General features: G+C 39.3%; 4 protein-coding genes across 8 annotated transcripts; 2 read left to right on the forward strand and 2 right to left on the reverse strand.

Annotated features, from left to right (window-relative positions):
• Positions 1–17,323: 17,323 nt before the first annotated feature.
• Sytalpha (Synaptotagmin alpha) lies at positions 17,324–29,157 on the reverse strand. 4 transcript variants are annotated; one of them, XR_005991009.2, is made up of 7 exons: positions 26,888–27,411; positions 20,161–20,376; positions 19,514–19,907; positions 19,122–19,356; positions 18,556–19,053; positions 18,236–18,478; positions 17,324–18,118 (listed from the first exon to the last, which is right to left on the reverse strand). XR_005991009.2 is itself a non-coding variant. In XM_070288359.1 (7 exons), exons 3-7 carry the CDS (start codon positions 20,346–20,348, stop codon positions 18,300–18,302), a joined length of 1,494 nt encoding a protein of 497 aa, XP_070144460.1. In that variant the 5' UTR covers positions 20,349–20,376; positions 20,440–20,865; positions 26,888–27,411; the 3' UTR covers positions 17,324–18,299. The 4 variants fall into 4 exon arrangements, 3 of the variants coding, with proteins under 3 accessions (XP_070144460.1, XP_017037382.1, XP_017037381.1); XM_070288359.1 differs by adding an exon at positions 20,440–20,865 and having other exon boundaries at positions 17,324–18,478; XM_017181893.3 differs by lacking the exon at positions 26,888–27,411 and adding an exon at positions 29,080–29,157 and having other exon boundaries at positions 17,324–18,478.
• Positions 29,158–30,028: 871 nt separating this feature from the next.
• Positions 30,029–31,055, forward strand: LOC108085369 (cytochrome b5). Its single transcript, XM_017181943.3, has one exon. The coding sequence runs from the start codon at positions 30,392–30,394 to the stop codon at positions 30,788–30,790; it is 399 nt and encodes a 132-aa protein (XP_017037432.1). The 5' UTR covers positions 30,029–30,391; the 3' UTR covers positions 30,791–31,055.
• A 118-nt stretch (positions 31,056–31,173) lies between these two features.
• Positions 31,174–51,372, reverse strand: Oli (Olig family). Of its 2 annotated transcripts, none has more exons than XM_041775975.2 (3): positions 51,093–51,372; positions 31,655–32,261; positions 31,174–31,575 (listed from the first exon to the last, which is right to left on the reverse strand). In XM_041775975.2, exons 2-3 carry the CDS (start codon positions 32,230–32,232, stop codon positions 31,446–31,448), a joined length of 708 nt encoding a protein of 235 aa, XP_041631909.1. In that variant the 5' UTR covers positions 32,233–32,261; positions 51,093–51,372; the 3' UTR covers positions 31,174–31,445. The 2 variants fall into 2 exon arrangements, with proteins under 2 accessions (XP_041631909.1, XP_017037431.1); XM_017181942.2 differs by lacking the exon at positions 51,093–51,372 and adding an exon at positions 32,943–33,237.
• A 17,746-nt stretch (positions 51,373–69,118) lies between these two features.
• On the forward strand, positions 69,119–70,695 carry LOC108085335 (casein kinase I). The gene has a single exon (XM_017181891.3). It carries the CDS (start codon positions 69,316–69,318, stop codon positions 70,489–70,491), a length of 1,176 nt encoding a protein of 391 aa, XP_017037380.1. The 5' UTR covers positions 69,119–69,315; the 3' UTR covers positions 70,492–70,695.
• Positions 70,696–72,089: the final 1,394 nt, after the last annotated feature.

The raw sequence follows: 72,089 nt of genomic DNA on the forward strand, positions 1-72,089 counted from the left end.
AAAAACAGAGCTACATTCAAGCCACATAACGACGCCGTGGCCAATTGCCGATTAGCATCGCTTTTGGCCAAGGCAGCAGCAGCCGCAGCAATACCAACACCAACATCAACAGCAACGGTGAGCGAAAGCAGTTAGTAGAAACAGCAGGGAGCGAGTAACGGTATCAGGTCCTGCAAAAAGGGTTTCCGGCGGATATGCAATGGCCAAACGAAAAGAAAACAACTTTGGCATGGGGAATAAACAGAACGTGGCGTAACTGTAAGTGATTGTAAGTGAGTGCGAGTGTCTAATGAAGCCATCACCGATGACCAAACGGAATGAAGGACTAAGACACTGGAGAAAATAGCAGAGGCACAAGGTTCTGAAGGATAGGGAAATCGTTATACATTTTTAAATGTTTATACAACTTACAAGCATTTAATAACTTACTTAATGTACAGAATATAATTAATAAATAATCATTAAGAACAAATATTGTATACCGTTGCCTACTTTACTTAAGTTTTTAATAAAAATATTTTAGAATTTGGTGTTTAACTTTCTTTTCCTATATGTCAAGTTTTTCCCAGTGAACTTATTCCCTTACTTTCCCTCCCATTGGCATTTTTCATGGCAAGGCTTTAAGGATACCAGCCCGAAAGGAGAACGTAGGATGTAGGCTGGGCGTAGAAAAAAGAAAAACCCCGGCCAGGAGACAATGATGTCGCCAAAATCATTGACGAGGACCTGCCACCGAGGGTGCCGGGCATGGATTTCGGAGGACTCAATGCCTGCCGCGACGAGTGTCAATATGAAAATGAATGTGTGTGGTTTTGCTCGCTTCTTTTTTTTTTTTCTCAGGTCCTGGTCCTGGGCCCCACCTCTTTGGTGGTTCTATGTGTGGATATGAATTATTCATAAAATGGCAATGGCACTCTGAGCAGCGACAAGAACAAGAGCAAGTCGTGACGAAGGCACTGGAATGTGTGTTTCCCCCAAAAAAAAAAAAGGGCGACTAAGACCTTGTTGTTGTGCTGCCGCTACTGGATTTTGATACCCTTTTAAAGGGAAAATAATATGCTTAAATGTTTGTCTTAAGAGATTGCAATTAAAGTGTATTTATGAGAGTTTATTTTACTTTATTTTATTAAAACAATAGTATTAGATAACCTACATATGTATTTAGGTATGTTATATTATTTAGTTCTTTTATATTATAAAATTATGCATTCAATTTGCTAGAAAATAATCTTAAATAATTTTATTTGATTAAACGAAAGAGAATTAAATTGTCCTTGTTACTTCACATTTTTGGATCCTTGGCTGTGCGACAAGTGCACAACACGAGGCAACAACAATGCGGCGCCATTCGAGATGCCCCCCATATACATACCCATCCACCTTTATGCATATATGCAAGTGTGTGTGCGAGTGTGCCGGGAAAACTATGCGACATAAAATGTAACGAGGAGATGGCGGAAAAGGCGAAATTGCTGGCCGAGGCCTCTAGTGGCAGGTTAACCCTCAACTGACACCCTCGCCTTCTGGGGGTCACTTACAAAGTGAAATTAAGCAGAGATCTGGCTACAAATAACTCAGAATCTCTTAAACAGATTGAGTTGCATTTGAAGGGGCTTAATCTCCCCCCACAGAGTGAATTTGACTTGAAATTATCGGCTAATTAGGAAAATGGAAAAGCTTATTATCCCGATTGCAAAACTTCTCTAGACTCGTGTACGTAAATCAAGTGGAGGAAAATAAATTGAAAAGGGAAACTTACCTGACGTTGCCTGGTTACATTTTCACAATCGACACCAAAGGGGAAAATTCGCCGCCAAGAACACAATCATAGTCATCATCAGCATTAGCGGGATTCCCCCTTATAGTAGCTCCTCCCCTTATCCACTTGGATCTGCATGCATAACAACAACGACAAAATCCATAATATTTGCGCCATCAAACGACGCTAAAAAAAAATTAATCGAACTACGTTGCAAGGCAGCGAAAAAGTTTCAGCAAAAAAAAAAAAGGATTGAAAAAGGGAAAAACCTGACTGCGTGAGCTGTTTCTCTATTTGCATATAAATTTGCATATGTCTGTGAACAGTGCAACGAAAGTATTTGAAGAAGCGAAAGTTTTTTGTGCTATAAAATATTATAATATACTTTTTAATAGATTTAAAATATTTATAAATAAAAAAGAGCCTTCTGTTTAGGTAAAATTGAATCTTGAATAACTCTTTGAATTTTTATTATAATTTTAATAAAAGTTTCTTTAAGCTTTAACCTATTTTAGATTTATAGAATACATCTTTTATCGTATATATTTTTCTATATTTCATCGACTTTTTTCCACTGCCACATCAAAATATACTTGTGTTCATCTAAGCTCCTACGCTGTGTGTGTGCTTGTAGGTGCTTATGTGTGTATCCTCTAGGTTAGCATTGCAAATGCTCGCGATTTTCTACGAGCTTATTCAAATGATCTGAAGAGTGCTTCGGCCAGATAGCAGGCGAGGGATGCCGGGAAGGGAAACTTTACCGGGAAAAACTCTAGCATTGTGGGCTTAGTTTCGACCTAGAGAACGGCTGCGTAATTAGCCCAGTGCTTGAACATATTTCAAAATTCGAGTTTGTGGCACAGTTTCCATTTCATTGTGGTTGCCCAAACAGTTCACCGCAGCTTTTAAAGGGAATACAGAAGCAGCAACAGAATGAACATAACTTTTGGGAGGCTGAGTCACGCCCACCTTCCGCCTAGGCACACTTCATTTGTGCGGTAATAGTTATTTGCGGACAGTAAAAACAAAAAGAACATAAAACAATTATAGTCCCGGCGCTGCAACGCATAAAAAGGAGCCAAAAGGGGCAAAAACCTTTGACAAATTTTTGTCGCTGTTGCCTTCTCTGCACTTAAGGACCCCCGCAGACCTGGACAGACAATCCTACAGTGGAACTTCGCTAATGAGTCAAAGTTTCTTGTTTCTACAAGCATTAATACTTACACACTTTTAGACATAAATAAGAGTTTTAATTTAATTTATAAATATTTTGAGCTTATAAGCTAAATAAATAAATAAATTTATGGATTATAAACGCTACTTTCATTCTGTTCTTTCTGTTTTCCAACTCGTAATACCCCCGGAAATTCCTCCAAAAAACCCTAGAAAGTACATTATCTCCACTGCCTTCTAGTGTTAATCATTATCCCTGCGACTACTGCCTCTGTTTGAATCCCTTTTGTCGCGAGCAAACAACAAACTGACTTGCTAATGAAAACTTTATTGCTCCGGGGGTGTGTGTGTGTGTGTTTGTACTTAGAGCCCTGCCAGAGATCCGGGTTCCGGGGGTCCATCATCATGTGCTGTCATCGTCTGTCGTGGTCGTGTCCGTGGTCTTTGATGGAAATGGAATGGCTCTGCTCTGGGCAGCTGCATATGCATGCCGGGACCTGGCCGGGCCTCTCCTGTTCTCCCATTGTTGTTGTGTCTGTTTAGTGCTAATATTATTTACACCAAAGGAGAGCCTCGACGATGACTGGGAGGCAGATGACAAAGCGACATAGACGCATAAGCACTTTATGTGAATGACGCCCCCAGGCATAAAGTAGAATTATACACACTCAGCCTGATGCGATACGGCGTGTGGAACAATGCTCTTCGCCACACAAAAAGTATGCAACAACATTTTGTCTAACTTTATTTTAAAAGCAAAATTTATCAGCCAGCCAGCTAGCAACGTCAAATGAGCATTAGACATGGCCCAAAGCCAGTTTCAAAAGGCAGCAAAGGGGTATTCAAGGCTTACCGGGATGGGACTACCTCTTTTTGCATACTATAGAAGTATGAATGAGGGTTGTAGCCTTGCTTTTTGTTTGGGCACTTTCCACATACAGCGACGTGTTTGCCCAATAAACCTTGAAAAGTCATTAGAAATTTTTCAATTATGCAAACAGAGGGAACCAGGCGGAATAACACATAACATTTATGTGGCAATCTGTTGGAGATGGCAATTCTTAGCGTCTAAGAAGTTTGGGAAAATATTATACAACATTTTATTTAAAGCCAAGTGATTATTTATGAAAGCTTTAAATAAAAGTAAAAATATTTTCTTTGTTTTTAATATAATTTTTATTATATTTTCTGCTTTTAATACCAGTTTTATTTACTCATCCCGATTTAGTGTATTCTCTTCTCGTACGAGCACAACATACCCCGAAACCGGTTGGCAATCTTCTTAACATAATCAGATAATCCAGCTTAGATTTGAGTTGATAGATTTTTACCATTTTGCAATAACCTTTCGCTCCATAAATTGCTCATCTCTGCCGAATACGAGGCACACCCACAATAACCTCTGTGTGAACCTGTATTCCGGCTTCACTGTTCAGGTGTTTTACGAGCTTTATATTGATAAACAATAAAATACACACACAAACACAAACACATGAGTACCGACAAAAGCCCCCCTTCGCCTTCCCACCACGCAGCTGCTTTTATAAATTTTTATTTTAATTTTATTTATTTGGTTCAGCATGGCTTTTATGTATTTATGGGCCAACATGCAAATGCAAATTGAAAAGGAACATGAGCAGCGTCACGGAGAAGCCTCAGTGCGAAATGATTACGAGCACTCTTATTTCACTTCTTTCCTCTTTTTTTTTTGTATTTTTTATAATGCAATAAATAATTTTATTATGTGCCGAGACCAATAAACACATTCGAGGCAAACAAATAATCGAATACATGCAGATGCAAGCCAGAACGGGCGGGTCTCGCATATAAATCAGGGATTTTTCCAGGGTGTATCCTTACTTCCCTATCCCATTTAGCTGTGGAACCGATTTATAAATCCTAACACGAGAGAATTAATTCGTTGTGAAGTATTTTGTATACTCTAAGGGAAAGAAAAGTTGATTGAAAAGATTCTTATTTAAAATGGTAACTCGTATAGAAGCAGTGATTTTTATTTGAATACTGCAGTATTTTAAATTAATAATTTTCACTTCAATAAAACGTCTGATAAAAATTTGATTAGTTAAAATGAAATGAATTAAAATAGAGCATTTGTAGTTCGCTTCAACCCCTTATTGCCACTCAATCTTTTCTTGTCACATTGACATTAGGAAATGAGTTTTGCAATACTTTAGCAATTTTCACAGGCTCTCAAATGCAGACAACACAGACACATCTACTTAACCCCCCGCCGCCCCCTTCACATGCTCACATGCTGGGCTGTAATGCTGGAAAATCCAGAAAACCCTCTCGGCTTAAGCCCATTGGGTAGCGGGGGAATTGGAATGGGGATAACGAATTTGAGGGCACTGTGCAGGATGGGTAAGAAATTCCCCCTCATGGCTGTACAAATGATATGCGTATTTAAAGGGAATGGCAGCAGCTTTGCAAAAGGGAAAGCAAAAGGGAAAACACGGAAAAGCCGAACAAAGTCAAAGACAAAGTGGTAAGGTAAATTCTGAGGAAAAAGGCTCGCTGAATAAATGGCAACAAGAAGGATTATCAAAGCAATGAGGTGAATTCGGTATTGTTTACTTACACTTGTAATCGTTTACTGCCATTGAGAGCTGAGCAAATCTTCGAGCTTTTGCCAAGTGGTTTTTGAATTATTTACGAAAACAATTTTCCAATTTTAATAATTCTACTAGGAATTTCCATAGAAAATACTTTCAATCGTTCAGACTTTACTTTATTTTTCAGCTGCCTAAACTTATAAAAATTCTCTGACTAGTTGAAAGACAAAATTAAACTGGCCTGGACTTTTTCTATTAATAAAATCGTATTCAGATTGTTATATCTTTAAAATTCCATAACCAAGAGTCTTATTTTAGGAGTCATTGGCAAAAGCAAGACATTCATGTTCATCTGCATTTTGTATGTTTGTTTGCCTCGAGAAATTGCACATAATGGATTTTGTTTTTAACTGAAAAAGCAAAAGAGTTTATTAGATCCTGAGAACTTTATATATTTTACATTTTATGATTCATAAACAACCTCTCTTTTTTTTAGAGAAATTATACAAGTTGATATGTATATTTAAAAAATATTATTTTATACCCTGACTATCTTTGCTTTCCAGAGAAAATCCTACATGAATGCTTGGCTTGTTATTTTTCCATTTCACGCTTAGCTGCGATTAGACACTTTTCCATCCATATTGATAAATAATTACTGCGCGGAACTCGCTCAAAGAAGCGAGTTTAATTGCATTTCGGTCTGGCAACTGCATGTCCCCGAGGGTCGTTGGGGAAAACATCCGCGCCGTAAATGTGGAAATTGTTTGATTAGAAAAGCCATGCCCCAAGGGGATGCAATCTTCCCGAGCTTGATTAATAAATGTCGCGCTTTTGTGGCCCATTGACAAATATAGCCAGATTCGCCCCAATCGAACCGAACCGCAGCAGCCAGCGATTTCCTGTCAATAAGCCTTGTCAGCAACATGAAATTAACGCTATTCAAGCCTGGAGGGCGCCCCATGCAAGGAATTCTTTCACATTGCGACAAATGTCTGGCTGCTGAATCCGAATTCCCAACTCTGACACATTCAATCAGGCAGCCAAGGATACTCGTTCGCAGTGCCCCCCACGCGCACAATCCTTATTCCAGGCCCTGACATCCATGGAGGGAATGCCAATGCCGCTCAATAAATGTCATTACATTGTCAAGTGCATATTAGCGCCATAATTGAGCGGCGTGAGTGGAATTTCCGCTGCTATTCTGGCCAACTTTGAGGGGAAGTCAAAGGGCGGGAGGATCGAAATACTAAGCGGGCGAGTAGAAAGTTTTTACACATTTTCTTTGAATGATTCTCACAGAGATTTTCTTGTTTGTATACCAAAAGAATTTACGAATTTAAAGAGCTACCTGCTTGTCAGTTGTAATTATTTATTTTTCCTTACCTTAATAGAAATTTGTTTAAATAAATGTCTTGCTTTTATTTTAAATATTCTAACCAAAATATTTCCTTTGATTTATTAGACAAAAAATATATTTTCATCATTCTTTTCGCTCCAAATAGTTTTACTTAAATTAAAATGCTTTTTCGACACCTAATTACCAACTTGTAAATATTGTTCCGGTGAAAAAAAAAATATTCAACAACCTGTTCCGGCCCGCTTAGCCAGGCAATTTAAAAAATCAAAGCAATTGAAGCCGGCAACTAATTAACTGAAACTCGCAAAGTAAAGTTCATTGCAAATATAAGTAAACACTTGTTTGACTTTTGCAAATTAATTATTTAATTTAATGCAAACATTTTGCCAGCAAACAACAAACTAGACAAGGCCAATTAAAATGGCCCAGAGAGAGAGAGGGAGATACGGAAGAGAGATACCGAGGGAAGAGCAAACAAGAGGCAATACAATTTTAATGGGCCAACAAATTGTGAAACCAGAACGAAAACAAAAATTTATCAACAACTTAAGATTGAAATTTTATGCGAGAAACGAGCGCAAAAAATGCGTTGCCCATTTCCTGGTCTGGTTCCCCGGAATTCTCGCATTTTCCGGCTGAACGCTTGCAGACCAAAACTGAATTTATAAAACCAAAAATGCATGATAGCCTTGCTGCCCCCGAAACCCCCTTCCTTCCTACGTTTGTCTGCGGCTTCTGCGGCTGTTGTGGCGACGTCCTGGCCACAACAACAAATGAAACCGAAAAAGAGCAGCTAAAGCCGCCAGAATTATCATTACGGCGGCAAAAATCTCTTGGCCGGACCAACCGCCCACCGCCATCCGTTTTATTTCTCGTTTGCCGTTTTGCGGGGGCCGATTTTTTCAATTTTTAGTTTATGCTACACCAGGCGATAAAATTGAGTGGGCGTGGTCTTTGGCCTTAAATGGGTTGAAACTCGAAATAAAAAATGTGGGGAAAAACGGCCAAAATATTAGTGTGGCTCTCATCTTTTTCGCGTCTGCCCCACCGGCTTATGTTTTATGGCCTAGTCGCCAAAGCCAACTATATTCGGGTAACTGAACTTGCACATGGCCGAGAAAGAGAGCTCCATTTGGTCTTTCCACATCGAGGCATTAAATATCCTTCAACTATGAGTGGCATACAAAAATTATGTTTTATTTATAAAGAAGATCAGTGTCTTGAGACTATTTTTACACATTTTGTTAAACAACTTATCTTATTTCATTTTAAATTAAATTGTTTTTTGTCAAAAAAAAACTTTAATTTAAAAAAATTTTTGGATTTATAACATATTTTCGTATTTTAAACGCTTTTAAAAATTGATTAAAATTTTAATTTAATCTTAAAAAATAAAGCTTTTTAATCATTTAATATTTCTCCAATTAAATTAATATTTAAATTTCAATTTTAAAATATCAATAATTTAAAATGTTATGCTGCAACTTGTAAGTAAACCCAAAGTTCAGACAAATACCCTTTCTTCGTGTTCGAATGCAGAAAAATTTCTCGTTGCTCTAAATTTATTACTATCGGGCCAAGTTAGCAAACATTGAACGAGAAAAAAAAATTGTTCAGCCAGCAAACAGGAGCAAACAAAACAAAACACATGGAAACATAACTTGGCATCATTATACGAGGAGAGCAATGGGCGGGCCACCAGATATACATAGATATATAGTATGTTTTTCCAGCCAGTTGTGAGCTCTTGAACTCTTGCTGCACTTGGTTGTTATTTTTTCATTTCTTCAGAGTTTGTGTGTTTGCCGTTGTAGTGTTGCAGATTTATGTTTTATGACCAAAAAGTGTCTACGATTTCTGGCCAGGAATGTCGAGGGAGAGCCTGGCTGGCCCAAAAAAGAAATTCAAGTGTAACTCATGTCAAGGCTTATGGTAAAATACGGGGAGCGCCTCAACCTCCTTAGAGGGCACATGCCCGACGGGGGACAAAACAAAAACCGATCATAAATATTTAGGTGTCTGTCTGACAGACAAAATACCTGGTTTTAGTATCTCATTTTAGTGTCGTAAATTATTTTCATATTGATTTCAAAGTTGGCAACATTGTTTTGTCTATGCAAGTTTTTAATTACCAAATATGATGGACTACAATATTAAATAATTATAATGAAAAGGAATATGCTAGTGCATTGATGAATGGCTAATTATTTCAATACACTTTCCCCAGACTTCATGGTAATTGGATAAAATAATAATTGACAGAACACGACCCTACGCAAATAATAAATTCAACAGCAACAGCGATGTTTTGTCATAGTTTTTGATTGTCGGCTAATTTGTGTTTCATGTCGAGGCTTAAACTATAACTGCAACAGGAGGCGATGCCAACTGTATCTGCATCTACAACTACAAAAAATGTACTTAAATATAATATCAAATTTTAAGACTCTTATAATTATAATTTTTAAATTAAAATGTGCCTTAGAATTCACTAAACTTTCACTAATATAAAACGCGCTAGTAGCTCATGTTTTTAAATATATAATACAAGAAAAATTCCTAATTTGTAATTCTAGATAATAACAAAATATCTATATTAAATTTACAAAACTACAAACTAATTTCTCTTACTGTATTTGTCATTGTAACCTCCTTGTTTCCACGTGAATTTCCGCGTGGCCGAGGCGCGATAAGTGAAATCAGCAACGCTTTTGGCGACAACCAAAACACGAACTACAAATTGTTTAACACAAATCGCACTGCCATTGTCCCATTGTGTCGCCTGTTTAGGTTGTTTTAGCTGTTACGCGTTCGGTGTTTTGGGTGTTTGGGTGTTTGGTGTTGAGTGTTGGCCCGCCCAAATGTGCAAGTGTCGGGCCGATAACAAACTGGAGCATTGCGACGACAAGGCCGGGGGAAAATGCGGAGCGACAGGTGTGGCAGTTGGTTAAATTATGATAAGGAAGGGGGGTTTAGTCTGCTACTAATGCCCAGGCAGGTGAAAGGATTTTCGGTAGATAGCATAACTTTGACAATGAACGAGAGGGGTTGCGTGCTTGAGAGCTGTGGCAAAAGCTAATGAGGGATTTTATGTAGGGTCTGCTAAATAATGTAATTATAATTATTAGGCAATTAATTTATAGTTATCTTATGTATCTTCTTAAAATAGTTATCTATCCTTGAAACTATTTGTTATTTCAGTTGTCTCACTATGAAATATTTAAAACTTTTGCTAAACTTCACTAAGAAATATATTTACACTTCATTACACAATCAAGGCTTAATCTTGTGCTGGCAAAGCTAAAGATTTGAAGGACAGCCAGGCCCGGAAAAGTGGGAAATCTATCGAGCAATTGAGTGCTTTTCCTGACTCAGAAAACTTATCGCCTGCCAGGGTGTCGAGAACACCGCATTCGGCATTTCTCCTGCACTCCTTGATCTCCATTGAATGATGTCGGCGTGTCACACTTTCGCCCAAAGTGCAATTACCTATTTGTGTCACGTGCAATTCGGGGCGGAGTGCTCAAGTGGGCAGGGTGGGCGTGGCAAGGCGATTCGTTCATGGGTATGCACATAAATAGTGAGTGCATCAAAGTCAGTGCGCCAGTGCATGGCTGCTGATGATTAGGGTACTGAAGCAGTTTGGTTGCGATTCGAGGCGGAAGCTAGCAACAGCAGCAGCAGCAGCAGCAGCAGCAACTGCAGCATCGTCGTTCCAGCAGCAACACCCAAAATCAACACCCGACATCAGAAGCAGAGCTATTGTCAAAACATCAGGATCTAGTTAGCAAGAACACTGAAAAAAGGGGTTGATAATACAAAATTAAATTGACTTTTTAAATAAATTCTCCTGCTTTAAGGATATTACGAAATTGTAGGTATGGTTCATTAAATATGAAATATATAAAATACATTTTTAGGTACTAGATAAATAAAAAGGTATTGCATTTTTGTATAATTTTTATTTATACTTGGTTGTCTTTAAAATATATGATTTAATGAATAAAAGATTAATAATAGTAGCAGTAAGAATATAGAAACTTATATCCAAAGGCACTTTTTCTTTTGAATAAAATCTATTATAAAATATTAAAAAGCAACGAAGGTTTTATTCCCAAAAATCGATGCAAATTTCTTAAATTTATTTTTTACACATAAACCTTGTGGTTAGCTATAGAAATCTCTCTTTAATATGAAAAAAATCTTGTAAATAATTATAAAATGTTAACTTTAGAAATTTTCTTTAGTGCATTCAGTGGGCAGGCAATTCTTGTCACATTTCCTACGCCAATCTCTCCCTCGTTTTCCCTCTCTCTTGCACTCTCTGTGGCTCCTCCAGTGACGTGCCAATTGTGTGGCCACCAAATGTCTGTCGTCCTTCTTGGTGTCCTTACCCTCCTCCTGCTCTGTCAGCGACAGCTCCTTTTGCACCTCCCCCCTGCCTTCGTACTGCCTACCTCCTGCCACATTCACCCCTTTCCCATGCTTTCCACACATTTCGTGGCTTAAATCACGTTAAAATTTCCAGCACTACGACTTGGCATGTTTGCTCCCCCCATTGCACCTTCTCTCTCCCACTTCCATTGCGAAATGCAAACATCTCGCTGGCTACAAATGTTTTCTCTCCCCCTCCCCCCTGCCATCGCCCACCCTTTCACTTTCAGGGGGGCGTGACGTCAGGCGTATGTGACAATAATTTCCGCATTTGCATTTGGTTTTGTTAATGCTTATGTTTATATCAGCAAGAAAATATAAAATATGGGAAACTCAACCCAACTTCACACCAAATTTTATTGTTGTAAGTTTAATATTTATTTTATATTTTATATATAATAATAATTAGCCTTAAAAAACGAATGAATTGTTGAATAAATTTTCTTTATTTTGGATGTTTTTGGCCTTTTAAACTCACTTTTGTTTCTGTGATTCATTTGGTTTTATTTTTTGACTATTAATAAATTTACGATTTAATTTATATGCTTAAAAGCATGAGTATCATATGAATATAAAAAAAGTAGGCCAAACTTGTATTTATTTATTTGTACGATTTTCTTCTTTATACAAAATTGTACCATAACTTTTTTGCTGTAGCTTTTTTTTTGACTAATGACCCTCGAAATTGCTGGCATTTTGCGGTTGATTTTTGCTATATCCCACATTCAAATCCCACATCCGTTACGAATTTCAATAGGAGACTCACGTAATGCCCCGGTTCGTCCTTCACTCAACTCTATGCTGCCGGGGAGGGCAATTTTACACAATCCGCACAACAGTGTCTCCCATAAACCACTCGAAACACCAATATCTGCACTCGAACAACTGCAGCCGGACGGAATTGAATACGTGCGGGCCTGTTATAATAGCCAGATTTCCTTCCGGGGCCACGACAATAATATTTACGGCTTTTCGCCTAAATTCCAATTAAAATTGAATGGCTTTAAGTGCTCGCCGCGACTTATATTTACCCGTAACCACCGGGCCACTGTCCGGTGTCCAATGTGGGCACAGGGGGAAAAAAAAATAGCAAAACAATATTCCGGCGATTTGTGTGCATCTAAAAAATGGATAGGATAGGCCACCTTCACATGTGTTGGCCGCTGCCGAGCAATTAGAGCTCTACGGCGGCTGACCGCTGAAAATACTAGAAAAAAATAAGAGAAACTGAGAAAAAATGTGCACAACAGGAAGCAGCGACGGGAAAAAAAAGGGCGGAGAGACCGAGGAAAACAGCATGAATGAAAGGAAAAATGCACAGCAAAGTAGAAAATCGCACAATCAAAACGAAACTGCTGACCAGCATCGATCTATGACGACGACGACGAATCGGAATCGAAATCGGAATCGGAATGGCAATGGCTATAGGAAACCGGAATGGGTGTATGGGTACACTGAAAAGTACAAAATAATAGCAATTTGTTATTACAAATTTTAATATAATAACAAAGAAGCAACGATTCAATCTCTCTTCTGATTGTATTTACAACAAAGCATAACTAATTTTTATATAATATTTTTAAATCATTAAAGTTATCCAAATACTTTAAATAACATTTTTATGCACTGTGCATAGGAATTGCAACCTAACCGGGAGAACTGTGGGCCATTAAAGTGTGCATGGAAAGCGGGAGTTCGAAGTGGAGAAAGGCATGAGATGGAGCATTGGGTAGAAGCCGCAGCCGCAGAGTCACCGACATGGTAAAAATTCATGTTTGCCAATGTGTCCTTCCACCAGTTCGATGTGTGTGTGTGCCTCAGTGTGAGGGGTGTCCTTCTAACTAGTGGCGCGTTGTCCTATTTACGTTGTCGTACTTCATGCATTTCAATCACCAAACACAACACAATTTAAATATGCTGATTGGGTGGCTGAAATTTCGGTTGGTCGTCAGGCTCGCCAGGGACATTGTTTTAGGCGGCCCCTCTCCCTCTTCGCAGAATGTGTGGCTATCTTTAATTTGCTTTGGCATCGCCTCTTTGGAAAACGTCCCCTTGGTTTTCGATGGCGTTACGCCGCTTCGCATAAATTTTGTTTATTGATGAGTTGCAGCCAAGCTGGACCACCGCCACATGTGACATAGCTTGGCCGAGAATAATTTAATTAATTTTAGTTTTCACTTTTTAGTTTAATTTTGCGTTCACTCTGTTGACATGCGAAATGGCTTTTTATAATTGGTTTATTTTGCTACATCGCTAGCATGTTGCGGAAAAACAGAGGCCTGAACGGAGTCCTGCAAATATAATAAAGCTGGGGAGGCAAAGGTTCCCAAGGATAATCGAAAATGTTCTTCAAATTTGTGTAATAATAATAATAATGATAAATTATGCATTTCATTCTACATATATTTAAAAGCGTTGACCTTTTCAGTGTGCTTTACTTACTTTGCCTAAATTGTATTTCTTTATTCTACTTCAAGGAAATGCTGTGTAAACGTCTTAAAATAAGAGTCAATTTCAATCAAGCTCAGACAAAGACTGAACAATTTTAAAGTAATCACACCAAATCCGAATCCGTTGAACTTTTTCCTCGTAGGTAACAGAGACGGATCGGAATATACACACCTCTGATTTCCCCCGACAATCGCCAGGGGGATATAGAAATGTTGGAGATGGGTTGGAAAATTCAGCAAGAGGCGTCGCCGAGCTAATCTGCTCGCTGTCAAAAGTCATTGAAACAATTCGAAATGACAACAAATATGAAAGTCGCACAGAGATACAAAGCAAACACCTCCACACATGCTGAGGAAAATCCAGATACGCCAGGAGGCGGGTGTTCAGGGTTTTTTAGGTACGGGAAAATTCGCTTCGAACGGGTGGCGAAAACTGCTGACAGTTGCATAAACAATAAAGGCAGCCCCCCAAAAAGCGAACTCAGCCAGCGAAACGGGCCAACGAATGCGGTCAACATCAAAAGAAAGGACAAAAAACTGAAAGGGCTGCATCAAGGATATGGGGTGAGGTGAGGCCAGAAGGAGCCAGTCAGAAATGGCTGAAGGAGAGCGAAACAAAACTAGAACTATTACTGGCACACACACACTCGCATACAACGCGAGTAGCTACCATATCACCCAAAACACTATACAGCAGAGGTCCAAAAAATAGGCATACCAATAGGTAGAATCAAGTTTCTTTGATGGAAGAATTCGACTAGAGTTCGATTACTTATAAAAACTGAATAATAATAAAATACTTCGTTGTAAAATATTAAAGTCCCAAGCTTATATTATTTCTTACTCACATTTAAATTGCAAGATATTGCCCCACTTCTAATTACCCATATAAATTTCATCTATGAGAAAAGACTCTACTTAAATATTTTCAATTCGGGACACTCCTTTTATAATTCCTATTATTTTTGCCACATTTGTTTCTACCAAACACCCACCCACCTACCAACTTCCACTCCATCCTCATCTCCATGATGGCTAAAACAACAATGTGACATTTTTTCCGCTTTGACGACAATTTCCCTCGCGGCACAAACGGCAACAGCCACTGCAATAGCAACTGCAACACCATTGCCATCGTCACTATAGCTATATATGTAGTTATAGCTAAAGCAACTGAACGATACAACGCGAGTAAAGAAACCCGAAAGCGAGAAACGATTTGAAAGTGTCGAAATGGGAAATACTCTTTTTTTTATATAAGATGTTTTCCTAAAATCATATTAAATATTTCTTAAAGAAAATGCTTTCCTTTAGATACACATACATAATGGCCATTAATTAAGTTACCAAAATTCTAAATTAATGTACCAATTTATAATTTATAATTTAATAATAATAATAATTTATATAAATTATTTAATTTCTTAAACTTAAGTAAGTAATCCATGTTCTCGCTTCACAAGCATTACCCAAACCTAAGATATCCGCTCAAAAAGGATCTGCGAAGAAGAGAAAGGTCTGGGGATAAAGCGGATATGTATCCACACGCAATGTCGCCGACATGGCAAGAAGGATGTGCAAGGAGCACTTGCAGTCGGACTCACAGGACTCTTCATTTCAACAGTCCCAGCATTGCCTGCCTTTGCCCGAGAACGAGTATCACAAAAGCACGAAATTGATTGTGTAAATAAGAAAACGAAAATGTCGTTAGTTTACGTTTTCCGCTGACAAGCTTTTGAAACTGGCCAGAACGCAGAGCGACGAGGTCCTGGAGATTCAGTAGCAAATAAAAGAGAGACGATGCAGAGACAAAATGGCGTTGAGATAGAGATAGACAAAGCGCGGGGCGAAATTAAAAATGGAATTCACTCGTTAGTCGCATTTGCAGTTTGCCAGTTTATTGCCAACTGACTTTGACGCGAGGCATTATCGGTGCAAAATTGATAGCTGTGCTCCAAAGGAATCCGACCGGATGGAGTGAAAAATGGCACAAAAGCACTTTGCGCGGCCAGTGGCAATTCGTAGACAGACTCCCATCAATAAGTCAAAAATGCACATCATCCGAAATGCATTGTAAAGAGAATTCTTTATTGAAGCAGACATTCGATCTTCCGGATTTTATGGGGGTGTAAAATTGCTTGACTAATATAGTTTCTATAGTAGTATTTCGCATATTGAAATATTTTGCAGAAGGTAAAGTAATAATACTCAGCTCTGACCTATTGTTACTACCACTAGTCGAAGCAAAGATTAAATAAACTGGATTTCAAGATAATAAAAAGAAAGTCAGAGAGTCAGCCAAGAAATTTGCAACCTTAAAAGTTTGCAACACCTACTTGAAAGTCCTTTGAGAATGCCTCCTTCTTTACAGTTTATCAATGGCTGACCATCGACCTTGGCCAGAACTTAAAAGACCAATAGAAGTGGCTGAGAAAACTTTTGGAAAATAGTCGAGAGTGAGTGAGAAATAGGACGGAAACAAAGGGAAATGGCAGGCAAATAATTTAACTATCCTTGCGGTGTTTTTGCTGGCCGAAAGGACTATCTCTGAATCCCTTTTCGAACCGGCTATCGGTCAGTTCGTTTTGCAATCGCCTTCCTGGGTCAGTTCCTAATGTGTCCGTCGGCTTTGTGGAAATTCTATGCGAATATTTCCAATGCCCTTTAGCACTATAAAAAATATTGTAGTTCATCATAGTTTATTAAAGCATTTTATGTGTAAAAATGAAATTGTGTTGACTGTAAATTCCCAACAAATTTAGCATTTCTTTTCAGCTTAAAAAAAAATAAAAGAATTAAAAATATCATCAGTAAAATGTGTGGATTTATGGTTCTAGTATAAAAATATATGAATATTTTGATATGTTTAAATAAAATATATGCATTTTCAACTAATTTCACAAAAAATTACACCTACTTTTCTTTTTCTAAATGCACCATCGAAACCACGATAGATTCCCTTTGGCGCCACCGATTTCTGGCACCAGTTCAAACTTGCCTTCGTCCTTTTTTCCCACTCCCCCCACAAGTGCTGGCTGCGGCTACTTATGCCCGTCGCTGCCTTCCAAATTGAATGAAAGCACATTTTGATTGAAAAGGAAATTTACGGTGAACGTATATGGACACAGACGGGGGAACTGCAACAGTTCGCAGGACCTGGGGCATATCCTGAATGGCTGCTTTAACAGCCAATGTACCGTTGCCCGTCGCATCTCCCGGCGGATTTATCAGTCAATGTTGGAAAATTAGTTAACTGGTTTTGCCCTGCAACTTTTTCCTCTTCCCCTTCAACTTGGCCAAAGAGTTCGACTTGCTTACCAAAATATTTAAGGCTCAGTATCCGCAAAAGAGGGGAAGCCAAACGGGCAATGGATTTCGTTGAGGAAAACCTCAGTCGTTTGAAGTTGAGGCTTGAAATTAATTTAAAGCGCCAACTAGTTGGTCAAAAGAAACTTTGGTAATTAACCTTGAAGTGAGCCAGATTTAAGCCAAATATTGAGTTCAAAGGCCAGCCAGTAAATGAGCAACACAGATGTGAGTTCTAGGATATCTAAGAGCTTTATTTTATATAGATAAATATAGGTAGTTTATATGGTTAGTATGCGAATAATCAATACAAAGTGCGTTTATACTAACTCTACTACATATAGAGACTACATTAAATATTATAACAATGTGTATAAGAATAGGTTTTATATTATATTGTGCTTTTCATTAACTAATTTGGATAAAGCGTGAAGTAAAACTAAAATTTAACGATTTGTTTGTGCCCTCTTTGCCCTGAAACCTTCGCCTAGCAAAAATTATAAAATCAAATTAACCATCTTTGTTGTACATATTTGTATTATTTATTACAAGTTATTTATTCGGTTAATTATAATTGTTGGTAGTTTTGTATTTTTAGGTACTTTTTGACACATAAGGGGTATATATTAAATATATATATATTCTTTGATTAATTGATACCATACAAAGCACATTCATTGAGATATATTTGATCGTGAAAATATTTGATTGTGAGACACTCTGTTTGCACTCTCCGTCTTGCTTAAAACTTATCCCTGCAAGTTCCCTTATTCCAGTAAATGATTGTGACTTATTCGAAAATGTTGTCAAAATTTGATTCAAGACTTTGTGACTCCTGTGATCATTTGTTATATACATTCGCTCTTCATCCAGCTGATTTTGTTCAAATTTAATGGAAACGATTTGGCATTCAAACCATATTGATATTATTCTTTACATACATTCAAATATATTTTCGCTCTTCTTTCGTCCCAAAGTTCCAATTTGATAATCCTGTAGCACAGTTTTTGCACATCCTGTGACTCCAGTAGAGCTGTCAAACCATCGATAAGGATACATGAACCTATCAAATTCAAATTCAAATGTCGTTACATTATCTCTACATGTTCATACGTGTCTTGTTACATCGGTACTTCCGGTGGTTTGACGCCTCTACAGTTCTTACCAAAAAATAACTTACTTTTACAGCCACCACTGCCAGCTCATCTTAGACACAAACCAAACGCCGCTGGCAGCTGTGGAAGCTAGTTCTTGCTGGTTGCTGCCTTGGCTGTGGTGGCCAAGTTTGTCGCCGGCTCCTGCAGTGGAACCCATTGGGCTGTCGCGTTTTTGGCTCGAAATATTTCCTCGAAAAAGATTTTCTCCTCAGTCCGTACTTCCGGTGAATTTCCAATCAAAGTGCGACCCAAAATCTCGCTGGAACCTAGAGTAAAAATTAAATTATATATGAAATGTATGGAATAATTAAGTGTCAAGTAGAAGTATCCCTTTTCCACTCACCCAATAAACCATCGTGGACCACCGTGAACTCTAGGACGCAATTCTTAAGGGTTTCCTTGTTGACGTCAAAGGCCAGCGCTTCATTATACACCGGGTTCAGGGTGCCCCTTTGCACACCCGTCTTGCGTTTCTTCATTTTCTTGCCGCCTGGCCCTAATAGAGTCACTTTCACATACGCATCCGAGGAGTTCCGGGCATCGTCCACAATACGCAGATTTCGGGCCTTGATCAGGACAACCATCAAGCGTTCTGCCGATGGCAAGTAAGCCAGGGAAACCATTATATCACCCAGATCCACCTTCATGTCCTGGGCCGAGGCGGAGCTCAAGGGGGTCCACAGATTCAATTGCTCACTCAGATCCAAGTTGGCCAGATGCAATTTACTTCCGCCGATGCACACATGGCGGGAATAGGCGTCGAAGTCGTACAGCAAAATCTCCACAGTTCGCTTGTCAATTACGCCGGCGGCGACTTCGAACACAAATTGCTCATCGAAAACTGTTAATGAATGTATTTGTAGTATAGTATAAACTCTTTTATTGCAAATTTTCTTAAAAAAAATTCACCTGGATTCAAAGTCTTCTTGTGTATACGCGTCTGCCAAAAGTTCTTCTTATCGGGCAGCAATCGAACCTTGGCATAGGGATCCGCCGTGCCACTGAATTGCCTTGGCTGCAAATTTTGGGCCTCAAGCAGTCGCACATTTAGCAATCCTCCTACAGGATCATAACCAATGCTCACATGCAAGTTGCCCCGGACTTCATTCACGGAAACTGGATTTATGGTCTTTGGCTGAGAGTGCTAATAAATTAAAGAAATAAAGTAATATAATTTTGTATAATTCATTTAAGGAAAATATTTAAAGACTTCATAATAAACATGACAAAGGATTTTTGAGATTTTCTCGGGTCTAAAAAAGGACACATTGTTTTGCGAAAAGGGTTATCCGTTGACTCACGCTTCTGTAAAGGGTCATATCAATTTTCGTGTGATCCAACTTGGCATTCATGGAGGAGACCCTCGGCCGACTGGGATGCATGGCCAGGACAACATGCTTATCGGATCTGGCTATGGGTACCGAGGTCGTGGAGCAGTATGACAATGTATTCGACTTTAGGCTTCCGGTGGGCGAGGTGGGTGTGGGCGGAGCCGATTCCTCGGTGGTGTTAGACACCTGTTGCTGGATGGCGGCCGTGGCGCTGGAGGTTACCGAGGCCGGTACCCAAAAGGCCGGGTCATTGTCCTCGCTGCGCAGCGAGGTGGGGCTCAGGTTGCCGCCATTTCCAGCTCCGAATTTCCCACGCGGCACCTCGTTTAGGTTGTCCACATTATAGCCGACCAATGCCTCCCGGCTGAAATGAAACAAAAACAATTGAGGCTTTAATATGCAGATTGAAGCAACAGGAGTGCTTTTTGGAACAAGAAAAATATGTAAATTATTTTTCACAGGACCTGCCATTTTTTTAATTGAAAAGTAATGTTTTTTGCCAGGATGTTTGAACAAAATAAAACATATATGACATGCAAATACATTGCTTTAATTGCTTTTAAAGAAATTAATAACAAAAGTACCATTTTCACAACAAAAATACTTTCAATGCCCACCTCTGTTGATCCTCATCCTTCTCGTTGGCCGACTCCAGGAGGTTTTGCTCGAACCAGTTGAGGCGATAGCGCTTCGAACAAGTTGTGTAGAGGGCTGCCCCAACCGCTGTGACCACCAAAAAGGATACCGAGGCATAGACTCCAATCTGGGCCAGCGAAATGTCCTCCTCGCGTATGACTATGTCCATTTTATTTTCCTTTGAAGGGGTGCAAAATCTGCAAGGAGACAAAGGGTCAGAGAAGGCTCCTTTAAGTGACTTGGAAACGTGGGTCAATTACTCGCCATGACCCCCTCTATATTAGAGGCATCTCCACCTGGCGGCTAATGACACCCAAACTAGCCATAAAACATTCATTAGCAAGTCAGGACCCTGGATGTGTGTGTGCGCCTCATAAATAAATCAAAGCTCGGGTCCCCACGTCCGACATTCATCTTCTCCGCTCGCCAGCTTTGTGGGTTATTAATTGAGCGGCTTAAGGTGGTAGTAGTGCTGGCTCGGGCACCCTAAAATCCTGACCACAGGCACGTGCTGACAGCATCCTGGCCACAATAGGTGGAAAATGAGGGGACCAGGCATTGTCTCTGGCCGACCGCAGCCACAAAATTGCCATAAAGGCTCCTCAGCCCCAGCCTCGGCCTCGGTTAGTCCGCAATTAGCTGAGCAAACTGCCAGGTGACCCCGAACCCAGGCACCCCTACAAAATCTGCAAAATTAGAACAACACTTCAAACAAAAGCCAGAGGTATGAGCTCACCATCAAACTTGTTAAATCACAGGAAGATTTTAAAGTTCTTCTTTTAATTTTACGCTTTAACATAGAGGAATGTGAACTCATGTTTTGAGTAAAAACTAATTACTTTACAAATAAAAGTAGTTTAATAAATACAGAAAATATATTTATTTAAAGTATAAGAAACCCCTTCCGATTTCTTTCTGTGCAGGAGAAATGTAAAGTACGTAGAAAGCTGCCAACAAAATGAAGCGACGTCTGTTCAAAAAGCCAAAAATTTTTAACCAAGTTGTTAATTAATTAGTATATTTATATTTGTAAGCCACCTTTGGATGAGTCCGACGTCCTTCCCTGCCCCTGGACCTTGCCCTAGCCCTGGCATCGCCCACTTGCACCCCTTTTTCTGGGCAATTTCGGCAAATTTACTTTTCACTCATTATTTATTTAAGCGCAACTTTTGTTTTGGGGTCTACGCTTTCTTTTATAGCAATTGCCATCGCATGAGGTGTGTGAATGCGGGTTCAGTTCCCTTTACACTCGGCTCCCTTTAAAGAGATCCTTGTAAAGTCCCGGGGAAATGATTTATGTGCCCTTGTGCTCAAGTAAGGTGCCTCTCGACTGAATATCTCGGCCTTAATGTGACGGCAGGGCTTGGAAAATTTATGAAATTAGTTTTAATTTAATCTTTGACAGTTGCCAAGATAAGCTGAAGAGCTGTAAATTAATGAAAAATTCGCGAAGCAGCATTTAAGAGGGAAATCTTTTTGCCAGTCAATCTGCCCTTAGTCCCCTGGGAAATATGGCAAAAAAAAAGGAAAAGCCATCGAACTTATATCACCTACCTTTTATTTTGATGCCCCTGAACACCCTCCCGTCTGACATAAATCACACATAACCCAATCAATGTCAAATTGAGCAGATCACACTGCCGCGCCCCACATCATCAGTCATTCAATCATTCCGTCATTTAGCCGCCTCCGCTCCGTCGGCTTTTGTCCCGACACGAAATCCTTGTCCTGGCACATGGTTATGTGTGGTTAAAATCAATTGTCATACCCTTTAATTTAAATAGGGCTACATTTTTTTTTTTAAATTCCGTTATTGAGTTTATAACACAGCTTCCCAAAGGGATTAAATAATACATTATCATGTTTTTGTTGAACTGTATGAATTGGCTTTATGGAGGATAAAAGCTGAATTTAAATATTTATATTATTTAACTCTAGTAGGATAAATTACTATATGGTTTTATAAGCAATAAATAATCAAATATTTATTTCTAAGAAAAAGTTTCTAAAGTAATAAGTAATAAATAAATATAATGATACATACATTTACTAAGTAATTTAAAATGCTTTGTGAAAATAAATAATAATAAATCTTGACTTAAATTCGACTGAAAATTATTATTTATAATCTCACAAATCTCTGTATTTCTGGCTTACCAGCTCATATGGTTGGTTCCAAGAGACTTAGAAGGGTATTCTTGAGGAATGCCAAGCCACCACCACCACCTGCAGCTCCCTAGTTGGGCCTGGTATTTGCCCACATGCATCATTCACGCATGTGTGTGTGTGTGTGTGTGTGTGTGGTGTGGCCTGTGGGCCTGTGGGCATAGGGATTTATTGCCAGTGTCATAAATTTTAATACACAAACCGCGCTTTCTGGCCCCGTGGACTCGACAGGCGACTGTCTGGTTTTTCGGTTGGCTTTGTAAATCATTTTGCGGCCGCCTTTATCATGCACATTTTCACTTTTCGCTGGAAAACCTAGATAAGCGGCAGCACCACTACTTCCGCCTGTGCGGCTTTCTGTTTGCGTCGCAGCCGCACACACAAAGTCAAGGCCAGAAATACATAGACCGCGCGCATTTGGCCAAGTCTGGTAATGTGTTGACAGAGCGACTAAAATTAAGTTTATCTAATCGATAAAATCAACCGCATGGTTCATTGCCTGCCTGGGAAAACGGTGTGTGCGCCCATGCCCGTGATTTCCTTTGGCCTCAGCTGGCCTCTGCGATTTCATCATTCGCTCTTAAAAAAAAAATAAACAGATAAGGATGCCTTTCAGCATTCCCATTGCCCCGGAGGGAGGCGTCCTCGAATCGCACAATTACGCAAAATTATGTTCATTAGTCTAATGAAGTGTTCTGTGGCCCAAAGAGTCGAGTTGGAATGTCAACTCCATTACTTTGATAAATCCACGCCCTGCTGTTTTTTATTTCTTTTTGTTTCCAGGGCGTGCGGACAATTGCAGCAGACAGCAAGGCGGATTATCAAAGTACTCTATTATCCTGCGGCCAGGAGTAAGTTTAGAGTTTAAGCATAGAAAGTTCAGCAGACTGAAAATTATATATAATTTGCGAAATTAACTAGCTTAAAGTTCAAGATAATTCAGAGGTACAGTCTGGTTACATTTTCCTTCAAGATATGTCTCCCCAAGTGAATTCAAGAATTTTTTATAAATTTCTTAAGCATAGCATACTTTTTCGTGTTGCCTTTCACTAACAAAATGATTTAGATTGACCGGAAATGTCTCAACTCAGCTTCATTAATTCACTAAACAAGTTCCATTAAACTATCATTTTTCCTCGACTTCCGGAAGCACTTTGCCCCTATCCTTCCTGCCTTCCGCATTGTTCGACTTTTCCTGCCATAGAGTATTGTGAAAGCGTTTTTCTTTCTCCCGGAGCTTTGTTGCACACACCCATCCGTGGCAACCGGGCAACAGTAATTAAATTACGACATCAGGTCCAAGAGGAGAAGCGTGTTGCTGTTGTCCTGCAATGCCGGACAAAAGAGTGACCGAAACAAAACAGTGCTCATCCTTTTCAGTTTTCCCGGCGTACGAAAAAATTTTCATTATGTTTTAAACTATAAGATTCACCAAGAGTGTTTTTATTGTAATAGGTTGTGTAATTTATTTATTATTTATGTCCAAAGATAGAACGAGTCACAGTCTACTTTACTTGCATAATATTTGTTGAATAATAATCTCTCTTTTGCAATTTTTTATTAAATTCATCTTGGCAGCTCTTATTTTTACTGTGTAGGTAATACAAACACGGCCCAGGTGTATTTACAAACTTCTGAAGGCTGCCGGCCTGGAATCCTTCATACGCGTGTCCTCCATCCTGCATTGCCATGAAGTTTCATTTGGCTTTAACTCATCCGCAGCAGGTTTATGAACTACAGATGGAAAAACAGGAGAACCTTCGGTGTGCATAAACAAGCAGCAGAAGTTGCTCCATCGCGACCCTTTTGGCCTCCAGAGTTGACGGATGCGGAGGTCTCCTGACCGTCAATAATCAGGCATCAGCAATTTGTAATACTCGCTGTAATGACACTGTCGAGGCGCTAGTTTATCCACATCGGCAACATCATTATCGACCGCTCTTCCCCCACGTTATATCTCTGTTTTTGTTATTCGAGTTGATTATCTGCCGTCGATGGCGATGGCAGCCTCAGTTGTTGTCCTTAATGTAAGGACATTGGGATAGGGCTTGGAAGAGGGACGGAAATGGGGCGGGTGACCCCATCATAGTCTTTGCTAATTAGCCATCAATGAATATTTATGGCTTATGGCGGGGATAAAAGGGATGTACTCCAAGCTGAGAGCTGGATTCGGCCTTGGGGAATGGTGTAAATTGATCTATCAAAATCATAACAACAATCCGGGAAATGTTACTTCTTTCCTGGCAGATTCATTAATTAAATACTCTACTCTATATATAGAGCTGTTATACATTTTTCCAAAACTTTAAAGTATTTTTTAATTTACATAAAAAGAAACAAATGTTTCCAAACAATTTCACAACCGTTTTTCAACCAAATTCCTGGCAATCCTTTCACTCTCACTCGCAAACCACTCGTCAAACCCAGTATAAGCGATAAAAGCGATGTAAAAGATCCCATTAAAATCAACAACCATATGTCAATTCGCCACAGACCATTAAACCATGGAACAAGGCCAGCGGGGCACAAAGGAAAATATTGAAAATAAAAAAACGTAAAAATAATATAAAACACAACGCCACTGGGACGGCAAGATAAACAGCAATTTAATAAAGTGACCCAAAGTTATGCGCCCCAGTCTAGTGACGAGCAAGAGCATAAAAATAAACAATAAAACGCTCATTAAAACGCTGAAAATGCCTAAGAAGTAAACAGTGAAAAAAATGTTTACAAGCGCACTCAGCACGAGCGAAGGGAAGAAAGAAAGATATGAGGGCAACATACAGGGCTACGGAAGTAATGATAAGTGTGATATTAATACTTGGGCTTGGGACAAAGGAAAACCCGCTCAGACGCCCACGCAAAGGACCCCAATGGGGAGCCAGAGGCTAAAGAGCTGCCAATAACTCAACAAGTTAGCAAACATGGCCTGCTGGCTGGCTGGCTGACTCTGGGTTCCCTTTTTATGGCCTCGTCAATATGAACGGTGGGTTTCGGGCGACGTTTTTTGCATTAAAAATGCATTATTCTTTGGACACGTGATAAATATTCATGGCTTCTCGGCATTCGGAGATGAGACGGCCGACGTAATAAATGCACTAGTTTAGTGCAGCCTGTTGACTGCCTGACACGCAATATATTGGGCCAAAAGCGAGACGAAGGTCGGCAGAGAGAGCTCCGGAATGGAGGTCGGGGGTCACGGCCAGAATGCGGGTGTTTCAAGGACATGGTTGTTGTGTTTGAGTGGCTGCCCTCTGAGTTCGCAGTTCGCAGGGCGCACTTCTCGGTTTCCTGGGCTCTGCTGGGTTCTGCTCCTCCGACAGGTTAAACAGCCTGCGGCTCAGGAATTTTCGGTTTTGTGAACGGAAATCCTCGCTGGCTTTTCAACCGAAATACGGCAAATTGGGTAAGGACTTCAGCATATGTCGGAATCCATCCATCGCGAGAAGCACTCTCTTCTCGACTAATTAAATTAAAATACCTTTGCTTGGCTTTCGGCGTACTTTAATCACGGCGACTGCACACGGCGTACACGCAATGCAATCTTTTTAATCAGTAATCAACCAAAAAAGGCACTTCGAGCAAAGCATTTTCCAAAGCAAACATTACTTGGAAAATCTGATACGAAAATATTATGGGTGTAACGCAATATGTTTGCAGTATGTTTGAAAATAGGAAATATATAGCTTTTTGTTTCAGTGATAGGTAAGCTAAATAATAATAAACAAGAAACGAGTGCTTGGTAATTTTAAAATTACTACAAATTAGACATATACGCCGCCGCGCCACGCCGCCGCCGCCGCCGATTTTTGCCTTATTTGACGCGCCGCCGCCAAATTATGAAAATAACGGCGCGCCGCGGCGCGCCGCTGGTGCGGCATCGGCGCAGCTTCAGCGCGGCCTTCAGTGTCATTGTTCTTTATAAAACTTAAAAAAAAAAAAATAACTCATTAAAATGGCCTTTTTGCCTTATTTGACGCGCCGCCGCCGCCGGTTCTTTCTGACTACTACGCCGCCGCCGCCGAGTCATTTTGACCTCTACGCCGCCGCCGATGCCTTTAACCATCGGCGTAAACCTCTACTACAAATTACAGTGAAGACTCAAAAGGACACGTTCAATTGTTGGTCAACAATTTCCATAATTTTGTTAGCCAACTTCGTCAGAATGTCAAAAAAGATCATGGCCCTTCCCCTTGGTCAGATTCAATTTCAAAACAATTTCCCTTAGACCCGCTTCCCAGGAAAATTACGCTGAACTTTTCACACAAAACCATTTCCAAATAAAACTGACTAGCTCAAGTTAACAACAAAAGTTGGGAATAGCCTCCTGCAGACTCTAGAAATTCAATTTAGTCGGACAAAAAGTTCCAATTACATTTGGCAAACAAAAGCATTGCCCCATCTAGATATTACACCAACTTCAAAGCAATGAAGCAACTTTAAATATTTAAGAACTTTACTTTTTTTTGGCAAAAATTTAAAACCATTTCGAAATTTGCATGTAAATCAAGTTCACATAAATCAAAGAAAATCTGCACTTACCGTTCGATTATTTGTAAATCGGCGACACAAAGCCGAACAGAAACTGTGCAAACAATTTTGTTATTCAAATTGCTGCATGCAATTTTCCGCTACAATATGTTTACGAAATCCTTTGATGGTTCAACGTGGCGTATGCGCTATATGGAGCAGCGCATACTGTGCGTGTTTGGGGTCCTTAACGAGTTTTGCGAAACAATTTCCTTATTAGCAGGCTTTCATAAATTTGTAATTCAATAATCCCCTGGGCACACTGGTCAATTATTTCCATAAATTTATCCGTGAAGAGGTGTTAACTGAAAGCGGGGAATTTTTCCTTCTTTTATTTTTTGGTTCACGCGCTTCAAGAACTTAACCAGAGCGTTGCTGAAACTCGACTGTGTTGTTGTTCACCGAAAATTACACGCAGTTCCCCCGATGTCAGGTTCCATCACACTCACACTACAGCAAACATACACACGTTCACATACGTATTCCGAAAGGAAAACCTTGCATTCTTCTAGGAAAACTTTTTACCGGAACTCCTTTTTAACAGAGGCATTTTGTATTATTTTTTAGTAGCAAAACTGTCACCTCCAACTTTAAGTTATAGAGTTCTTTTTTGTCATAAACCGGCTATTTTATGAAACTGTAAGGAATAAAAAGCCATTTTAGGGTAAAGCTTTTCCACAAGCAACAGCTGGCTCATTTTCTGAAAAGCGCGCCAAATCCCAAGCGGTTTATTATTCGAACCTCTTGCCAGATAGCTTTGCCTTTCAAAGAGCTTTGTTATTTTTGGCGTTGCCATATTTTAATATTAAATATATAAGAGAAAATATAAGTTATATATATATAAATATAGAACATATTTGTCGTAGTTATTGGTATAACAAATATTGCATGTTTATTTAAAAGAATCGTTTCTTCTCTCATTAATTTAATTATCTTCTTTATATTTAATATCTAATATCTTATTTGTCCTCATAACCTGATGATATATTTTGAATTGATAAAAGAATATTAAGTTTTATTACATTTACCTATGCTTAGTTAGTTTTCTTCTTAGTTTTTAGATCTTAAACAGAAAGTTTAAGAAAATATAATGCACCACAAGAAGTGCATAGCTTAATTCGACTTTACCACTTCGAATTAATTACTAACAAAAAATTATTCTCTTTTTTTAAGCTTACTCATCGAAACATTTCCAACCATGGACTTGGCAATCAACTTGAAGGTAAATGTCCGCACATTTTTTTAAGCTTATCTCGGAATTTTTGCAAACGTCCGGCTCGGACCGGGGGAACTTGTCGAAATACAACTTTGATCCCAGCGTCTACACATTTCTTAGACCATAGTCTGATAACAGTGATTCTCGTCATTAATAAAAAAAATGACAGAGTCATAAAAGGCGGTTGCCTTTTTCCCGAAAATCTTGACGCATGTTCCGAAAGCGTGTTAAATAGAGAAGATAACCCTACATTTGGGGTCCAGATAGTGCGCAAATTCATCTTAGAGTCGTTCTCAGGCTATGTCTTGGGCTTTGGAGATATTTGATATGGCTGCACGCACTCGGGTTTGACCTCAAAGTCAAAGTCAAGTGGCTTAGCCCAGTTTTACGTCTCATAATACTTTCGATTACGATTACGCGGCAATTTTGTGCGGTTTGAGGGCGTTATTGAACGTGATGATGCTGATCTTAACACTGACTTGTTGAGGTATTGAATTTCTAAATGTCGTGGAAACCATAAAGCAAACTTGAACCCATTTAAAAATAACAATTGTTCAATAACAATTTAAATGTGACGTGTTTACTTTGCAAATAACATTTTGCAAGACTTTATTATTTAAATAATACTTTTTATGACTAGCTTAGATTAAAACTAAGTTTCTTGAAATAATATTTATTTTGTTTGTGACGCAGTTAAATAAATAAACACATAAGCTAGTTGTTTTTCTGCGGATAATATTAATATTGCTTATGGATAAATTAAACCCCAGGTTTTCTGGGTACTTAGTTAAAAAAATCAGATTTTTCTGGTATTTAATTTATATTTTATGCAACGGTTTTGGTTGTCTAGTTGTTTATAAATAAATACTTTGTTGAAAACATTCCAATTACGTTTTGTCTGGCTAATGAATTATATGCAAATTAAATACTACGACTAATTTCATCAGCCTTTTTTGATTTCGCAACCATTATTGTATATAGTACTTACTCGCATATAATAAACAATTAGAAAAAAAACGCCTTCTGATAGTTCAGCAAGTTCAAAAGCGTGGCATCATTTTTGAATTTCTATTCAAGCCAAATTCAAGTTCAAAGTTTTGTATTTAGCGATAATTCAGAATAATTTTTGTTCCCATTACGCGCCTTCGAAAAATTGAGAACAAACGTCAGAAGCGTGACACAAATTGAATAATTACTTTGTGCAGCCATTTTTGAGGTCTTGAAAGCGCATTTAATTTATTTGAATTTGATTGTGTCGGCAGGCTATTAACCCAAAACGTATTTTGATTACTTAAATGACTTGCGATCAAACGGTTCGAATGGTAGACGCAATTGACTCGCCCGGTGCACGTTTGACTTGTGCCAATAAATCAATTGTAATGCTGATAAGCCCGCCGCAAATGTTCCTTTTAAATTAAATGCTCATTAAACTTATCAGGTAGCAGGTAGTAAATCTGGTTTGAAAAGAGAACAGCTCTTACCTTATGCTCATCTGCCGGAGCATGTTGGGGAATCGACTTATTAAACTATAATTAATAAAAGCTTTTATTACACAATCTCGCAATCAAAGCCGATGTAAAGAGCCCTCCCATGAATAAACTAGTTTTCTAATATTTTTCCCACATATGGGAATTTCCACAGGGGTGTTAATTATTTTAAAAATGATATTTTTTATTACCTTAATTTACCTTAGACTTTGTAGGTACTCAAATATATTTTTACTGATAATTTTTGTCCTTATACCAATTCTCTCTTAAACTTTAAATACCACATTTGCAGTGAATGTTTACTGTCTAATTTTTTATATTTTTTAGATATTATATTATTTCTAATCTAATTACTAAGTCGACAAGATAATCAGCATTACCGTTTGGTTTTGTAAAGTTTTGTAGCATTAGATATCTTATTAAGGCTTTTAGACCCCCTTACGATTTCTGTGGAACCGACTTCATACATTTTTCTTTGGAGATACCCCCCGTACAAGCCGATCGTTGGAAACTTCGTGTTTTACATCCGAAGTCTTATCACTTTTCGCTCGGCTCTGAAGCTCTATTCACGTGTTGTCATTTATAAAACGATTACAATCCAAGGCATGATTGACACTCCAGTGACGGTGGCTGTACAAGACACACAAGACTCGCAAAGACCAGAGAAAAACTGGAACTGAGAAGCCGATCAAGCGGAACTCAACTCTCAACCTGACTCCAGACTGTCTGTAGTGACTGTGTGGAATTACAAAATATACGACTAACCACCACAAGTGCGACAGAAAAGTGAAAGGCCGGTTAATTAATTACAAAATGTCATCGGCTCTGACCAACCTCTTGCAATCTTTGAGGATTGTGCCCTTCGGCAGCAAGGCAATGGTGGCCTCCAGTGAGAAGGAGCGCCTGAAGGTGACAGATCTGCCGGAGATCTCGCTGGAGGAGGTGGCCCAGCACGACAGTTTTGACGACTGTTGGGTTGTCATTTACGATCGCGTTTACGATGTCACACACTTCCTGAGGGATCATCCCGGCGGCGACGACGTCATCATGGATCACGCTGGACGGGATGCCACAATCGCCTTCCATGGCACCGGACACTCCCGCGATGCCGTCGAACTGATGAGAGACTTTCTGATCGGAGAGCTGCCGGTCAAGCAGCATATTTTTCGCACCGGCCAAAACAAGGTTCTGTCCTCGGGAATACCGGAATAATAGTGTCAGATGATCCATCGGCGATCGCCCGGTTAATCGATCGCTTCCGCCGCCGTCCTCCACACACGTCTCTGTATATTTATGTCTTTAGAGTATTCATCGATTTTGTGTCTAGCTTTAATCAGTCTATTTCGCATTTCGCAAATTGCTTTTGCTCGCTCATCAATTGCCATTCGGCAGAATACTATGTGTGTTTATTTATATGATGCTGTATATTTTTGTAAAGACTTGAAACGGATTTAAGATTAAATTATTTAAATTGTGATTCTGGCTTTTTCACTGATTAAAGGGATTTAGTTAAAACTGGAAGCTGGATTATTTTTAATGGTTGTGAAACAGAACTTGTTAGTAAATTATCCACTTACTTATATAAAACTAATATATATTCCTTCTCTATTTCATTAATACTTTATTCGGTAATACAAAGACCTTGACATTATGTAAATGCACGAAAATGAAATGCTTATGGCAAAACTAAATATCACTTAACAGATTTTCACTTGGCTGCTCTGACAAGAGGCTTCCTCCTCGACCTCTGCTCGTCTGACTAGTACACAATTATTTGGCTTTCTTCCAATTGGCTTAAAAATATTGCTTGTTTATCCATTGCTTGTTTATACGAGGGACCAGTTTTATTTTTGGAGATCCCGGCTACTTAACTATTGCTGCTGGTGGGTGGTTCGTTGTGAGGTCCTTGGAGCAGAGCCTGCAATTTGGCAGCCGCTGGAAAGGCGCCCAAGTCCAAGGGAGCGGCTCCCGTTGTGCTTTGTATATAGGCCAGAAGTCTGAAAATTAAATAAATAATTAGTTTGGTGTTCTTTTTGAAAAACTAAACATTTTATATATTTTCCTATCATCTCTTACCTCCTCAACTCTTCGAGGGCATTCTGCTGCATAAGTATGTAGTTCTTGGCCAAGAGCAGGGTGGCTATCTTGGACAGTTTTCTCACCGAGGGCGAGTGGGCATAGGGAATAACACTCCGCAGCTCATCGAGGGCATCGTTCAGATCGTGCATCCTTCGCCGCTCCCTGGCATTGATGTTTAACCTCACGGTTTTCCCCTGACGATTCTTCTGCTTGCCACCATTTGATCCACTGCCGCCGGCGCCAGAACTCGTCCCACTGGATACGGCCACAGTGGTGGTGCCACCACTTATTGCCGCAATGGCCGCGGCCGTGGGACTCAGCGGCTTCTCCTGGCCACTGGGTCCTGGCTTGTTCTCATCAGTCGGTGGCTGGGACATGGACATTCCCCCCATTCCCTGGGCGTAGAAGCCACCCAGACCAACCGATCCCAAAGGCGTCCTTCGGCCAGGGACGCTCTGCGGTGGGCTGGCGGTGGGCGCCGGATGACCGCCCAGCATATTGGCAGTGGGTGGTATCGGCATGTGTCCGTGGTTGGGGAGTCCTGGAAAGCCGAACGCCATATTTGAGGGATCCATTTCTATTTACCGTTGAGGATTTTGCAGCTCTGAAATGATTAAGTTGAAGGGATGCGTAAGTTTACAGGGTAGTCTTTGCTACGGAAAATGGCAGGGTTGCATTTGTAATCGAAGGATATAAAATTGGGGTGGAAACTCTCAGCTGATTTGAGGCGCCATCTTTCGGAATATTTATGAAGCACGCAGCCTAAGTCAGCTGTTTTTAGAGGGCAAATTTTAAATATTTTTAAAAATTAATATAAAAAATGTCTTAAATTTAAAGGCTATTTTATATATCTAGCTTAAATATTAATTAATTAATTAAACATTTAAAAAAAGTTATAGCACTCTTTAGTATACCAGCTAAGGCTTCAGCTTCCCTAAGCTTTACCTAGATGGCGCTTTGAATTTAACTAGGCTTGAGGGATATCTGAATGTTATTAATTTAAAATCCAATTTTAAGCGGCTTTGTTTCGATTTTTTAAATGACCAATGCCAGGTATAAACTTTGATTGGAAAGGCAATTATTTATCTTTAAATTTTTAAGTCGGTTATTTCCACTTAATGCATGAGAAATCACAGTTGCCATTTATTTTACTTGCAGTTAATTTATGGCACACTTTAAGGATTATTTATTTAAATTAACCACAAATCACAAGTCCTATGGAAACACCGAGTGTGGCAAAAGAAATGGCGGATTTAAGCATTTTTCAAAAATAAATCGCACGCACCACAAACCGAGGAAAAAAATTAAAATGCGGCTGCTGTATCAGAGGATTCCTGGCTCTGATTCGGATTCAGGACTCGAAATTGGAATCGGATTCGATGCGCGAGTGTGAGGTGCCCGGCAACAACAGAGTCGACCGCGATTTTGTGGTGGGTTATAGTAGTCCCATAACGATTTTCCGATTTTTCTCTCTCTCACACTCTCGTTCTATCTCTTTCTTTTTAATATGGCTATCTCTGTCGCTCTGGGATGCTGACGCAGCGTCGATTATAAACTTTTTGCCACCGACGCCACCGTTGCCACCGTCGCCGTTTGGTGTTAATCTCTTTCTGTTCTGCAGAAGGAATATTATGAGGCACTATATAAAAATGTGGGTCGGGTGTTGACGCCGGTGGTTGACGTCTAGTGGTTGTGCCTCGCATAATGCAGCATCCACACCAATACATATAACAGTCCTACCAGAAATACACACGTACGGGGCTAGATGAGTCATTATGGGTGCACTTGGAGAAAATGTAAGCTTATATTTTGGAAATTAGCAGTGTTCTAAGTACACTTATAAATTTCATTGGAATTATTTGAATTTGTTTATTTCTTAATTTCATTTTGATTTTTAGTCTTCATTTTAATTGATTTTAAACAGATTGTTTTTTGGGAGCAATGGATATATATTTTACTGGATTATAGTAAGAAAAATTCCTATTTTAAGTTTAAATAGTTTTATTAGAAGGCATTCGAAGGAGGCTTAGTTTCAGGATTAAAAAGATTTATTTGTCATAATTTTGATGCCAAAATCCTGAAATGAAAATAGAAAACTTTTTAGTAACTTCAATGCAAATTATAAAATTTGTAAATTGTAGTCATAGTTTAAATCAAAGATAATAGCTTAAAATAATAAAATATTTCTTAAGTAAATGTTTATTTAAAGAATATATTAAGTTTTAGATATAATTGAAAATATATAAAATAAAAAATATAATATTTAAATAATATTTTCCATAGATATTTAGATATCATCAGTCAATAACTTTTTGTCCAGTGTAAGAAGTTTTTAATGCCTTGCTCTGGATGTCCGAAAATTCATTTCTCTTGTTGTTCAGAATTTTTATCGTTTCGCTCCTTTTCAACCCCGATGGCCCAGAGCCGCCGCCACCCCTCTTCTTCCCTGCCAGCCCCCGGCTCCTTTGTCTGTGATTTCAATTTCCATTGAAACTGAATCTAATCACATGCTCACTGCCTGCTGATCCTGGTCCGCCTCCTGCCTGGTCCTGAATTTTTCGTCGAGTTCCCTCCGCCGCCTCTGGGGGTTGAAGCTTGTGCATCCATAACGTATATAGTAGCATATATAGGATATTCCATACAGCATAGCACAGAGGATGCCGCATCTGCATGCCATTCTCTGAGAGTGTATGCGTTAGAGAGTTGCCTGGAAATTATGGTATCGCATTGTTCAAAGTTGGAACAATGCCATAAATGGCACATGCCAAATATTTTCGTTGGCCAGGGCCATAGGAACATTACCCTAGTAAAGGGCATAGGAAATGTTTGCACATCATATATTATCCTATTTTATATTACTAGTTGAAATCACTGACACTTTATATATTTTTATACTTTTACCGAAAACCTATACAAAATGCTTTCTAGGTTTTATTTACTTTATAAGCTTTCATTTTAGATGATAGAGTATATTATGAATCTGTATGGTAGTACTACCTATTAAAATTGTTCATAGTCCTGGTGAGTGCTGTGGTTTCGAAGACTGAAAAATTAGAAAATTTTGACTGGATTTTGTTAAAAACCACAAAAGTGGAATTTAGAAAAAATGCTGATACTCTCAGTTTTTCAAAACTAATACCCAAAAAATTCTTAAAATTCTTTATATGAATTTAGTTTCTAGTTTCAGATTTCTAAATGCTCTCCTCTAGACAGGCTCAGCATCTCTGTCTTCCCTGTCAACTGCAATGGTCCCTAATGACTTTGCACTCTTGAGGCTTCTCGGAATATTTATGTATCAGTTCAGGATTGTGCACTCGCTCAGTCCTTAGCCCTTAGAATAAGTCAAACTAAGTGGACAAGAGACAGTCCTAATGACTTCGCGCATAATAAATTTAATAATTTGCACTACAACTTTTCTTGTTCCCATTGTTTGGGCGCTTGCCTCGTTAAAAGTAGGGGAAATTATTGTGTCAGATGTTCGGGGCCACAGTCACCGTATGCCATTATTTTCAATGAAATCCGGAATCTGGACAGCAGCCCCTCTAGGCAATGCACCATTTGCTCTGTGATTGCCTGCGTTTTTTTTTTTCTGGTACTTTTTTTTCGGGAAGACTTTGCCGTTGCAGTAAACTCTCCCCTATTGTAATTGTTCTGCGACTAATTCAGTTTTATGCAGCATTTACATTGCAATTTACGGCAACCAAATAATTTTCGACTTTTCAACCCCGAGATCCGGCCGAATTTAAATTTTCGGTTTTCTCATTTTATGGCCACATTTTTATCAATCCATATACATATAGATGGGCATTTGTCGGTGGTCCCCGGGTCCCCGAATCCCAGAATCCCAGAATCCCCGAATCCCCTGTTTCCCGGGTCCGGCAATGAGGAATTTCATTATAATTTGCATAATTTATGCGCGACCGTGATTTGCATAATTAAGATTTGTACATTTGTGCATGCCAGTCATCATTAGCTTAGGTTCCGCACTGCGGACCAATTGTAAATGGCCTGCCCAGGGATTTTTTGTCGTCGTACCCCGCAATCCGTCAAGGGGTTGTCGGGGGTTAACAGCATGTCCTCGAACTATGTCACAAGATTCCTTTAAAATGTATTTCAAATAATTTAAGAAAGTGTTTTTAGAATTTATTTAATAATTTGTAAAGTTCTTCAAAACAAAACACTTTATTCTGTAACATTTAAAATATTAAAGTTATATTTATTTGTATTTAAATTTAAAAACTATACATCGCTACCCTTTTGGGTATCTCCATGTCGAGTCCTGGATAATTTGCAACCCTCACTTATTCGTTGAAGAAAATTACAAATGCAAAAGCCCCGAAAACCCAAGCGAAACCCCGATTTAATGTTTGGGTATGCACAAATTAGACAAAAACCATGGAATCCTTGGCTCCATAGGCTGGGGGCCCATCTAACGGCACTCCATGGGGCAATGTGAATCAATCATTAGCATTTTATTGTTGAAAAACCAATTTGGCACATTTATGAAGAGGCCTGGCCTCGTACCCTCCAACGTACCGACGTGTTGTTCTCGCCACGGAGATTCGGTTGATTTTCGGGTTTATGGCTTTCTAACCTTATTATCGATGGGCTTTCGTTCTATTGGCAATATTTATGGCAGCCCATGACGTTACCTTAATGATTCCCTGGCGTATCGTTTTCAAGGTAGCAACTTCCATCCTTTGAGAATACACACATACACACACACACACACTTGACAGTCCCATATTTTATTTCGTTATTTTTATTGGCAGACGTCAACGAAATACAAAAATGTGTCAATTGTACGCTGGGGAAATCGCTGCCGAAGCAGCCGAATGAAGATATATTTATCACTCATTTCCGGCCTGACAAGCCTGATGCGCTTTTCCCATTATCCAAGCTAGAGTTCGTCGAGGCAAAGATAAACTTGCCACATTTCGGATAACAAAAGAGAGACACGCGAAACATTTGCCAGATTTTATTTTATGGCCCTATGAAGAAGACTTTTGTGAGTGGTTAAGCAATGGAAGCAGTAAAAATACTTTAAAGAAATCAGAGTGTTAGAAAGTACAAGAACAATGTATATTTTTATATATTTTATATATATAAATTATAAACCATTTGTATTGCATTGTTTGAGTAAGTATTGAAATGAAAAAAACTATGTTACAGGTTGAATTTATCACTAAACATAAGGAATATAATGTTTGTTTTTAATTTGTTTGCACAACTGAGTTTATTTTTATCCCAGAACCTTACTGGTTACTGCCTGTTCTTTTAAATTTACACAATTTATTTGTACAACTCATTGAGACTTTATTAAAGATAGTGTTTCTGTCTGTCTGAGCTAAATTGAAATAACTGCTTTAGTTATATGCTAAAACCGCCTCTATTTTATTCTAAGCTTACACCACCGCCAAACATCGCACTCTAAATAATTGCTGTGTCACACATAATACATGCCAAGGAAATAGAAAACTGTATCGCACAAAAACCCCGTGAAACAATTCGACGCCAAAATTTGATTTCCCCCTTTGATAGGATTTCTCATCCATTAGCTCAACTGAATGGATGGCGTCGGGCTTTTATTGATTACATCTAATGCTCATCATATGCGCTCTGCCAGCACACACACACACACACACACACACAGAGCCGAAAAGAGAAAAAGTAAGCGAAATAATAATCATTTCAGACAAAAGAAAAGCGTGCAATATTTTATCAAATTATGCGATGTATGCAACTTCCGCTATGGGGCGAAGCCTTAACACCCCGCTGCCCGACGAGGCGTACTTACAATTTATCAGCATCAAATGGAAACCAAACAGCGAGGGTGGATCGAGGGGTCGTCGTGAGTGGCGAGGGGGTAGTAAGCTACAGAACAACAATAATACTGCCGGAGCAATACCAATTCGAATTAAAATGCTGCTGATGCTGGAGGATGCGAAGGCTGCGAAGGTTGCGAAGGCTGCGAAGGATGAAAATTGAGCACCACCCCCGGCACCGGCAACCGCCGCCGCCGCCGCCACCCTTGCGAAAAAAGGGGTTGTTTGTCGGTTTCCCCTAGGTTTTCTTCTCTTTTTTTTTGTTTGTGTTTTTTTTTTTTTTTTGCGCGCGCGTTGTTGCAAATGGATATGGAATGTTACACAAACAAAAAGGGAGTAGGGTGGCCGAGTGGAAGTCGAAAAAAAGAGCTCGAATCAAAACCAAATACCAAAAAGAGAACAAAAACGAAAAAATTGCAGAGCCATGGACCACCACGCATAGGACACGGAAAGGACCTCACAACCAGGAACAATTCGAAAACAAAGGGCGCAACTTTGACACGAGGGGCGAATGGCGAGCGGAGAGTGGCGAGGGTGAAGGCTTTGTGGGCGACAACGGTGCAGGAAGGATTGCAGGAGCGGTTTTGGGATGGACCCAACTATACACCTAAAGAAATAGCTGCTAAGTAGTAAAATGTAAATGTGCATAAGTATGAAAACTATAGTTTAGTCTATAGTACTTTGAGAATGCCGGTAAGCCAGGCTTTTTGCTTTAACAAAGTCTTAATTATATACATTTTTCTATGATTTGTGGAAGCGGTAGTAGTACTTCCTCAAAAACTAAATAATTTAACTTAATAGATGAGAAATTTAAATAACTGTTAGCTGTTGGAAGTAAAAACATATTTCTAAAAGAATATTAGCTACTTATTACTATCCTGTTTTTCGCTGTGCAGCTATCCCCCAGCAGCTTCCCTGCCGATTCCTATGACGACGCTGATGCTGATGCCCCTCGGTGCGTTTTGGGATTATGCTTCCATTGGCAGACTGGCACACGCATTTTTGATTATGCCCCTAACCAAAGGGCAGCCAAGGCATGGGTTTGGGCTGCTGCATCCACAATCGTCGTCCAGGTAACAGCCACTGCCATTCGATATAGTAGACTTACAGCCCCGGCAAATGCCGCAACCCAAACCCCAAGTCCAAAGCCATCGAAGGAGAGTCAACTTTTGTTCGGTTCCTGTTGCTGATTTTGATGAATTATGCACTCGGAGCTGCTGTCCTGGGTGGACTCGGGTGGATGTTGCCTGCGGGATGACAGCCAAGTCTGCAGCAAATGGCCGGACTGCCTCTAATGACGTGTCCTTACTGCAAATGCTTTCAACGCTGCTCTCTGATTAGGCAGGACTCGCACTCGAAGGTGTGTGTGTGTGTGTGTTTCGGCGGAAGGGAGGGACTTCTGTGCCGAAATACTGAATAATACAAGGACCGGGGAAATTCGATTCCCCGCAGAATATTGTGCCTTTTTCGGTTTCTCATGGGAATATTTGGGTATTAGAGCTGGCGCAGCTTCACTTTGCACTGAAATAAAGTGGGTTATGTGGTGCTTACATTTGGTTATTTAATAAAAAATTAATAAAATTAAATTAACTATAATTAAAGAGTATAAGATTTACCAATTTAAAACAGACACAGTAATAGGATCCTCAAAATAAATGTTAAATAATAATTAAATGAACAAACTTTGACTTAACTTTTCTGTGATCTAAAGTACATATTTTTAACCCCTTTTACTCCTAAATAGGTCGCTTTTCTCGCTGTGTATCTTTGCAAAATCAACTCGAAATTGCTTTCTGATTCTCTGGCAGCTTTAAACTCTGCTATCCCCGTCTAATCAGGGAGCTGGGGAAGCAGAGTTTGATACGCCCACGACATCCATTAATGGCCAGCATGCAGCAGAGTCCATGTGACAGCGGCTCACCCAGGGATTCATAACAAATTGTTGCACTGATGTTGATTAGACTTTGGGCAAAACCACCACCCAAGCAGCACCAGTAGTTCTATTACACAGCCAGAAATAGTTTGATATCTCATATGTATAAGATTATATAAAATAATACATACAGCAGACATAGAACCTAAGGGTTTTATCTAGGTAAAGGTTTATATTTAACAATGAAAAAAGTTTAAATAAATAAAATTTGTATGTATATTAAATGTATCTTTAATATTTATCTGTATTTTTATTCCCAGTGCACTTGTTCCCCTTGTCCGTTGTCCGTTGTCCGGCACATCGGTCACATCTTCAATTGAATTGAAAGGACGTGTGTTCCTGGCGGCAGGATCCGCCACAAATTTTGTTTAGTTTTCGTTTTCTTTTTGTATTTTTCTTTTTTTTTTTATTTGCTTTTCGGGGTAGGGGGTGCAGAATGCTGTTAATGACTGATTGTGCGTTTCTCAGCGCTTCGCCAAATGGAATTTTGATTGCATCCGCTTACGTGCCGCCTCCCTGGGAGATCATTAAGGGAATCCGTCTTGGTCTAGTTAAATGTGTCACGTCAGCAATTATTTGGCCACATGAGGCGCACAAACATTGAGTTTTCTTGCCACTTTCTCCCCCTGACTTTTATTTAAGGAAGGAGAGCCCAAGGCCCAAGGAGGGGCAGGAAGACATCAAAATAATTTCGGCATTTATGCGCAATTTCTTGGGTTCCATTTTTGCATTTCGGATGATTCTCATTTATTTTATTGTGCAGTCGAGCGCATAAAATGTGCAATAATAAATGCTGACTGCCGAATGCCGTCGACCGTCGACCGGCGACGACTTTGTCCTGTTCCCGCTCCGCTACCACGAGTCCTCCAGTCCTGGAATCCCCTTCTACTGGCTCGGACTTAAAACTTTATGTGCATATAACATTTTTTTGCCCCACACTCCGGACGGACTTTCGGTTGGTTGGTCGGTCGGTCGATCGCTGGCTGGCATCGTTAACATCATCAGTGAAGCAGTCAAATGCTAATAGCTGCCATTTCCTGCAGGTCCAGCTGCCAGTGGAGAGCAGGGAGATGGCCTGAAGAAAAGCGGTGCCGGGAGTGTTCAGGAAAATTATGCGCACAAGCAAAGTTGCGTTCTTCTTCGGGCTTTTCTTCTCTAGTCTCCTTATACATATATATTTATATATCTATATCTATATATACATTCTTCTTCTGTGTGCTTTTCTCGGTTCACTCAGTTTGTTTGTAGCATCCCCACTGATTATGCTTTGGAGAATGCAACATCAACAAAAAACACAAAAAAAAGGGGAAAAACTGAAAGAGAAAATACTGCCAAAGTGGAAGAAAAAAATACATGAAAATGTTGCATTTTCATTGTAAGTTGGTAAAAGGAATTTACATTTTAAAATATGCGGCAAATTAAAACAGGAACTTTAACGATGGGTGGAATTTTTTAGAATGTCAAGTTACATTTAAGATAAGTGGGTTTCAAGCAGTAAACATTCAACATGTTTTAAATAATATTTGAATAATACTTGAAAAATAATTTTAAAAAAATATTTTATAAAAGTAAAAATATTTTGATGTCTCTATAAAGCTTTGTTATTGATTTATCAAACTTTGAAGTTAAAAAAACAAATATTTATATACATACATAAAAAAGCTAAATTTATATTATTTAAATCGGTTTTAACTAACTTTTATCAATCCATTTTGTGCCCGCTTCCAGTTAAGCTTACGAGAAACTTTCTTTTGTTTGCCATCTCTCAAAGTCTAACCAAGTTTTAAGCTTTGCCTTGCTTTTTCTCCGGTTTTCGTTATATTTTACTTGAAGAAATACAAACCAAACTCTTGGTCCTAACAAATTGTTTCTTAGCCAGTAATCAAAAGGTAATTCGCGTGTCATAAATGTCAACACAGGCTGAAGTTTTGCCAGAAACAGAAGCCAGCAAACATAATAATACCTATTACTCTAGTTCTATAGATATATGTATACAAATTTAAAACTGTTTGTGAAATGAGGAAATTCCGCAAATCATTACGACACAACCGCAATATACAAGACCTTGTGGAAAGTTTCTGAAAGAGACACTGGCAAGACGACATAATACCAACGTCATTCAGGCAAAATGGAAGAAAAATAAGTTTCTCTAAAGGACACCGCCTCATCCTTGAGGCTCAGCATCTCCTCATCTCCTTTCTGTCGTTCTTTGACAGCGTCAGATAAATTGAATCAAATGAGGAACGAACGAACGAACGAACGTTGGAATGATGTCGGGCAGCCAAACTTTGCATGCGTCGAAATTCAATTCTAATTAACATAAATTTCCACAAATGAATGTCAACCACAAGAGGCAGTGCCGAGAAAAAAGAGAACAAGGAAAAGGAAAGCGTAAGAAAATCCATACTTATTCTGGGTTCATGCAAAGAATATTTTCGTATATAAAAGGCTTTGGAGACGAATATAGGTATTAATATTGTATTTAATATTTATTTCATTTATTTAGGTGGATTAATGATTTATTATTTATTCCATAAGATATTTTTATTTATGGTTCTAATACCTTTATCTCTAGTTCATGTTTTCCCACTTCGAGAGTTCTAGAGTTCTCAAATCGCTTTGCATAAACGCTGTATTGCACATCCACGTTCTCCCGGGCAACTTGTAATTTAATTTATGTAGCGAGGCAACTTTTTCGGCAGTCATAAGTTAAGCCGCCCCCTCGAAAACACACACACCCTCACACACACTCACCGACACCGACAACAGGTGTGGAATGGGTGGGGATTGGGCGCCCAAGCGAGGTCCTAACTTGATCCCGACTTGCTCGCACGTGTGGGCAAAACACAAAGTCGTCGTCCCTGGATGTCCTGGGTGCGGCATCTCGCCCACAGTTTCCGGCTTTTCTCGCCCCCATCCAGCTTTCCTGTCTGTTGCTGCCAGCTACTAATGAGCTCCACAACAAGCACAAATATTATTTGAGTGGAATTTATGCGTGGAGCGAGGGGCAGCGACTTGCGACTTCGTTTGAATGGAATGTGGGAGCGTTGGGGGGAATAAATGTAAATTGAAGGAGCATAGCAACTACTTTGGTTTGTTTGTAAATTATTTTTGGAATTTTATAAAAAAATTAAAACTCTTGAGTAATATTACAGGTGTGGATTGCGCTTGAAAGAATTTAATTTAATAAACAATTTATAGATAAGATATAATAATAATAATATGTATTATTACCCTACGACAAATACAATACAATGCAATTTTTTCAATAATCCTTTTTTCCCCTCTTAAACCCTTTTATAATATTAGAGCATCAACGTTTCGTTTTGAGCTCAAACCAACTCCCAAAGCTTTCAGTTTCGCCTTTGCTTTGTTCTTGGGGCAAAAGTTGCCGGAAACGGAAATGGCATTTTGTGTTCTTCCCCGACAATTCGAAGCGTGCCGCAGGGGCGGCCCGAAAAAGTTGACTTAACTTTTCACTTGAAGTTGCCGAATAAACTTTAAATGAAGCCGCCGACTCAGGAGCAGAAGTACGAGTCCTGCAAAGGACGCGATGCAGCGATGCAGATGCACAGAGTGCCGAGCAGAGGGCAGAGGGTGAAGTGAGCCCTACATTGCCAGAGGTTGACAGGACGAGGGATGTCCTTTTCCCGGGGCCGGCGATAGCGCATGTCAGGATCAGAATTGGAATCAGGATGCGCGGAACGGCGCGGACGATATGCAAATTAGACACAAATAATAGTGGAAAAAATGGCAGAAACAAAGTGCCGGCGAATGTAAATGGAAAACAAAGTAAATTCCACTCAAATCCCTGCACGTAGCACGAGGCCAAGGTGCAGATCCATCGCCAGCGGTGGTGGTGGTGGTGGTGGTGCGTTCACAGGACTCGCAATAAAGGGTGCATCTGGCACAGCCCTCCGACTTGGTCTTTCGCCCGTCGCCCTTCGTGATTTGATATGCACAGCGTCATAAATAATGTTCAGCGTTTAATTTCATTTCCATTTTACGATAGCGATATTCCAACGAAATACTTGGCCGGCTGCTGCCGCAGTGCTCCGCACAAATTGACAGAATGGAAAGTGTGTAATAAAATTTCCCAATTGTATTTTTCTTTCGCGAAAGTTGTGCGCCAAACGAGGCGGCATTTGATTTTATGATTTTCCGACAACATCAAGTTGGCATTGGGAACTATTGACGTAAAGTTTCTCCTTTCTATTGGTATTAAATTGGAAAAGTTTCTCGTAATTGGAAAGTATATTTATTTAATTGTAGCCAAAGGTTTGAGCAAAAGCTCCTTAGACATTTCTGCTGATTGAACTTCCTTGCACTTCGTTAGACTTGAAAAAATTTGAAATTAATTAATATTAAGTGTACCTCTCGTTGAATAGGGACGGACTCTTGCAGGTAGAAGATGCAATGTGGTATAGTGATCCCTTACCAGATATGGGCCTTTGTTTCGCTTTGCTAATTAACTTTCCCCTAATCCAATATACTATTCAAAACAATTCAATCAAGCCTTACAAGCACTCCTCTTTTATGAAACCATAACAATATTAATTTTCAAATCATCCACAGCATCTGCATCTGCAGATATAAGCCGTTCAAAGGCAACAAATTTCAATGAAAATTCACAAACAACAGATGATGGAGAACCTTTAGTTCGGGGTCTTAAGCCCAACTCTGAATGGAAGCTGTACGGCCTGAAGATTTGCATGCCTATACTCGAATTTATTTATTGATTGATGTGGGCTGTGGATGTGTATGCGAATGAGAATGTGACTGTGCGTGGGAGACCAGGTGGGGACTCGACCACACCTTCGTCTTGCCAATAAACGCAGCCAAAGCCTCGGGCTTAGCAGCAGTCACTCAACAAAGAGAAGCGCCCAACCATCTATCCCTTCACCGCATATATCTTTCATCTTCCCAGTTGCCATGGCTTCAGTTTGGGATTTTACACTGCAGAAAAAAGTTAGGAAAATTAGTCAATAGATAGGAATTTATAAAATCAGTTTTTAAATATTTTCATAAATTACCTAACCTTTTTACCTATTTTCCCAAACGAAACCCAGTTATTTGTGCTTATTGCCTTTTGAAATTTTCTCTTTCAGTGCATGTGCGAGCACTTGCTTAGCCATTGGTGATTTATGTCACTGCACGGACAATGCTGATGAAATGCGCCCACCTGCCCGCCTTCAGTTCGTCGTCCATCCATCCTGTGTATTTGTCCGTCCGCATGCCAGTCTGTTTGGAATGCCTGCCATGCTAGCTCGAATTATTATTGCCAAGTGCACTCGGGCGTATACGCAATGCTTTTTTCCACTTGAGCATGCCAGTCACAAAAACAATAATAATGCAAGTCTATCAGTGGATACCTCAAACGGGTATGAATGTTTTCTTATGAAAGATAGTTGCCATAGAATATTTATACATATACGATTCTTAAATCTAATAACACATTTACATAAACAAATAAAGGGTTTAATTTCATTACATTTTGCTAAAGGTAAAACACACATTCACAATATAAACAATAATAGCTACAATTCCTTAACTGTTTAAAGAGAATTTAATTTTGTTTTTAACATTATTGGGAATACTTTTAAGCATTACCTATACCCCCTTTTAGAGTATTTAATCTTTATCTGTGTTGAAAGAATGCTATCCCTGGCCAACTCGTGTAGAGATTCATTTCTTGACTGGCTGCAAGCAACAATTGCAATTTGTGCTCCGACACACAATTGTGGATTATTCATTTGCAAAAGTTTTTCTCGGGCTCAACCCACGAATATATATGTACGTATATATATTTCCCCAGCCATTGTTCGTGTCAACGTGGAACAGTCGGAAAAATAGCAGCACCAGATGATGATGTTGGTGATATTGCAGATGACTTTCCAGGTCCTTTGCCCGGTTGTGATTCAGTTTTGCCATTTTCTGCGAATTAAGCCAATTTATATGCAGTCAGGGTACAAAGCATCATTCAGATACAACCAAAAAAGCAAATAATAACAAAAAAGAAAATATAACTATGGAAATTATTAATTGATGGTGAAAGTTTTTTAATAGCTGAGAGCTATATATTGGTTGGACTTCTTTTTGGTCGCTTCTGCTGCTGCACTTAATTAGCGCACGGAATTCGCACTCGTTTGGAGATTGTTTTCCATTAGGGCCGGAAAGAGGATGAAAATGTGAGGGAAAACAGGGAGGAAAAGTGGGCAAAAAGCTGCCAACGCTAAGCCTTTATGCATTCGATGGCTTTGTGACGACGGCAGTCCTGCCACATGTGTGGCAGAAAAGTTTCTGGCCCACCAACTCGTTAGACAAATTGAAAATGTTGCCGTCAATTGGCGCTTCCAGCTAAGCACGAAAGTTGTTCGTGTTAAAGGGAGAACATTTTCTAATTGGATTTAGTGAAGCGTCCAGATAACTTTTCAGAGGCTGCAGCACATTGCACATTTAAGCCAAATTTATATAGTACACTCGACAATGCCCGGCCACTAATCCCTTCTGCTTCTGCCCCCAACCTGCTCGTAAATCCTCAAAGCAAGCAAATTTCATATTCCCTGTATCTTTGAAGTGCCAGCTGCTGATGTTGCTTCTCCTTCAGCTCTTGCTGTTGCTGTTGCTCTCCTCGATTTTTGCCTTGTTGCTTGCCATTCAATATTTATTTGCGCATATTAAAAATACTTTTGCCATATACAAGTTCAAACAGCAGCTATCCGGCAAATGTATGAACAGAAAACTTACTGAATAAATATTATTGCAATAAATAGGAGAAACTCACAAAAGATGTGTGTGCGTGTGCAATAACAAGCTCAAGTCCAGGGGAAAAGGAAAAATATATGCAGCAGTAATGCTGAGTTATCTATTTTCCAGATAGATATGTTTCCAAGTTATAAAATTAAATAAATAAATATGACTAGATATGTGCTCTGATAAGATTCTCACTTTTAAAGCTCAAAATACAAATTTGTAATTTTATTTGCAAAATTATATCCTTCTTCCAGCTGATTCATCACTGACTTGGAGTTATATCGCCTCCTCACAAAAGATTGCACATGTCATGGTCCAGATGGAGAATCCTTTGTATTCACTGCTGGCGAGCTTGCTTATTCGCTTGCATGTTTGCTCCGCTTAAGCAAAAGACAAACAAATGAAGCTTCTTTTCGAAGCAAATTCTATTTGCAGCTCCATTCAAGTGCAAATTGCACTGCAAATAGGCACTTGAGAGCTTCAATATTCTGGATATGAATACTCACAACCCCGCCCCACATCATCAAAGTTAAAGTTGTTTAGAAATCGGGCGGAACACTGTGGTAACCAGCTAACCTACAAAATTGTTACCTGACCGCATCTTGGCAGCCGAGCAGAGAAAATCTAATAAGCAAATGCCCGTCAACTCGACTTATGTACGTATAATGTCTCCGGCCTTATGTACTTGGGCGGATGAAAAAAAAAATATATATATATATAACACCTTCCTCACAGCAGAAAAAGGAAAACTTTTTTCCCCCCCAGAAGGCACCCAGAAAAGGGCTTGGAAAAAAGTTGACAGGCCAGGCCGCAACCAAGCCAACCAGCCAGAGCAGAGCACTCATCGATCCATTAAAACCCAAAGTCTGCTAACGAAAACGAAAAATAGCAAATGGCAGCCGCATCAGGAGCAGAAGCATCCCAAAAAGGACTCAAGGACTCGTAGGTGGATGCGGCATATTTGCAGCTGCGACCGCCGCTCGACTGATGAGGTTAAGCTGCCGGGGCATGAGCACCAGGTAGTCAAGGTTGCCATAGCAATAACTGCGAGAGCCACACACACACACACTATGTATATATATGTATATGTATCTACGTTGCTCATTCGCCATGTTGTGCGCAGACCGGGCTATAAAAGCCGTTGCCATGTACAGCTCGCCGCAGAGATGGCTCGCCAGTGTAGTTGCCAGGTAGCAGGTAGCTATCCTCAGCTATCACCCGGCATTCCCTGGTATCCCTTTCATTATGGTGCCCTGGGTCCTGGGCGATTCTCAAGTGGTTGGCCGCTGCAACATTGTTTGCAAAGCTGGCAAAACTGACTCGAAAAAGTTACGTTTCAGTTAGCCGGGGGACGAGATGTTGTATAAGACTGAAGAGCCAAAGGGCCAAACAAGATTTAAAGTTTGATTAGTTGTAGAATAGGAGAAGGGAGATTTGGATTTTGGATTTTTGGATTTTTATTTGAAAAGTTTAGGCCCCAAATATAAATTTTGTATATAATTGATAACATAATTTTACAAATAATATAATAAAAATTTACCGTAATCGTAGTTCGGGTTGGAATAAGTTTAAATAAAATATTACATTTCTTATGTTCAAACTCTTAAGTATAATTTTCTTTTAATTCTAATTCTTGTAAGTGCAGAAAGCAAGGTATTCATTAGAAAAGTTAATTTTTTCAGCCAATTTTCATACTGTTTTTGCCAGTGTATGCAATGGCGCATGCGCCATTTGCCTCGTTGGAAAAAACATGGCTGCGCTCACGGCCAGGACACACACCCGCACACACTCTCGCACTGGTACTGAAAAACACACTCACACACACACACACACAGGACCGCTGCCTAACGACAGACAAAGGCATTTCCCCTTAACAAATGAGCAAATACATGCACATACAGACGCACAGAGAGAGTGATTTCTACTCCGACATGTCTTGCTCACAGTTGTGCAAACGATTTTCAACACATTTACAATTATTGTAAATGTGTGCAAAATTTCAGACCCTACACCCACACAAACGCACTGGCCTTCGTTGTCGTCGTCCTGCACATGTACATTGTGTGTGGGAGTGAGCCATAAGGCTCACAGAGGCTGTGTGTGTGTTTTGGACGAGAGTGTGTGCAAAGTGAACATTCGATTTTACCGGTTGTTGCTTTTTGCCGGTTTTTTACTACCACTAAGGACTTGGGGAAAGGGGGCTTCAAACCACCCCTCCCTCTCTCTCTGACGTCCTTTTGGGCATTTGAATTCTCAGTCAACTTGGGCCAGCTTTTAACTTTTCTTCTTTTTTTTTGTTAGCCCTATGTTTCCCTCTTGTCCTGTTTCAATTTCTCGCCAAAAACCACTTGGTCAACATGGGCCTCTGTTTTGGAGCGTTTTCCACTCCGGCTTCCCGAATCCTGCTATCTATCTAACGGTTGGTCAGGTCCAGAGCATCCCCACGGAAATACGCTGCTGGCATGCTGATGCCGAGCGACTTATTATGGCCAAGATAATGATGGCTCTGTCAGGGACTTGCTTAGTTGGGAAAATAGAAAAAGTAATCGAAATCGAAATTGTGGAGTTAAGGACCCATTAGGTCGGACTGTATGTAGGGATTAGATTCCGTCAGATAAGCTACAAATATTCAAGCAAGCTAAATGAAATAGGCTAAATGAGTGAGCTTTTAAAACAACAATTAGCTGAATAATTAAGTTTTAAAAAATCTCTATAAAGGAATATCTTAGTTTGTCAAGGAACTACTTTCATTGATTTATATATTGTTGAACCTTTTTTCTCAAAAATTCACTGTTTATGAATGCAATAATATGAAGACATACTAAAATCTATTAAATTTACAATTACACTTAGTAGAAATTAATCATTAAATTAAAAATACCATAAACCGTATCTCAAGTCTCTTTCTATATTTGTAATGACTCAAACAACAACAAAAAAAGAAAACAGATAACAGAGATAAGCAATCAGATGGATTGATTCCCAATCAGCAATAAATAATTTAAAAACATGCTGATTTATTTATAAATAATGTTCCACAGACACGCTCTGCCCTGTCCATCGATCTGTGTACGCCTGAAAGTGCGACGAGGCCCTCTCTCCCATTGTGGTTCTTCTTTCTGGCATACTAATGGCCGGTCAGACGCCATTGGCAACACCAATACCATTACAAAGGCAGGGCAATCGCGATTCCAACGGCACGGCGGCCATTGTTGAATTGTGTTGCTGCGGCCATTGCACGAACGAATTCGCGTTGGCGTGGCGGAAAAACAACAATGCTGGCCAAAAGCACCGCATATAGAAAGGCAAATACATCATGCACTGTTAGAAATAATTGCCAGATTCTAATAAGATATCTGAAATAATGTTCCTAGAAGTATACATTTGAATCAAAAACCATGATCATATATAGAAAGGAAATGTATAAAATATATATAATATCGATAAAATATACGAAAAATGTTATGTAATTTACTGTTTTACTGATTATAAGCACATCCTTAGTTTAACTTACTAGGCCCAACTTCAAATTTCAAGTTTATTTCCTTCAAATCTTATAATGCTCTAGCGAATATTTATTTTCCATTAAATAGTCCACTTTTCCGCTCGGTGTAAAATTCAGGGATAGCACGGCTGCGGCAAATAACAAATACTCAGACAGGAAAACACAACGACTACGACAAAACGCAGCATTGAGTCGACTAAATGAAATGAAATCAACATGGCCACCCCAAGGATACGAAAATGGAAATGCAACGTTGCCAATTTTTCGCACGGAATTTCGTTTTGCTTTCCATTTGGTTTTCAGCTGCCTGGGATATGGGCTCACTCTTCCTCCAGCTCCAGGACAGCCTCATTAAGGCTCGCACAATTTAATTGCCAAATTTCTGTTTTCTTTTTTTAATGATTCGTAAATGAAAAATAAGTGTTTCCCTTTTCCCCCACTTTAATTTGTACCTTTATGCTATAGTTTTATGGCACTTTTATTCAATTCAATTATTTCTACTATGTTTTGCGTGTTTTTTGAAAGGCAATTAATAAAATTGAAATTGTTAAATTTCCGCCACATAGCACTCAGGAAAAAATTTGCAGCATAGTTGTGGCAGTTAGTTGTCCAATTTTAATAAATTCAATTTTTGCCTACCCAGCGACCGACATATACATAGTTTATAAGTTGGGCAGAAATTTTACAACAAATCACCATTTTATAGTTGATGCAAAAGTTTTGCAATATAATTTCCTGCGTTCAACTCTGGCAAATTGATTGGAAAATGTTGCACAAACGAACGGGCTCTTGGCCCAAACTTTACAGTCATTGTGTAAAATATTATTAAATAAATTACTTTAATCTGGGAGAGAATTTTGAATGGGTATAAATGAAATTAAGCTCAGTCAAATGATTGATAGAATTACATGTATATAAAGCAGTTGAAAATTGAAAAATAATGTGAACTTAATGAGCTTTGCACTTTAGCGTTGGAATACAAAAACGGATTGAGTCTTGATTATATAGAGGGTAATTAATCAGGAATTATGGAAATTTAATTTAATTTTGGCTAAAATCAAAATAAATCACAGATATAGTATGTAGTCCTATTTTTTTCAGAAAATATATTTATATAATTATTAATTTTATTTCTGTCACTAAAAGCCCTTTTCATATACCAAAAATGTTCAAAATAACTTGTCCAGCTGAAATAAAGTTGAATATTTTCCAATAAACTTTTCTGGGTACGTTTTTGATTACACATGAAATTCCGTTTTTTATTTCACCCAACGGACTTCCGCTGATAATAAAATAATAATAAATTTCGGTATGAACTTTGCGCCCAGACCGAAAGAGCCAGTCACATGTGAAAGACGATGTCGGCGTCGCCGTCATTGCTTTAATTTATAGCAAAACTGCGAAAATATTTCCACTTACCCGTACCGCACCGCCTCTCTCGTCTCTTCCTCTGGCCATTTTCTCTGAATTTTCCTCAGCTAGTCCGTGGGCAAGGCGTTGCCAACATTTTCTAGTATTTGCGCGCTCCAAAAACCACTTTTCATGCCCGTCAGTTGCAGCTGTTACTATATAAAAGCGAACCGAGAACCGAGAGCCGACAGCCGGGGCCAATTCTTTTTGCCACTCCTCCCCGGGTTTTCCCCCTATTTTCCTGCTGCTGAGTGGTAAAATGGAGAATTTTCCAACACCAAACTAAAGGCATTTTTCCGGTGGCTGCCTTTGTCTACCGAACATTTGATAGAATTCGGTGCCCAAAAGGGGGAAAAGCTTGTTATCACTCGGTGCCCACATCTGTCACCTTCTATAAATCAGCGAAACCCACACGTATATAGACATTTTATACAGAGCGACATGGCATCTTATATTGGGTGTGCATGTTGTGGCATTCGGAGCCGCTGTCTTGGCCAGGTCCTGTCCACTTTGATTATTTTCCAACTAATTCCCTTAATGGAAGCTTACACAACCTCTTCTGCCAGGGCAGCTGTCTGCTACTCTCCCAGAGTTTTCCACAAGAATATACACATGACTTAAAATATAGTTTTTTAAATTAAAGTATCATCTTCCTGTTTAAAGTCTTTCCCTCATAAGCTGTTAAGTATTTAAATCCACTTTAAACAGCAGAATATTTCGCAGAAATCTTTCGAATCGTAAGCCCTGCGTGGTTTTAATATGCAAATGTTAATGGATCGCAAATCCAGAGACAATCAGCACACTTTTCCAATCCAATTGCGAAGTGAGCCAAGGAGCAGAGAGAGTGTGCTGCCCGACTGTTCCACATCCATTTGTTTACGCGTCTGAATTGCTCTTACGCATAAAATATTAGATGCCGCATTGCAATTGTTGCCTCTCCCTCTGGCGGGCGTTGCATTGTCTCTGCGCTTTCCTCAGCCTATATTTTCCCCTATAGCACATATATATATTATTTTCCACCATTGTGGCAAGCACTGCCATCTAGTCCCAGTCCCAGTCTGAGTCTGAGTCCTTGTGTCGAACCCGCACCCTCTAGTCTCTGTTGTTCGTGCTGTCGCATTATTCTTCCGCATTTGCTGCCACTTTTCTTTATCTCTACAGCAGCAGCAGCAGCAGCTCGGCCCCTTTGCCCCTTGACCCCCTCGACGTTGCCCGTCCAACATTGAATTCAATATCTCGTGTTACATTTCATTGCATGCACAGATTTATTGTAGCGTAATGGAAAACGCTGCACAACGAGAAATAAAAAAGGAATTTCCCGAAATTGGAAGTGTATTTGGGATACCATCATGGCAGAGAAGTAATGAGTAAATAGGTAAAAAAGATCTGCTTCCTTTGAGATAAAAATATGTATTTTGAATTATTTATTTGTTGAATTTCTTCCAGTGTTTCTGCACACCAAAATTCTTACTAGAAAGCTGTGCAAAATTCCTTTTCTCCAGCCCAGCCTCTTGTGGTGCCCTGGAGTGAGGGTTGCGAGATACATTCGGGTGTTTCTGTTATTGGCCAGAACAATGTCGTAAGCCTTTTTAGCTTAGCCTGCAATTCTCCTTTTATTCGACTACTTTTAATGGCCAAGGCTAAACTTTTATGATTCCTTCCTTGGGGGCTTTTGTGTTTGTGGGTTTATTGTTTTGAGCTTCGCTCCGGACGACACATGCACGAATATCTGCGCTTTATCTTTTTACAGTCGGGGATTACATTTTGATTCGGTCTTCGACCTAATTTGATTGTCGTAAATATTTCTTATCCGTTTATCCATGGACAGATACCAATCATCTTTAATTGAAAAATCATCTTCTTAGTCGAATTTGTTGGCCGGCAGCAAAGGAAAATTAATATTCATTTGGCAAATTACTGGCTTTGATAGCAAAATACTTATAGTATTAATTGGCAAATTCAATTTCCTAGCTGTGTCAGGCGGAAAATTGTTATTTTCTCTTATGCAAATACTCGAACATTGATGCGCTATAAATTCTGAGAAAATGATTAACCTGCCATGAGGAAAACATCAAAGGAAAACTTGCCCCGGCTCCGCCCTTCAAATCGATATTGGATGCAATTTCCATTTGCTGCACGTTCTCTCCATTAAAATCGACAATTTATTTCCGAACTGCTTCATTATTTCGGCCTGGCTGATATCTCCTACAAAGTTGTAAGCCGTTTTAATTATAGGCAAATCGAGGGGGAAGTTCTTTTCACAGCAACCAGAAAATGCAATATCCTCTTTGGCATTTTGCTTGTCTAAAATTTATATATTTTCAATTTCCGCTTTTATGAGTGAAGGCAGAAGCGAACATTTTCATGCATGGCCAAATCAAATGGCCCTAGAACTCATAAACGGCCATAACTATGTGGCATGTGGGATGTGGGATGTGGTCTGTGGGATGTGCAAGGATACCAGGACTAAGCAAACACTGGCCTGCACATATGCCCCAAGATGCCATCGGCAGCTGCACTTTACTTGAAGATGGAGCCAGTTCCCTGCCCCAGCTGCACTCTACCCTTTGGGGGGAAATGCATTGAACTGCTTATGCAAATGCCAATCAAAATGCGGCTGCCTCGGGGTGGTGGGGTTAAGGCTTACGTCTAAATGGAAATGAGCTGGGAAGCCCTTCACAGTTGCCTGTCGAAAATGTTCCATGAGTGCAGCTTGAAAACTTTGTGTTGCCCAACTCATCGACATCGACATGAGATGTTTTCTTTGCAATTGTTTTGAAAGTGATTTGATTGGGAATATAAAACTATAATTTGTTTATAACAATTTTTAGTATTATGAGGTATGAAATTGCACAGCTTAACTGGTATATTTTAGTTTAAGCAAATCAGTAAGTAATGTATTATTAACTTAAGTAAATGGTTTCAACAAAGTTATTTGAATAAAAGTAGAACCAAACTAAATTACAACCTCTATTATAAAAATTCACAAAAATCTCTCCAAATTACTATCGAAGCAAATGGCTTCTACTTGGCAAGATATTTGCATAAGTACGCAATTTTTATATAACCTTTTTCGTTCAAATTCAATCGTCTCAAAGCCACTTCCCCCGCATACCCTTGACATGCAATTTAATCGATTTCCAGGGTACACACAGCAATCATGTCACTGGCTTGAAGGATACACAGTATTGCCCGCCCCCAATGACGGCCGTAATCTTGCGAGTAATCTGCATTGAACAGTTATTAAGTTTTCGCAACCCGAAAAGAGGAAACCCATAAGGCGCAGCATAAGCTAAGGCCGCTACCCCCCGCCTCCTGCAGGATCCCAGCAGACAAAAAGGACCCAGTCGAGTTGGGCCCGGGGGCCCAAAAACAAACAGAACGAAAACATTGGGCACAACCAGGGCCCCGAATGCTCCAGCATTTTATGCATATGCGAAATGGAACGCACACGGACGACTGCTCAGCTGCGAGTCCTGCGAAAAGGAGCGGAAAGGAGCCAGGGCCAGGAGAACTGAAAACCGAGAACTGAATACCCAGAAGCCTCGCCTTCATTTTCATGCAAGCAAATTTGCATGCCAAAGCGGTAAGGCCCAAAGAAAATCAACAACAGCACCGATGCCAGTGGAAGTCCCTCCGGCAGGCGTGCATAAATGTATGTACGTGTGGGCCTTTGCGTGTGTGTGGGTGCAAATATATGCACTAACAGAAATTTTCTCCAGCGAGTCATTGAAAATTGTTTATGGCATATTACTCTTCCAGTATTTAGTAAATTTAATTTCAGAAATAATTATTTTTATTCTTTACAAATTGAAACACTTGGAAGCTTTTTTAACTGTTAAAAACTGATGTAAACTTGAAATAGTTGTTTGGATTTTAATAATAAATTATCAATAAATGCTTATTTAAGTTTGAATTAACCTGAAGCTTTCTATATATAAAATTACTTTACCAGAAATATTTAAATTATTACCAATCTACGAAATAAACGAAACGGCATACATTGTAATTTAAAATCCGTAAAATGTAATACAAATCAGTTATAAACAAAAATGATTTAATTTTTCTTTAAAAAATTTCCCTCTAATAATTTTCATAATTTATTTTCAGTGTACTTTTGCAACGCGTAGAAAAGCGCAAGAAAAAAGTGCACAAATTGCTGGGATCTGTATTTGCACTCGCCTGTATCCACATAGTGTGCAGTGGGGGCGTGTGTATATGGGTGTGGCCCTCGTGTGTGTACCTAAGTAAGGTCCTGGCACAGCACCCCATGCCCACACCCTGGTTCACTGCGAAACTCACCCACTAAATCCCAGCACTTTGGCAAGCACGTCGCTGTTATTTTTAACATTTTTTATAATCAGTTTTTGTGTTGTAGAATTTTTGCGTTCTTGAAGCAGGGATTTTTTCCGGGTATAATATTACCTATTACATTTTTTTCTTTTTTGCAGGCTCTGTGTCCTTTAAGTTGAAAGCTTTCTCTCTCTCTCTGGCAAAATATTGCAAATTCGCTACTTACCATACTTCCTGCTCCTTTGCTCCTCGCTTCTTTGTCAACGAACTGGGAAACCTGACAGCTGTTGGGCGTGAGGGCTGTAGGGCGTAAGTACCACGCCCTCTGTCACCTGGCGTAGTCCTTGCACGGTCGTAGATTTCCATCCGCCTCGGCAGCTGCACTAAGCCCCATCTACTGCATATTTGTGCGACGGCTCTTGCATGTAGCTGACGTTAAATTAATTTCCGCTAAAGAAATTATAATCCTGCATTCCCCTGCCACGCCCGGCTGACTTTATTGACATTTTTTAGATGCCATCCAGCGAGATATGACAGCGGTAACATAGGAATCTCAGAGCAACGTTGAAAAGAAAGCCCAAAGTATGGAGATTTCATCTTAGCGAGATGTGTCTCTTATTACTTAACTTTGTGCAATTATTCACACTCTGCTGATTTTCTTCAGGATTTTTAATACAATATATTCTGCACAAATGGTCTTTAGTGTTCATAAAGGATTATGGTAATGAGTTGGCTCTGATAAAAGAATATTTAATTCTTGTATTTGCTGGTGAAAATATTTAAATTTTAGAATAAATGCGAAGGCATTTTTGTACGTATTAATTTGTTTAATAAGAGAAGGAAATTTAAATAAAATATATATAATCCTGCTATTATAAATAACAAAAATTATTAACTATTTGATTCAACATTTTTTTAAAAGTATAAAAATTATTTATGTACTCAAACCTTGTTATAAAGAAGAACGCACTAATTTAAAGTAATTAAAAAATATATTTTACAATATCTCAATATAATTCAATATAAAAGAAAAATCCAAGAAAATGTTTAATCAATATTTAAGCTTGAATCATATATAATAAATATAATAAAGTTACATGGTAAAATGGGTTGAATAATATTTATCTTTTTTTTTGATTTACTAATTAAAATAGTCCTTAACTAAGTAATTATGGCTATCCATATTTCTATATTCATTTCTTTACACAAATATTTTTTAACCAGTGTTCTATTTCTTTTCCGAATAAAAACAACTATTAAAAGAACCAGATTTTAAAATTTCTACTTTGAAAATTGTAACTTATAACATGGCTTTATATTATATATTTTCTATATATTATTTACTTTCATTAAGCAATTTATATTTAGTATATTTATATTTTAGTTTTTTTTTTTTTTTTGGAATCACTGCTAATTTGCCATTTATTTACACTCTATGTGTTTAGATATATACGAATTTTAACATTATCAATCATTCGTAGAGTTGTTTTGTAAGTTGTAAACACTCTTAACTGGTTTTTAGTTAAATTTTTGAGTAAACAGTAGAATTGCGTTCGCTCTTGGCATTCACCGCGTGCCTTATGGTCGAAATACATATAGGCCTACAGTGGACACCAGGAGAAAACAGTACAAAATATACACTTCAGGGGTCCTCATTGCGTAATTATGAACCGAATTATGATGAGGAAATATCCAGGGGCAGGAATATCCTTGACAAAGCGACACTGCATGAGGTCATCAAACGAAAGTGAAACCAGAAACCCAACCGGTTGATCTCGTTCTCACGTTCTCAGGAGTTTTTTTATTATTATTATTTTTCCTTTCTTGACTCTGAGATTTGGTCTATTGGGAGAACCGCTCCCTACGAAAGTCGCGATCGAACTGACCGAATTGGCGAATGTGCTGCGATACAAATCCACGATACCGACATGGGCCTTAAGTACTCACGATCGGGATGCGATTTAGGGGATGATCGTCGTCATTGAGGATTTTTCAAGAAAGATCCCAGGGCGAAAGCGAGATAGAGGGTATGTGTGTGTGGAAACGGTCTCGAACTCGCTCTCTCCCTGAGCTATTTCCGAAATCCGGTTTCTGTTCGGGCCTGGGTTCGGGCTCGGGCTTGGGCTCGGGTTATCCTGTCGGAGCCAGCTGCGCCTGTGTTTCATTCACATATCATTGTTATCCTTGCCGATTTTACGATTATGTGCATCTGTATGCGTATCTGAATCGGAGCCGCGTTGTGTATCCTTTTGCGTTTCACATTTACTTTTTTTTTACGGCACTGCACTTTTATATCCTGTTTATGCGCCCGTCAGCCCATTGAATACGTACCGTGATTTACTCCTCACCTCCAAAGGTGGCAGCTGTGCATCCGAAAAGGTGAATGCGCTCGCGGCAATCCCGATCCGAATGCCGATCCTGATCCCGCAACGTCGTTATGTGTTTACTGTCGCATATCGTCGGCCTGCCATTAAGTTATTGTGTCGATTGTTGGCTCCTGATAAAGCTATATTGTTGGGTGAGCAATTAAGTTTAGGAAACGAAAGCTAATAATATGCATTGGTACAAGCTTACGTTGATGATATCAATTTAGTTTTGTACTTATAATTAACTTTAAGGGAAGAGAAAAATAATTAATCTCAGATTTTATTACCTTTTCTTGACGTTTCTTGTTGTTCTCAAACTGACTAACGATTATTTTAAAAAGAATCTTAAATAAAACCTAAAAATACCTTAATTTTTGCCAGCATAATGCGTATATATACGTATAGCTAATCCAAATAGGACTACTATCTAGTTAACTTGACAAATCCCTAATAAAAAAACCTATTTCCTACAAAATAAAACAGTTAACTGACATTTTAGCTCTAAATAAAACTCCTTAGTAACCAACTTATCATATATTCAGTCATTTTAGTTGTATTAGTGATTCATAAATCAAACTATAATCGCTTTTCCGATCAATATCCTTTCAATTGCTCACACTCACACTCGCTTAGGAACGGCAAATCAGTCACAGGGTCCTACAAAAAAAAACAAAATCCGGCTTGCATCTGGAAAAATTCACAAAACGAAGGAAAATCTCTGAGCGGCAAGCCTGAAGAGGGGGTTGGGGGGGATGGAAAAAACAAGAGGCATTGTGTGCATTGTTGTCCTGCAGCAGCTGATCGACGAGCGGCACAGTATAGCCAACTGAATAGAGGATGCAGGGATACAGGGGACTCCGTGGCCCGTGACACACATTTGCACACCAGGCACCAGGACAATAGGGAGGGAAAATCTACGTCCTGTTTTCCTTGCATTGCATTTGGCGCCCAAAGCGGCAACAATGGAAATTGCATGAAATCAGCTGTTCAACTGTGGAAAAAAAGCCGGCCAGCTGCCGTCGTGGCCAATGAATGGCAACTAAAACAGCTGACAAACTGCCAGCAGCCTTGGCGTTATATTGATTTGGTTCCTATGTCATCGTTGTATCTATTTAAATTTTTGCCCCGTCTGTGTCAGCAACGTTTCACATATTTTTTGATGGCTATTTATCGATTGGACAGGCGCCCTAGAATTCGCTTCATTGGGCAAAAGATACAAAAATAAAATCTGAATATGTAATCTAATGGCTTTATTACACAGCTGAAAAAAATGTAATCATGATGTGTGAAAGAAAAAGTAACTTTTTCCCAGATATAACAAGGATTTTACACAAGATTTTTATTTTTAATTTTAATGAGATTTTAGTTGAAGTTATGTAGCTTTAACTATTTATTCATTTTATTTTATCCATGCTAAAGCTGATTAAATATATTAAAGCCACAAATAGAGTAAACAAGAATAAATATATTCTGCCGTATTTTTCACACTTCTTAAATTTCAAATACTTAATTACAATTTAATAATTATTTATCTCTTTATATTAACGTTGGATCAACAGAATTTTACATTTAATGTCTACTTTAAATTCTACTAAACCAGAGTGGCTGAAGCTAATGATTAAGCTTTTAGAATAGTTTTGTTTATAACAAATGAACTTGTTCTGCTAAATAAATATCTATTTAGTTTAGATTTTACAGATTTTGTTGCTTTAAGCATCACTTTGTCTTCCTGGAAAATTCACCCTTTGGTTGGCCCAGACCCAAGGCAATATTTCCATAAAGCGCTATTCTTATAAAGTGCCCCACTGCCTGTCTGTCTGCCTGTCCCCCTGTCTTTCTATTTGAATGCCTCACAATTAGAAGGCCTTGTTGTTGTAAATGCTGTCTTCGCTGTCGCATTGCTGCCATATGAGCACTTATGCATGATTTTAATGTCAATGGTTTCGCTTCTGCCTCGTGTCCTGGCAGCTTCTCGCTTTTATCCTTTTATTGCCTCAGACAGTGGCAGGACACCCAGAGGAGCAATGACTAAAAGGAAAGGACGTTCACATGTAAGGCAGCTTGTTTGCAAAGCAGAGAAGATGAAAGTGCCAGAGGTCGTCGTCAGCGTCGTTTCTTTCATTTTTATAGATTTTTTTCCCGACTATAATTCAAGCGAGAACTTTTTGCATGGGAAGTGAAGTACGTATAAATATTTGTCTGGCTTAGTTAGTGGTTTCAAGCAAAGGATTCTTAGCGGGAAAATTTCTTAAAGAAAAAGAGAAGGCAGTTCAGTTTATATTTTTTTAGTGGAGTATAAAAAAGGCTAGATACAAATAAAATTGATTCGAATAAAGAAAATGTGTTTGTCAATTAAAAATTTACATGTTTAGTTTTTTATTTATAAATGATATCAGAACTCCAATTAAAAACAAACACTTAACTATATTTTCAAATAGTTTAAACCTTTAATCAAAATATAAATCCAATTTCCCATCCCTTGTGCGACTTTAAGCTCACCAACTAAAAGGAAGAGAAAGCAGCCAGGAAAAACTTCAGAAACTTTTGGCTCAAAGCAAACTTAATGCAACTATTTTTACCTGGCAAAAAGTGCATGAAAGCCATTTGCCGTACGCACAAAACAAGAACCTTACAAGTGCCGGCAACCAAAAAAAAAATCAGGAAAGGTAAAAAACGACGCAAATGAACCCGGAATGGTGGGGTACTTGCAAAAAAAAAACATAAACCCGCTCCTAGGAGACACGAAAAACAACGCCAAGAAATATGTACGTGCAGCCAACAAATTTTTGTGCCAGCCAAGCGTGAGAGATAACGAAGTCTGAAGCGACTGAATCAAGTTGTTTGTGTGAGCGGGATAATAAAACACGGACAGTTCAGCTCGCATTTTATGCAAAGCACGTTTCACTATTCCATTTTTTGTTGCTTTTTTTGTTTCTGGTTTTGTACTGAGCAAAAAAATCCTTTGGTTCGAAGGAGACGAAGGCTAGGAGACACATAAAAATCTCATTTCCTTCCGCTCGCGCACTTTACCGAGTTGTACCTGCCATAAATGCTTGCATATGTTCGAGTACCTAACGTACACTATGAAATCGAAGAAAAAATTGCTAAAAAAAAGGAGCTAGTAGAATTTAAAAGCATTGGAACTATAAATATAGTCTTCAAATGTTTATAACATGAATAATAATCATAACATATCAATTTAAAACATTTTTAACTGTTTAAGTTCTCAAATTAAATCTAGGTTTGGAACTCTTAAGTTAACTTTTTTATGCACTTTATAAGATAAAAAAATCTCCTCATAAAATAAACTCAACTAAAACCGATGGAACTTTTGATGATGATGATTTTGATAAATTTAATTAATTAATTTGTTTTTTTATTTACATATATTAAAAAAAGTCCAAAGCTTTTCATCAAATAAACTTTATTTAACTGTGTTTTTTTTATCGGTTGTCCCTGTTTAACCAAACAAATTATATTTTCGCTCAGTGTTTGCTTTTGAGGCAGAGTTGCCACTACAAATCATCGACAGTCGACAGGCGAGCGCCCAAAACCCATCCATCCGTCCATCAGAGCTCAGAGCTCGTCAGAAATTCGCGTGGCGAGAAAAAAGTTTTTTGGGTGCGGTCCTTGACATCGCGTACGACGCATGACACTCGCCTGTGCGATTCTCAGTGTGTGTGTGTGTGTGTATGTACGATTCTGTGAGAGTGTGTGCTTGCGAGGATTGCTGGCATCCTGCGAGTGCTTGAGATTCGCAGGGTTGCCTGTCGTTTGCGGCTTCTCGTTTCGAATTCACGATGAGCTCAATTTTACGACAGCCTGCCCGCCAGCCAGCCAGCCAGGCAGCCATCTCGGCATTGCCGATCTCGGTGGGTCCTGTGCCTAGGCTGTCCCTGCTGGTCCTGTGCTCTCAACACACGCCCACACACAGGCCTCGACTAAGGAATATTTGATGAGTTGTACAAATTCAGCTCGTTGAAACTTTTCTGTTTGCACTTTTCAGTTTCTGTTTTCTCTGGGCCCTGGGCTTGCTCTGCTTGTGATTTGTGTTTTCAACACATAATTGGGTGTGCTCATATTTTTCTTTAGGTCATTCTTTTATTTAACTTGAACGGTTTAATGATTTTATTTCAGAAAATGTTAAAGAACAAGGGTTTCTTTAAGTATTCCTATTTTAAGAAGAAGAAAAAATTTGGAGCAAGCATTTTAAAAGACAAAATAAATAATATTTCAAATCGAATCTTTTTTTGAGTACTTATATTTTTTGTTAACTTTATAAAGTGATATTATTTTCGATTTAAAGAATTTTAGCTAGCCAAATTTATACAATTTTATTAATTTTTTTTTAACCTTAAACATCTTATCATGTAACATATAAAATAATTGTCATACTTACTCAATACATGGAAATGTCATCATTATTATTATTTATCGTGGTTAAAGTTACATTTCTTTTTGCAACTTTTGGACAGTACAAAAACAACGACAATAACGAAAATGACAAGAACGACATTGACATCAAAGAACACCAAAGAATTTGCATGACATATAGACGTATATTCCATTACAACATCAAGTACATACCCATGGAAATATTTAACATAACGCGCACTTTCGAATACGGCATTAAAATCAATTACTGATTCAATTATTTATGAGAGAGCTTTTGGCCATTTCCATTTTATGATTCGGCTCTGGGCCTTCGACACTTTTATTTTCGATTTATGTTTAATTTTTGGCACAGCATTTTCACTTTTCGTTTCGTTTCCTCGTTGCTAAGCGCTGGTTTCTTAAAAAATAGTGTGGCTGTCTGAAGGTGTAAGAAATTAATGTCAAGCGTCCCGTGTAGTTCCGTCCGATTGGAATTTTTTGTTAAGCCAAAGGTAACATATTTTATTGCTTTTGATTTGCTTTTTTTAAGTCTGTCTGTTTGTGTGTGTTAGTTGGTCGAGGTCGGAGTCCTGGCAGGATCTGGGACTCAGCTAGATTCTGAATCGGATTCTGATCTGGATTCAGTCTAAGATGGAGGAGAGTCAGCGTTCTCCTCGGCTGATGAGCGTGTGTTTACGTGTAAGCGCAGCACCAAGCGCACTAGTTGACGCCTAAACGTCTACTACGAAATGCGTTTGTTGTAGCGAACCCCAATTTCGAAAAATTCCAAATGGCGGCACACTCACACTCGCAGGATGCTAGCAGGATACACTCACACACAGAGCCGAGCCAAGCCGAGCCAAGCCAAGCAGCGCAGCAGCTGCGCAGCATCCTCGGCTCTCAGTTCGACGCCGCTGCTGCCTGGTGATTTATGTACAAAATGGCAAAAGGCAAAAACAAAATAATACAAAATACGCTCACAGCCACAGCATCCTGCGAGCGCACACTCACACATCCACACTTAATCCCAATAGTGTCCTGCTTTTCAAGGGGTGGCGGCACCGTCAAACTTCCCTGCTCCTGCTCCTGCTTCTGCTCCTTCTCCAGCCTCGTCCTGAGCCTGGGCCTGGTCCTGATCCTGGTCCTGGTCTTGGTCCTCTTTATTACATAGTTACTTATATACTCAGTGGGATGCTGCCCTCTCACTTATACACATCTATGTATATGTATACACAAGCAGACTGTTGCTGCCGGCTTTCTGTTCGAGTGGAAGCTCCTTTCGAGTGACTCACAGAATGAGACTCGAGTGAATCACTTTCACAGAGGCCTGACTTTTGATGGCCGGGAGCCAGAGCATTTTCGAAAAAGTGAAATGGTTTTTGTAAATCGGTTTATGATCAACTGGAAGCCTTTAGAACAGAGTATGCTACGGTTTTTATTAAGGTATATGCATAAGTTTTGAATGATTTTTTTTATTTGTAATTATTATCATAACAAAAATATATTTAAAAGCTAAATTCCTACAATTTGGCCAGTAATTATTTTTTACATAACCATAAATGTTGTATAGTTTTGAAAACTCAAATGTCATATTTCCTGAGAGTGATCTTCTTGATTACATTTCCAAGTGTCTGGAGTTTTTAGACGAAATTTTAAGTTTGTCACCCCAAAACGACATGGGTAAATGTTTAAACAAGTTATACTTAATTTCCGCAATACTAAAGGGTTCACGATATATGTAGCAACACGGCCTGTCTTAATTAATTTATTTTGATAAATACTCCAAGATGTATTACAGATCCTCCAGAATCCGCAGCTTCAAACGATAAGTTTTGCGAAAAGCTTCGTTCCCATAATAACGACTCAAAAAGGAGCGCTTTCGTATACATCAATACATATAAGTAGCATAACTGAAGCTCTGACAATGCTGTGAGTCAAGGATTCGGATCTCTCTGGCTTTTACCTACAAACACAAAGGTATGAGGAACTCTGCCAACAGTTAACAGCAAAAACAGGCCAACAGCAGCGGGTAAAAGCAAAAGCAGAAGCAGCAACATAATAAAAATCCATTTTTATAGTCCCAACAGAGGCTGCGTCTGTTGCCGCTGGGATATGAAAAAGCAAACCCACCACTTCTAGAATTAAACCAAAAAAAAAAAACAGCAGATTTCCTGGGATAAGTCAGTGGGGTGGCGCTACGGGGTGTTATTTTGGTGGTGGCACAGAATTTCTACTGTTAACGTGGATGCTGTTCGTTAGAACTGCAATTTACAGACATATTTAACAGCTGTAGTCTTGGCTACTTTTACTGTTAAATAAAGGACTTTTGCAGCTGCTTTGGGTTTTCAGTTTTTTGGGCAGACTAAGCTGCTGGGAAGCTTCTTTTTATAAATCTACAAAAATGTTATATTACTACAGCTAGTTTTATTAATGCTGCCGTGGTCGCTAATTTTGCCATTGCTTTTGCGGCTTTTCTTGCTATTGATTTTGCGGACTCTGTTGCTGTTTACTCTGTTGTTGCTCTTATTATTGCTGCTTATGTTGCTGATGTTGCTGTTACGGGTCCTGCTGTTGCTGCCACTGCTGTTGTTGTTGTTAAGTGGTTTTGAGTGAGTTTGTGGAATGTTGCCATATGCCGCCATCTGTACGTATGTACGTATATACATCTGTACATATCAAGCTCTCTGCATTTGTGTATGTGTGTGTTGTTTGCGTACTACGTTTGGTACAGTCGCTGCCAGCAGCAACTTCGACTGCGACGGCAGCAGAAGCAGCAGCATCGACTGCGACTGTGGCAGCAACCTCGGCAGCGACGCAAACGGCAGCAATAATGTCCGTCCAATAATGTCCTTCTGTCCAGACGAGCAGACTTTTGACTGTGCGGGGTAACCACTTTTTTGTGCTTCATGATGCCTCTGCTGCCCTTGTTTGATTGCTCAAAAACAGGGTGTTCTTTTATTCGTAAGGAGGTCCTTTTATGTACCTTAAACGATAATAGAGGCTCACGTTATTTTTGTTTTTTCTTGAATATTTTAAATGGATTTTTAATATTTTTTTTTAAATTGTTTTCATGTTGAATATTTTACAACAATAAAATAAAGAGAAATTAGTACATTTAGGACAGCTTCTCTCACTGAGGAAATATGGTATTTCAATTAATTATAATTTCAAAATCATTTGAAAGCAATTAAACCTGTATCAATCTATAAATTCAAGTCCCAAAAATATACTGAGCCATTACATAAAACGAAACAAAATAAAATCCGCTAAGCCATTACACGTATGATAAAAATTAATGATTAATTTAGGTATACAAATTTTAACTTGTAACCTTCTAACATTTCATTTTTCTATGGTGCGACCTTTACCTTTAGTTTTACTCCCACTTCTTGACACCAAAAATGTTATTATAAAGCCCTTGAAGGCAGGCGTCACCCTGTATTTAGCTATATTTAAGTTGGACAAGTGTGTAAGCACATAAACAGAGAAATGGAATTAAGTTTGCATAGCAAAAGAAAATAAACTGATAAAATTATAATAACAAGGCGACGAGCGGCAGTGAGGGAGGGGGGAAAAATTGAAACTAGTGAAAAGCGGCAACAGAAACAGCAACAATAACACACCAAATTACACACACCTCCCACGAACACCAACACACAGACTCACAGATATACAGAAACACATGCAAACACACACACAAACAGGCGACAAGGCTGAAGAAAGAAAAAAAGGAAGAACTTGGTATGTAATTTATAATATCCTTTGTCCTCTGCCGGCTTTTGTGCACTGTGTTTTGTGAAAAGTGAAAAGTGAAAATGTGTCTGTCTATGTAAAGCCATAGTTTCCTTTGTATGTGTATGTGTGTGCGCGCGAGCTTTGTTTGTATATGTCAAATACTTTCGCACAGACACAGTTGCAGTGATCCTGGAAGAGTGTCCCTTGCATTACTTTTGGCGTAGCTTTTTCGACGTTTCTCGTTTGTCCTTTGTGCCCGGGCAAATAGTTAAAACTAAAATAAATTTAGTTGTTGTATTCGCGGGCCAACACTCATACACACACACATGAACGCATGTACATACACGCACACTTACAAAGTAGACAGACAAACGATAGCGCGCGCCGCCATCTTTGCTCTGTTGCTCTGCTGCTCCGCTGCCATGGCGCTGATAAGTATGCTATGCTTGTTTGGCCGCCACTTTGCTTGGTGCACAGCGCGAAACTGTGTGCGCTTCTTAATGGCGAATTAAGACTGAGTTCGTTGATCAATGAGTTATTTAGAAAAGGCACCGGGAGCATTGAGTTCCCCCTTGGGGGAGTGGGGACGTTGGGAAGGCGCGCCTTCCAGCAAGTGGCCCCCACTGATTCAGTCTGGGCTCCTATCGCAGTGCCTAATCAGCTTCTGTTCCTTGCACTGGATCCTTTAGATGCTTGGCTCTGGTTTTCAGAATTGTGGACCACCCCTTTCAGGTCAGCAAGCTTTTTAACTTGCACGATCGTGGGCGAAATGAACTTGATAACATTGTATGTTATTTTTTATAAATTAGCAAAGAAGAAATCATTTACATACAAAATACTAAAATCGAAGCAATTGGTAATTACTATATCTACACGGAAACCTAACCACATTTTGAAGTTAAACCTCTTATTTATAAATATTTTACCATCGTTTTGCAGTGTCTTCGTTGAACGAAATCTCATTTTATTTGTTTTATTTTATTTGCTGCCACGTCTTCGTCGTTTGCAGCAGTTTCTTGCTACTTGTGTAGCTTCGCCTTGGCTTTTACGTCTATTTCCTATGCTTTTGGGCAAAAGTTCGAGTTACGAGTACACGGGCACGTAACTAACTTTTCTTCCCCCGATCCCCCATCGGCCTCCACTCATTCAGGGCCACTCCAAGACCGGGGGCTAACGGCATTGTCATCTACTTACTTACTACTTAATGAGTGCTTAGTTATTGTTTTAGTGTGGCCTTTTGTCTCAAAATTATTAACAATGGTCGCTGCCGTTGCCATTGGCCAGTGGCTGGTGGCAGGCGGGTGGGAATGGGTTAAGTCGGGATGGCAGGAGCAGCGGTAAGAGCATTTAATGCAACTGCTCACACACACCTGAAGCGAAGTTGCTTTGTTCTCCACATCCTTTGTCTTTTCACTCACCCACACATACTCCTGCCCAAGGACTACCCAAACCCCACACAAGCACAAAGCACAAACACTTCGGAGACACCATCATCATCATTATTATCGTCATCAGGGGCATGATTACGTTGATTTTAAGCCGCTTTATAAATGCTTCATTCTGCGTGTGTCTGTTCATTATTTATTTGCGTTTAGCAGCATTTAATTTGCACTCATTCCAGTCCCTCTCTTCTTCTTCTCACTCCCCTCTGGCTCCACTTAAATTGCAAAATGCTAAGCTAATGATCTAATTTCATATTAATATGCACTCATTTCCATTAAAATGGAGGCGCCATGAAATGTTGAATTTAACATAAGCACTTTAGATACTTCGTGTCCGTTTTCAGCTGTTGAATGCCATAAAATCATTTGGGAAAAGTGTTGACTCTCATTCTGTTTTCGAAATTTTTGAATTATTATTTCTCTTAATTGTTTTAAGTATTTAACTGGCATATACATACTTCTTAATGTGCTGCACTTTTTTTAATCTTGTGATATTTTGACAAAAATAAAAAAGGAAATATTAATACTTACATATGCGCTTTAAGATAGAAACAATTCTCTTAATTATTTAATAATGTATACTTTCCGTTTAAAGAAACACTGAAAACTTTTGTTGTTGTAATGACAGATTATGAGCTGATCAGCTTCGATAATATAAATATATTTAAAATCAATTAATACTAACGAAGCTAACGAGCCCATTAACTGTAGCGGTAAAAATTATGCACAAATAGACGTGACTTGATGGTGACAAATCACCTACTAAGTGCAGTTAGCTGAAGTCACGCTATTTATAGTCAAGCTAAATTATGTATTGCACCCATATATTCCAGAATTTGCTAATTAACTTAATCCTAATCCTATCAAGCAACTATATAACTCACGCATTATTCAATATACATAGCTTTCTCAGCTATTCTAGAATAGAATTGTAGCTGGAGCTGCAAGATAACTGTTCCTGTAAGCTAACCATGCAGGCCTGTGTAATAAACGGAGCTCTTTTCGTTGCATTTAGGCTCTAGAATGCAATATGTATATGTATATAAATGCAATTCTGAATATGAACCCTTGACTAAACTTTGGCCTTTGTTTTGTTTTGCTAATTAACTTTCAAATAATCCAATCAAGTGTCGAAACCAAGTCAAGCCTAAAATGAGTTCCTCTCTAATCTAGAAACAAAAGATCTCTGAAGCTTCTGCGACTAAAGATAAATACTATTATAGTCAAGCGAAGTGTTGCTAATTAACTTACTCGTGATTCTATGAAGCCCCTAGCCAAGTCACCTATTATGCAATAGGAGAGCTACTCCCAGCTACTTTGTAACTGCAGCTGCAAGATAAGGTTTCGCCAATAGAAATTAATTAATATGAAGTAGACAAATCAGTGAACGGAACGGGAACGGAACCTGTACAATCCTTTATTGAACTGAGGCTAAGCTGAAGATCCTTAGCTACTGCAGCTGAAGATTAAAACCATTCAAGAGAAACAATACATGTATACGAAATGCTCCAAAATAATGTCTTCCATGCGAGGTAAGGAAATTTGAAATATCCTTGGTTATGTTTAGACTATAAATTGAAAGAAATAAATATTAAAATAAAATTTTCCAGCCTTGAGGCTTAGGCCAAGTCTGCATACTAAGCGTAACATACATTTTATAATTTATATATTTTCCTAACTGTAATAATTTTCCCAAACTTATGCATATGTAATATTTATTTATTACAAATAAATACTTACTTATATTATTTTTTCTTTGATGTAAAATTTAGTTTTAAGGTGTTTAAACTTATTGGTAAAAGTTAGCCTTTATTTTAATGTCAAAATCTAAAGTGCTGCAAAAACAGGCAGTCTTAGGGCATCGCTTTTCTATAACAACATAAAAAGTCAGTCGTCTAAAACAAAATGCTTTCAAAATAAACATAGCTTTCAAAACAAAGTGACGCACTGAAAAAGCCAAAAATAAAACGTACCAAATTTATTTTTATAATTTCCTCAAAGAGTCTCGCAAGGGAATCCGAAATGGATCGTGAGAAAGTGAAGGGCACAGTGGTGCAACCACATCAACCGGGCAAGGTTCAAGTGAGGAACCCGTCGCTGAATCTGGAGAACCAGTTGGTGGGCGGCAAGTACAGGGTAATCAGACCCATTGGATCCGGCTCCTTCGGCGACATCTATCTGGGCTTGTCCATTAAAGACGGCATCGAGGTTGCCATCAAGGTGGAGGCCACCGATGCACAGTATCCGCAGTTGATGTACGAGGCCAAGGTGTACAAACAGCTGCGCCTCAATCCTGGATTCCCCAAGCTGCTGCACTTCGGCACCGAGAGGCGCTACAACGCCATGGTCATAGAGCTTCTGGGACCGTCGCTGGAGGAGCTCTTCAACCTATGCAAGCGCCGTTTTTCCCTGAAGACCGTGATGATGCTAATCGATCAGCTCCTGCTGCGCCTCGAAGCCGTTCACGAGGCCGGGTTCATCCATCGAGATGTCAAACCTGATAACTTCCTGATGGGACTCGGCCATAACTCCACCCAACTGTACCTTATTGACTTTGGTCTCTCCAAGCGGTACAAGGACAGCGAGACGCATGAGCACATCCCCTATCGCAGGGATCGCAATCTCACGGGCACTGTGCGATATGCCTCAATGAATGCCCAGATGGGCGTGGAGCAGTCCCGCCGGGATGACATGGAGTCCATGGGCTACTGCATCATGTACTTCAATATGGGCAAGTTACCCTGGCAGGGTATCACGGCCGCCAACAAGAAACAGAAGTACGAGAAGATACTGGAGAAGAAGAGTGGCATCTCGATTGAGACTCTCTGCCGCGGACTACCCACCGAGTTTGCGCTGTATATGAAGTACGTTCGAAATCTGCGCTTCAAGGAGCCCCCGGATCACAAGTATCTGCGCCAGCTGTTTCGCGTCTTATACCGCTCCCTGAACCATCAGTACGACTTCATATACGACTGGACGCGCCTCCAGGAGCAGCAGAAGGAGCGTCTGCGTCGTGACCGCGAGAAGGAAGGAGAGAAGAACCGTGAACGCTTTCATGCCACCGACCGACAGCCGGACGTGGAGCGTGCTCGCAGGACTTCCACTCAGCAGGCGGAGCACACTTATCGCCGCCAGTCCGCCAGATATGAACACGATCGAACAATTGGCGATGGGTCCCTCAGCCGGCGATATAAGTAGTGCAGCGTTATCAAAATCAATTCCTTTTTAAAGTTCAGTGGTTCCACGTTGGAACCACACTTTAGTGTTAACCAAACGGATATCTGTATTTTGGGTTCCACCTGGTAACGGAGAAGGCAGTTCTTTTAAAATTGCCTACATTTTATGGATAAATAGTACATCATTTAGATCCTGAATTAAAGCTTATTTTATAATGTTGCGAAATTGTTTACGATTGTTTGCATTGTGATTATTGCAAAATACAGCCTTATAAACCATATCAAAATTAAATTATTACTTGTATTGGACAGAAGGCTTTTATATTTTTCTATAGATAGTTTTTAATGCGTTTCAAGACTACATATTTCTTTCATTAATTGAGTTATCAGCAATGCCTTTTAGCAATATCCCTCAGGCACTTGAGAATCCATTCAATGGTGTCCTGTGGGAAAACGCCACTCTAAGTTTTCCATTAAGTTTGAGCTCCCTTTATACGTGGACGCAGCGGGGTTGGGGCAAGAGGCAACTTAATAAACTGTCAAATTGTCATGTAAACGGGACAAAGCTGCCAACTGAAAGTTTTTACCTCGCCAAGAAGTTGGCTAAAAAGGAGGCGGGTTTATTTACGCTACTTATTTATTGAGTGGCGGACACAGAAGAAGCGGACTAAAAAAACACTAGCGAGTTATGCGAAAACAAAATAAATTTTAGAGTAGCAGCAAACTAAAAAAAATATATGTGTGTATTTGTGCAGTTGTGTCAACCGCAAAAAAAAACATTTTATTAGTTTTATTTTTTCTTGTCCGCTTTTGTGGCAGCAAAAATAAGTGGAAAAGTTTCGTTTTATTTTTGCAGAATCTCTTTGCTTAAAGACGGGTCGCGACTTGGCACCTGCTGCCAAATTAAATTCCCAGCTGTACAACTGAGACAGAGAACGAGAATAAATAGACAAAGAGAGAGAAAGAGAGAGAGAGAGAGAGAGGGAAAATCTAGAAAGAAAGAGACGGCTGAGGAAGCACTGAAAGAGACGGAAATAAAACTACATGGCTATGACAGACTGGCAACTTCAATAATTTATGATGCAGCAGCCAAAGGAGAAAGCAGCGCCGGAATCATTTTGCCATTTCGAGTAATTTTTCTTTTAGCTCTCTCTGCCTCCCCTGGTTGGTGAAACTTTTGCGAGAAACAGAAAACATAATTAAGTGTTGTCTAGAGTTGGGTGCATAGTTGACATGACAAACAGTTGATGAACAAAACAAAAAAAATAAAAGGACAAGGCAGGGGAGTAAATAGAGCTGCGAAGTACGGAAAATTGCAAATTCCATTGGGGGAGAATAGTGAATAGAATATCCCCGGGAGCCATGGAACTGGTCGAAAGTGGCTAATAAAGCGGCCTGACAAGTGGCAAGTGGAAATGCCAGACAGTGTGGCTGCTTCTGCTCCAGCTCCTGCTCCTTGATTCCCTTTCTCCGCCTGCCACAGGATACCTGTCGCGTTTCCGTTGCCTGACAACGACAGTTGGCATGTCAGCATATGACAAATCGTTCGGCTGACAGGTGACTTGAATGTTATGGAAATTTCCTAGCCAGGATCCTGGACCGGCGGCACGAATGCAAATA

The sequence above is a fragment of the Drosophila kikkawai genome, chromosome 2L, assembly GCF_030179895.1.
Source record: "Drosophila kikkawai strain 14028-0561.14 chromosome 2L, DkikHiC1v2, whole genome shotgun sequence".
NCBI lineage: Eukaryota > Metazoa > Arthropoda > Insecta > Diptera > Drosophilidae > Drosophila > Drosophila kikkawai.

Bases quoted from the DNA above. Each gene is read 5' to 3' on its own strand.
- Sytalpha (XM_017181893.3), bottom strand. From the start codon at position 20,348: ATGGACATAGTCATACGCGAGGAGGACATTTCGCTGGCCCAGATTGGA. The intron at 19,908-20,160 runs GTGGGCATTGAA...GTTTCATTTCAG, and splicing joins AAGGATGAGGATCAACAGAG to CCGGGAGGCATTGGTCGGCT. The intron at 19,054-19,121 runs GTGAATTTTTTT...ATTCATTAACAG, and splicing joins CAAGAAGACTTTGAATCCAG to TTTTCGATGAGCAATTTGTG.
- LOC108085369 (XM_017181943.3), top strand. From the start codon at position 30,392: ATGTCATCGGCTCTGACCAACCTCTTGCAATCTTTGAGGATTGTGCCC.
- Oli (XM_041775975.2), bottom strand. From the start codon at position 32,232: ATGGATCCCTCAAATATGGCGTTCGGCTTTCCAGGACTCCCCAACCAC. The intron at 31,576-31,654 runs GTAAGAGATGAT...TTTAATTTTCAG, and splicing joins GCCCTCGAAGAGTTGAGGAG to ACTTCTGGCCTATATACAAA.
- LOC108085335 (XM_017181891.3), top strand. From the start codon at position 69,316: ATGGATCGTGAGAAAGTGAAGGGCACAGTGGTGCAACCACATCAACCG.